Raw genomic sequence first — 72,089 nt, 5'->3', positions numbered from 1 at the left:
CAACAGATTCTCTCCATTATCATTCAAGCGAATGAAATAAGTCAAACGGCAAGTTGAGGAGCCTTGCACAAGTAGAAACCAGCCTTCAAAGTCAAGCCAATGTCATCGCTCCACGTTCTTCGATGCCTCTAACTGTCACAATTATTAGCTTGTAGTTGTCTGTTTGAGTTTCCTATTAGGGAAGCACGTCCCTGACAAGGAAATGACGGATTTGAAAATGAACTGTGATTGGAGCTTTGGTCGAGGGGTTAGCACACATACTCCAGTCACATTAAGCTGTGGAGTTCATGCAGGAGACCTGGTTTTGCCCCCATTCATTCCTGTCATCTTTCTACTCTGCAGAGAGACAATGGACAATCTAGCTACCATTCGGCACATTAATAAAAGTCAGCCAATTGCCCTTTAAATAAAGTAATTACTGAGGCAACTTATTTGGATCTCAGCCTATAACCTAATCATTGTCAAAGATGATCATATTTCTGGAGGCAAAAACTAAAAGCTGACTCAGTCTTTTGATTTCCTTCCAGAAAGGCACAATTGGGATTCTGAAAGATACAGAAATAATATCCCTGCTGTATTTCAATCGTTCTTCATTTCTGTGTATATGTCACAAATGAGTTTTCGTGGACTTTTAGTTCATTCACAGTCAGTTTCCTGTTTCCTTTGTTGTAGTTTTCCTGCCAGTCATCATTCATTATTGAGCACACCTGTTTGTGTTTAGTTCATCAGCAAATTGTATTTAAGTTAACAACTTCTCCTTATAGTCTGGTATTGTCTGTGTTTCTTATTAGCCTTCTGAGTTTGTTATAATAAATGTTATTTTTATTTGGAAACCTGACCCTTCTTCATCATCAACTTGGAAAAAATGTGACAGTTAACCTACAACATATTTATTATACACACACCCCATTTATTGATATTGTATGTGTGTGTGTAATGTGGTATATAATGTGAGGTTAGCTAAGTGAAATCTAACAAATGTCTTTTGATCAGAACCAGATGGTCTTTAGACAATAGAAATAATCTACTGGAGTTGTTGATTTTAATATTGGTATGCTGTATAACAATGACATATCTAACAAAAGAACAGTTAACATTAACACTAATAAATATATTTGTAATTATTATTATTCAGTCTGCCTATTTCAACAAATAGTCTGTTCAGTGCTATTCAGGCACTTCTCCCAGTCTAAACATCATAAAGTATTAATATTCAAGTTAAAATGAAGAAATACAGCAGTCTCTCCTTTTAAAACTCTATTTCACTAACTTGATTTATTAGCTTCAGCATGCTCTGTGATGTACAAGCTTTTTTAATGCAAAAAAAAAAAGATTAAAAAAAAATAAAATAAAATCCTCTGCATGTTGTACCAAACCTATTAACATTACTTTTATAGATAACTTAAGACAGGTTCATTTTGGCTGTGTATAGATTAACTAAACCATATAAACCATATAAACATATCAGAATATGACAATAATAACTGTATACCTATTCCAAAGGCAATAGAGCAAAGAGAAGAGTTTTTGAAATGTGTATTTGAGGTATACTTTACAAGTCTTTATGCAGTAGTAAAACCTTAGAAAAAAAACAAACAAAAAAAACCTCCTGTACGGTGATCTGTGAATAAGGCCTCACAGTATAAATGTATTAAGCTGCTGCTGTCTAGTCTAGAATCATTTCAAACGATACTGAAATGACAAATAGAAAATAAAATTATTATGCAGATTGGGGGATCTTGCAAAACTTTTTTTTAAAAAAGATGTGGAGGAAAACATGGGGATTCAATTACTTCCAAAATGTGCATACAATTTGCTTATTTAATATGATACTTTTTTCCTTCTACTTCTTTTTATCTGATGTCAACTAGAGGGAAAAAAATCCTTCCTACTGAAGTCATACATAGTATGTTTTTTTTATTAGTGACGGTTTACTTTAAAAGGCTTAGTTGAAAAATACATAAGGTATTTATGGCATTGTTTTAATATTGTGTATTTTTAGTTATTAATTTGCAGTTAAATTTAATTTCTAAAAGGTGTGTGTCCAATAACAAATTAGTTTGTGTTGTGGTATTCAATTTGTAGCATCAAACTATATATTTCATATCTTTTTTTTTTCTCTCCATATAATAATATTTAATTTTTATTTGCAGTTCCAAAACATAATCTCAATATGCTACCGTTAATAATTTTGCACTGTTTAGGCACTAATGCCAATCTAAACTTAATTAAACAGAGTAAACAGATGATTCTTCTGCACAATCTGACTTTGCTGCAGCCTGGAATTGAACTGCTGGTTTCGTCTGGTCAGAGGAGAACTGGCCCCCCAACTGAGCCTGGTTTCTCCCAAGGTTTTTTTCTCTATTCTGTCGCCTCTGGCTTGCTTAGTTGGGGTCACTTAATCTACAGCGATATCGCTGACTTGATTGCAAATGAATGCACAGATACTATTTAAACTGAACTGAGATGACATCACTGAATTCAATGATGCACTGCCTTTAACTGTCATTTTGCATTATTGACACACTGTTTTCCAAATGAATGTTGTTCAGTTGCTTTGACACAATCTGTTTTGTTTGAAGCCTACATTATAATGGTAACTTGACTAAATAATCATGTCAATATTTTAACATGAAAAACTAGAGAAGCTCTCTCATCTAAAACATTTTCAGTAGCTTCATTATTTTCAGCATGCTCTTTGATATACTGTTTGTAAGTTTATATATATATATATATATATATATATATATATATATATATATATATATATATAAATGCCTGTATGTCTGTTTTACATTATTATCAGATTTATTAGAGCACCACATCAAATGAAGATGTCTGCTAGCACAGACATTCAAACTGGAATGACTCCATTAACTGGCTACAATAGTTTCTTACACATCTTTGTGAAAATGTTGCCAGAGACTCAATGCATGATGTCAAAACATGAGGTTCAGACTGCACAATAATAACTGCACAATTAAAATAAATGTAGAAAATATGCACAACCTATCCAAGTTGACTGCATATGCTAGATGCTTCACAATTAACTACGTTTTTCATCTAACTAGGTTAACTAGGTTTTCTGTTAATATCAGAACTAAAAGAATAATCAGATGCACTCAATCAAAATCTTCTCGCTCTCCCTCTCTCTAATGTAATGTAGGAAAGTTATATAAATTTTATTGAACTGGTTCGTCCTAAAAGAGTCAGTGTTTTGAGATGCATGCTTAGTCCTATGAGACATCGTCATTTATAAATTATGCTAAGAAAATTGCATTTAAAATAAAAAATTAATGATCAACCAACACAATTTAATATTAGCGATGTCATATGACATCCCCTTCAATCAGTAAACTTAAAATGTGTTTGCCATATGCTTTATTATTTTTGGTAACAGTAGTAAATCAGACATTAACATGTTAGGTCACATGCTCTCAAGGTTCCATGGTGAACTCATTTTAGACTAGAAAATACATAAAAATTCCATTTATAAAAAATATAATTGTACATCCAAAATTTTACATCATTGTAATGCACTTTTATTTAAACAATAAATCAGAGACCAAAAATCTTAGCATCATGCATATATGAAAAAGTCATTTTATGGGATATTTATTTGGTGTAGCTGGCTCCTATTCAGCATTACCAGACAGCAAAATAGCCTTTATGTATGTGTTTTAGGTTCATTTTTGGAAGATTTTTTGGAAGAGTCAAATCTGTACTTGTTTCAAGAGATAGTGATAGGACTGCATCAGAAAATCAGGTTGTAGTAATGAAAATGTGTTGAAGATCAATGAGGATAGAAGCAATGAAGGAAAGGCAGTGTTGAAGAATAGGTTGATGTGGAAGTCGGGCATTTGGGTGCATTATCGTATGCCAGTTTGAAAGATGTTATTCATGAAACAACCAGGGGTCAGGGAAGATGCCAGTGTCTCCAGGCATTAATATTCTAACAGGTAGGGTTGATCTGATGATGACTGCACAAGTCAAAATCTGTGTGGGGAAAAATAAGATTCTTGTTGTCATTAACTTGACCCACGCTATTTTAAAATTATGTGGCATTAAAATACACACACAGCATCAGAAAGCTTCATTAACTTACACCGTGTCTATACCGGACACCAGTGCCGCGACGCAATAAAAAACAATAGAGCACGTTATAATCAGTGAGGCTGACCCCCCCGTCAGTAAACTGCTGACACATTCTATTTATAACGTACATACTGATGCAACGTTCAAATGATTTGCAATGCTTTGTCACATCCAGTGTAGATATGATGAGACAGCAAAAACATGGCGAGTGAGTAGAAAATAAAAGTAGACACGGAAAATAGATGTTTCAAATGTAAATGGGCTGAACAGTTTTGAGTGAGTGAGTTTCACAAAGAGATCATGTGCATCTCGTCAGTAATGCTGGTTCCATGATTAGTGGTAAATCCCCATCTCATTCTTTCAAATGGAGCTGCAGTTGATACACATAGCCATAGTTCTCTATGTCAAATAATCTAAACATAACAGTAAAGACTGACACTGCACTGATTTCAACAAAATCTTGCTGTAGCAGACTACACCACCCTGTTACCAGGGAAATAACAATTACCCACACAGGAGCACACAAGTTCACTAGTCCAAAAAGGGCCCAAGATGTGGATATTAAAAATACTAAACTTTTCTTACAATCAGTAATAAAAACTAAAAGACTGCATGACTGCACACAAACTTGCGTACAATATACAGGAGGGCAAGGTTTACCAGAGTCAGGCAAGACAGCGATTAGCCTAAGGCACCTATGTCCCAAATCATAGCACCAGATGTACAAATCACACCATACAGTACACACAAAAAAGCAGTGAATTCAACAACAGCACACAGCTGTCGGGGAGTATCTGTCACATGGCACCAGCTCTGGACTCCATACCCCAGAATCCTCCTTGGGTCACACCTATTCACAGTCATGTTCACCACTCTCACCAGATTACACTCACCAGGATTCTGATCACCTGCACCTGCCATTTCCAATCAAGCCACCTTCAAAACCATGCACCTTTCAGTCACTCACTGGCTGATCTACTGTTCATGTTATTGGACTGTTCTGGACTCTCTGAGCGATACTAACCAGGAAAGACAAAATCTCCCGTGATCCTCCAATGACTCCACTGGTCCTGTTCAGCAATCTCCTACTTATCTGCAAAAAAGACACACTATCAGCCCTCAGATAAGCACACTAGAAACCTTCATTGTGTTCATTCTCCCCTGCATTTACCTCATTCCGTTCCATTTCTCTACAAACTTGTTAATAAACATCCCGTTTGGCACTTCCCTCATGTCTCTGCCTTGTGTACTGTGACAACAGCACTCTGTGACAAGGGACCAGTGGTGGTCAGTAATGGGGTAGCTTTACTTCGTTACTGTACTGAAGTACATTTTTAAGTATCTGTACTTTACTGGAGTAATTTTATTTTGAGTAACTTACTTCACTACATTCCAAAGTGTAACCCAGCTGTCTTGCCAGGGGTATTCTCCTTATTTGCGGTTCTCCTCTGTCGTCGCGAGACTTCGTGAACAGAGTTGGGTATAACGCGTTACAAAGTAACGCGTTACTGTATTCTAATTACTTTTCGTGACAACGCAGTAATGTAACTCATTACATTTAAAATAAATGTAATTTGATTACAGTTACTGATGTCAATAAAATTAAGTTACTTGCGTTACAAATGTATTGGTAAGAAGAAATATTAAAGTAAATAAATTAAAATGCATTTCTAATCACGTTTTGGCGCGGCTGCGTCAGTTATTGAGCATGCGCTTTAATGAATTACTGGAGAACTCGTGCTGTTAAAATGGACGGAGACGACAAGTGTGGTGGTTGTTTCTTCAAGTGGAAATATAAACATTATTTTGAGTTTTGTGATCGTAAAAACAAAAATATAACTGTTAAATGCAAACTGTGCGCAATTTCTAAAGAACTTTCTACTGCTATTAACTCGACCAGCAATTTGTTGAAGCACTTGAACAGAGTGCATTCTACGACAAAACTCGTCGCCAAGGAGGATAACGTTACCCACGCCCGAGACGAGAGCGGTGCAACCTCGTCTAAACAAGCTAGATTGGATTTTTGTTCAAGATCGAGAGGGAAGGTAACTTCTGGACAGGTGAAGAGAGCTGTAGCAGCGTATGTGGTGGAGGAAATGCTGCCCTTGTCGACTGTGGAATCGCAGTCATTTAGAGACTTGCTTACGATGATACCCGTGACGGACAGCTCTGTACCCTTGCAGGACCGAAAGACATTTGCAAGGTATCTAGATAAATGCTATGCGGATATGGAGTATGAACTTAAAAAAACATTCGAGCGTTTGGAATATGTCTCCACAACCGCAGACATATGGACTTGTAATAATAAAAGCTTCCTTGGAATGACAGCCCATTGGATTAATCCTGTGAATTTCAGCCGTGAAAAAGCTGCTTTAGCCTGTAAAAGAATCAAAGGAAGGCACACATATGATGTGATTGCAAGTGAAATAGAGCAAGTGCATTCAGCATTTGGATTGTCATTTAAAATCACAGCGACTGTCACGGACAATGGGTCAAATTTCCTTAAAGCTTTCAGAATGTATAAGCCTGCTGAGGATACAGAATCTGTTTCTGAAGACGAATTGGATAATGATGAAGTGACATTCACAGATGTTGGCCAGGCTCTCTCCTCTGAGTCAGATGGCCAGTTTACTCTTCCCCCTCACCTGAGCTGTGCTTCCCACACGCTTAATTTGGTGTCGCATAATGATGTAGAAAAATGGCTAACAACCAAAAGTGAATCCAAAACTATATACAGAAGTGTCATCGGCAAATGCTCAGGTCTGTGGACTAAAGCCAGCCGCTCAACTGTGGCCTCGGAGCTGGTTGAGGATGTTATAAAAGGAAAACTCGTTGTCCCCACCGCAACGAGATGGAATTCATTCCATGATGCACTATCACGAATATCTCAGATCGCACTTACAGATTTAAACACCCTTTGCAATCAAATTGGGATAAAATGCATCACAGAAAAGGAGTATCATTTCCTTAAGGAATATTGGGCTATACTGAAGCCCCTCGCCACTGCCTTGGATATCCTACAAGGTGAAGATCACTGCTATTATGGCACCATCTTACCAACACTAGAAGTTCTCATGTCCAAAACCTTGGCACTTCAGAGTGGGCTTTCTGCGATGACATCTGGTCTGCCAGATGCGATTGTAAAGGTAAGTCTATACTCTAAAAAGTGTATACTGTACATTTAGGTTATAGTTTATTTTACTCATTCTAAACCTTAAAGATACTTTTGTTAGTGTCACACAGGGTGTGATTTTTGTAGAAAAATGCCCCTCTCTAAATTCTGAAATGTATGGCTCGCTGTCAGATGATATTGCGTGATCATAATCATTCTTTCGATGACACGTTAAACCTCCGTGTTCTGTCTCCGCCCAAAACTAGCACAGATGAAACATGACGCTTATAAATAATATATGACAGTGTATATTTGGTATGTTTTTATCCATAAAGTTTGGGGTATTTTTTTTTAAAATAAAGATTACTTGCATGATAAATGTTAACCATGTGCAGCTTATTATAAAAAGCAAAGAATAACATATTTCTGCATCATTGTGTGACCAATATTGGGAGGGGGCAAAACGCACCCTGGTGTAACCTAATGTGTCCAGTCATTAAATATTTGACTTGACTTGTATAAATGTAATTCAGATGTTGAAACAGTAGGCTATTAAGAAGGATTTAAATCAAAATGTAATTGTATTTCTAAATACAAATACTTTTTCTTACAGGCCATACAAGTGCGATTCAGTTCTGTCTTGGACAGTAAAAATGCTCTTTTGGCGGCTGCCACTTTACCCCGGTTCAAGATACGGTGGATTAAAGATGAGGAGAGAAGAAACCATGTGAAGTCACTGCTGACTGCGGAATGTCAAGCTCAGCACTCTGATGGCCACATTGTAAATCCTGTGGAGCAGAAACCTTCTAACTCCAATGACAATGATTTTTTTGTGTTTGAAGATGAGGATGTGTGTTATTCTTCAGAGACACAAGTCATGGAGTATTTGAAGTCTTCAGGATTAGAGCTGGACATTCTCAACAAATTCCCAAACATTAAAGTCATCTCGCTCAAGTACAACACTGCAACACCATCGAGTGCTCCTGTGGAAAGACTTTTCAGTTTAGGGAGTCTTGTGCTGACCCCAAAGAGAAACAGACTTTCTAGCAAGCGATTCGAGAAACTTCTTTTGATGAGATACAACCGCTATTTTACTGACAAGTAAAATAAAAGAATTAGTACCCTGTAGTGTAGAAGAAATTTTCACTTTGTAGTTGAAAAACAACTACTTTTCAGCATTCAAGTATGCAATGTTTTTTTTTTTTTTTTTTATAAATATTGTTTTCAAGTGTCTTTAATGCACACAAACACAGTTACAAGCTAGCACACACATACAGTGCATGTTGCACGCAGCAAGGAATGTTGTAGTTAAGACCTACTGTAGACACATTTAAAAAGACTACAGTTTTCATTTTTAGGCAAGTTTATGTTAAGTTATAGAAATGAATTAGATCTCTTTAAGTCAAGTTGCTGTTTTCATATTGCTCATAATGTGCTTTTTGATGACTGTGTTTTTACTTGTTGCCTACATTTTTAAGTCTTTTTGGCTAATGTGTAGCCTATAGCAAACCCATTTTTTTTACTTAATGGACATGCGTCAACAAATCTAATTTAAACCTAATGACAAAAGTAAGACTTAGCAAAAACCATAACAGAAAAGTTATGCTCTGAGATTTGCAAATATGTCACAAGTAACAGTTTCAAGAAAGAAACTTGCTGCATGCATAATTGCATATTAGTACCCTGTAGTGTAGAATAAACTTTCACTTTGTAGTTGAAAAACAACTACATTTCAGCATTCAAATATGCAATGTTTTTTTATTATTATTATTATTTTACAAATACTTTTTTCAAGTGTTATCAATTTAAAGTATTTTTTCCTGTCTTTAATGCACACAAACACAGTTAGTACAAGCTAGCACACACATACAGTGCATGTTGCACGCAGCAAGGAATGTTGTAGTTAAGACATACTGTAGATACATTTAAAAAGAATACAGTTTTCATTGTTAGGCAAGTTTATGTTAAGAATGTTAAGTTATAGAAATGCATTGGATCTTTAAGTCAAGTTGCTGTTTTCATATTTCTGTATTATTTTTCAGTCAATATTAAATTACGGAAAGAACTGAGTTTCAATTTGTAGTGTTTTCTTGTAGGTTTAATAGGTTTTCAAAGTAACTTGAAAGTAAAGTAATTAGTAATCTGATTACTTTTTACATGCAGTAATCAGTAATGTAATCAAATTACAATTTTAGAGCAGTAATTAGTAATTTGTAGTGGATTACTTTTTTTGAGTAACTTACCCAACACTGTTCGTGAAGTATCGCGAGACTTGAGACAGAGTGTTGCGTCATTTCCCTTTAAATATGGCCGCGCGCTGTTGTTTGGTGTGTGTGTTTGCAGGAGCAGGTGTGTTGAGCTGCTGCAGATTGCCCTTACCTTTTCAATTGACTGCTGTTGAGTGACTTAATGACACGGGAACTGGCCAGGTTCTGTGCATTTATGGCGAGCCACTAGGCCCAAAAACTGATGCTTTGGAGTGCATTCATCTATCGGTGTGGTAGGAGGTGCTGCAGCTGTTAATCGATACACCTGCACACACACCCTCAGAGACATTTGCACACACCTTTTGGGGATTCTTTACATGTCTATACATCAGTACTGAGCTTATGAACCGTTCCATTATGGACCCCTTGGACTTTGCCTGTCTCGAGGGCTGTGTGTTGTGAACTGCTGTGGCTTTATGCACTTTTTTTATGATTTACCAAATGCTGAATTGTTGTATGTTCATTAATCATTTTGAACTGGATACTTCCTATGTGCACGTGTAAATATTGTAAATACTTGTTGTCCTATATGTAATACAATTCACAATTGCACTGCAGCCTTGACTCTGTGTATCATTGAACTTTACCTTTTCCTCCTTGAGCCAAACTAGAATCTTCTGATACTGGTCCACTATTTTGATTTATAATTGCAGTACTTATAGATGCTACATGACTTTGGCGAGCCAGCCAGGAGGAATTGGTAAGTTTAACCCTCTGGAGTCTAAGGGTATTTTTGGGGCCTGGAGAAGTTTTGTCATGCCCTGACATTTGTGCTTTTTTCAGTTTCTTATAAATATCTAAATGGGTAAAGTCTAATCTCACTGTAATCAGCACAAACTGGGCTATAATAATATAAGAAATGCATGTATGTACATGATTGTGTTTTTGAGAAAAAAAATATTATGCGTGGTTAGTGAAAAACTAAAAATGTTAAAACACTTGAATAAGGCAAAAAAACACATAAAGAACAATGGTTCCCGGGATTTTTGAGAACTGGAGCTTGTAGCCTAGAATTTTTCTTTCTAAATGATGTGAAAATCATCTTGTTTACTCACTCACAGAGAACAATATATTGATTTAAATTTTCTAAGACACTTTTTGTTGGTAAAAGTCATATGCGAGTAGGCGTCAACTACCATGAATATCATTGTGATTTACACCTGAGAAGACAAAGGCCTGCATAATGAGCTGCATAATGAGCCATTCAGTCATCTGTGCCACTGAGAGGAAGGAGTTACAAGAAAGAATGCAAGAACAAAATAAATCTATATAATTTTATGTTTGTAGTTTATTTAGAATATATTTAATTATCCCACAACATAATTTAATATCCACTTGGGGGTGCAGTTAAACAGTTTATTAGAAACAATCAAAGCTGACTTTCAAACAAATTGTTTGGCATCCTTACTCCAGTCACACAATCCTTCAGAATCCTTTTAACAATCTTATTTTCTACAAAAAAAACATTTATTGTTATTATTATTATCATTATTATTAATGTTGAAAAGAGCTGAGAATATTTTTCTGGGTTTTTAGGGGGAATAAATTGAAAGAAAAGCATGTTTTTACATTTGTGACAGTTATCTATTTGTTACATTTATATTATTTACATAAAGCTTTTGAATGGTATAGTATTGTATATTGTTATTGAAACTTCATAATGTTTCACTTGATTACTATACATTTAGTCAGGAATTATAGTTTGGAAAAAGTATTTGGAAAAAGTCTAACTAGTAAAATGTTTACACGTTATGTGAAAACTAGTACAAGTATATAAATAAATAAAAAGAGACTTACTCATGTTTATGATCTCTGCTGAATAAAGTGCTGCATTCTTTTTTTCTGAGGAAATCCATTTCTCAAATCCTCAACCACATGACATCTTTTTGGGGTGAATTATGTCTTATTCCTCTCATCGCGAAGCAAACAGTAAAATAAACACTTGAAGAACAGGCTCGCTGCTTTTTCTTCTGTTATGGGCGTATTCAAGCCGCGCGCTTCAGTTTGAATCTGAATAGCGCGTTCAGCGCGGGGGCGTGGTCACATTAGATATAATGAAGGGAGACTTGAAAAACAGACATCGCGTTGTTTTCATATGGATTACTTTATCACAGAATATCTGTTTTCGGCGGCACTTGTTTAGTTTAAAAATAGACATGTCAAGCTTTCTATAGATATCTCCCCCATGTATTTTCGTTGAGTATTCACGGAGTTACAGTTCATTTTAATGACTTGTTTGTAAATGAAGATAAGCGCAGACAAAGGCTGCAGACAGCACACCTTGTTTGTTATCTTTATTTTATAAGTGCACAAAGTTTTGTTGTTATTATGTCTGTATCCCAAAAAAAGTAGACCCTTTACAGATTCGATTGATGTATTGCTCTTATCTGTACGATTAAAACTGAAAGTGTAATTTAAGGTCTTTTCGGGGTTATCAGGAGAAAATGACTCAAAACGCGTATCCGCGTTAATCGACTCGAAAGGGTTAATGTGCATTGGAGTTATTGATTTGGGTTATTGCAGTTCAGTAAGAATAATGGATGTGTTTTTGAAACGTGGTATTAAATTACCAAATGCTGTGTTGTTGGAGGGCATAACTGAACCAGGAAGTAATGAAGTCATTGAGTTTCTAAGCCAATATGGGTCAGTTGATAAAATTGAGGAAATTTCTGAAACCGAATCTGAGTATGATGGTGTGCTTGTGGTTGAATTTACTACCGGTGCAGCTTTGGAAGCGTTGTGTCCCATTTTGCCGTACACATGGGTCTCGTCTAAAAAGACACATACATGTTGTATTTTGGAGTTATCTTCTGTTTGTACAGATCACCTTGCTAAAGCTAAAACTATGTTGTATTTTTCAGATTTGCAGAATTTAGCCAAATTAACTGGGGTGGACTACACAGAAGTAATCAAAACAACGATGTCTCAGATTGGACTTTCGGTTTCCAAGCTCTGCCCTGCGCCTCATGTGGAAGATCTATCATTAACTGGGTGGTCTACGCTGCCAGATCCATCAGTGAAGCTATCAACTCAGTCTCCATCAGCCATTCCTGTTCCCCTTGTGGACACTGCTGCTCCCAGGTCTGTCGCTGAGCCCCGCATTGACCCAGCTAATTCTAGGCAGCCAGGTATGAGACATTCAACTTCCAGCATTGATGTCCATCCACCTGAGGTTCAGCGCTACGTAGTAGAGCACATTGTGAAGAATGAGGGGAGTGCAGTACATCATCAAAGGCTCAGAGCTTTCTCAGGTCAGCTTCCCAGACCCACTCATGAGGCTGACTATGACACCTGGCGGTCGGGAGTAGAACTTTTGTTGAAGGATCCATCTGTGTCCGACCTCCATCGCTCTAGGAGGATAGTGGAGAGCCTCCTTCCTCCAGCAGCAGACATGATAAAGCAATTGAGTACCAGCATGTTACCTATAGTGTATCTAGACACTCTTGACTCTGCATATGCTACTGTTCAAGATGGGGACGAACTGTTTGCTAGATTCATGGACACATTTCAGGATACCGGTGAGAAACCATCTGCCTACCTCCAACGGCTCCAGGTTGTCTTGAATTCTGCCATGAAAAGGGGTGGATTCATAGGGTCTGAAGTAAATTGGCATTTGTTGAAACAGTTTTGTCGTGGATGTTGGGACAATTCTTTGATTGCTGAGCTCCAGCTAAAACAAAAGAAGACATGTCCACCCACTTTTACTGAGCTGCTTCTCCTCTTGCGCACTGAAGAGGACCGAGAGGCAGCAAAAGCTCTGCGAATGAAGCAATATCTGGGGTCTACACGACAGAAAGCTACATCTCATGCCCAGTTTGCTCGTGTTAACCCTGAAGATGGGCCCGCAGTTACCGCTTTGGTTAACATCACCCAGCAACTGGCTCAACAACTAGCTGACGTCCAGCGACAGTTAGCCATGCTAACGGCCAGGCCATCAAGGACCAGCCCTATTCTTAAGACTTCCACTTATGGTAAGCCACATGCCAGGGCCACTAATCAGCAGCCTCGTCGCTCCCCACTTACTCCGGCAAAACCTGGTTATTGCTTTCGGTGTGGTGAGGATGGTCACATCCGTCCCCAGTGTGAGAATGAACCAAATTCTACCCTGGTTGCTCGTAAAAAGAAACAGTTCAATAGCAACCAACAAAACGCTTCCAACTTCGTCCATTTAAACTAAGTCCGGTCCCTGTTGTGGGACAGACAGGGGCCAGAGGGGACCAAATCTGTCCAAAGGAAAAAAAGAAGATTGTCAAGTGTGCAGAATTGTCACAGCCCAAGATAAAGAATGTAACCATACAACTTCCAAAGGGCTTGGTGGGTTAAAAATGTTCTGCAGATGTCCAAATTGCTGGACAGAACTACCCTTGCCTTTTGGATACAGGCTCACAGGTCACAACGATTCCAGTCTTTTTGTACAATCAGAGTCTCAGCGATCACCCTGTGAAGCCACTTTACGACTTACTCCAGGTAGAGGGTGCCGCCGGTCAATCAGTACCATACCTGGGGTATGTAGAGATGACCATAGGCTTTCATAAAGAGCTCTTGGGAGAGGAATTTTATGTACAGACTCTTGCCTTAATTGTACCCGATGGTCATCCTGAGGGTTTTTTCAATGGTGCTTATTTGCATGAATACTCTGGAGCCTTTATATGAGCGATATACCAGCAGTGATATCTCTAATTTTCAACCTACAGCTCAAGGGTAATGTGCAGACTTAAAGCTCCTACAACTGAAGCACCAACAAAGCCAGCTGGGTCGAGTAGAAACCGTGAAGTTGTTGAGTCAGACACCAGTACTGATCCCTTCTGGACCATTGTTCTAGAAGGCTCTGCCAGAATAGACAGTCCAACTACAGTTCAATGGGCTGTGATTGAACACCCTATATCCCCCCTCCCTGGTGGGCTATGTATCCAGAGTTGTGTCATCACATTCCCAACTCATGCTCCCTATAAGGTTCCTGTTCTCGTTATGAACGAGTCTGAACAGGATGTTCTTATTCCACCAATAACAGTAATTGCTGATATTGGTTCGTCACCTATCATCCTGGCTCAGCACACTGTGAACAGTCCTCTAGTTCAAGAATGTTCCCAAAGAAGCACTTTGGAGTTAAATTTTGGTGAATCGGTTATCCCTCCTGAATGGAAGGAGCGAGTAATATCCAAGCTCAACCAAATGCCTGAAGTGTTTTCTTACCATGATCTTGATTTCGGCTGTATGGACCAGGTAAAACACCATATTAAGCTCCACGATGAAACCTCTTTCAAGCTTCGAGTAGGCCGATACATCCCCATGACATTGAAGCTGTTCGAAGCCATTTGCGGGATCTGCTTGAAGCTGACATCATCCGAGAGTCTGAGTCATCATTTGCCTCCCCAATTGTGGTAGTCTGGAAGCGGAATGGTGATGTTAGGTTGTGCATCGACTATCGTAAATTAAATTTACAAACTGTGAAAGACGCCTATGCCCTGCCGAACCTTGAAGAGTCGTTTTCAGCATTAACAGGCTCCAGATGGTTTACGGTTCTGAATCTAAAATCTGGATATTACCAGATTCAAATGAGTGAAGCTGATAAGGCTAAAACTGCGTTTGTGACACCGCTGGGTTTCTGGGAATGAAATCGGATGCTGCAAGGTGTTACGAATGCTCCAAGTACATTCCAGAGACTTATGGAGAAGTGTATGGGTGACTTGAATCTCAAGGAAGTCCTTGTATTTCTAGATGACATCATTATTTTCTCTGACACCTTAGAGGAACATGAGAAGTGCCTATTCAGAGTACTTAACCACCTGAAAGAATTCGGCTTGAAGCTGTCTCCTGAAAAATGTAATTTTTTCCAGTTTAGTCTACGTTACCTTGGACATGTTGTATCTGAGAAGGGGGTTGAAACGGACCCTGAAAAATTATCTGCTCTCAAATCCTGGCCAGTCCCCCGAAATCTTAAAGAACTACGGTCTTTTCTAGGGTTTGCAGGATATTATCGGAGGTTCATCAAAAATTACGCCATCATAGTAAAACCGCTCAATGTCCTTACGAGAGGCTATGCACCCCTCCGTCAGTCTATCAAAGATAAAAGGCCTGCTGGAAAATTCTTGGACCCAAAGCAGTCCTTTGGGGAGAGATGGACGCCTGATTGTCAGGCTGCTTTTGACATAATAATTTCTAAGCTAACATCTGCTCCTGTCCTTGGGTTCGCCAATCCGAAGTTGCCCTACATCCTTCACACAGATGCTAGCATAATTGGATTGGGAGCCGTTCTATACCAAGAACAGGATGATCAACTCCAGGTTATTGCTTATGCCAGCCGAGGCCTATCTCAGAGTGAGTCTCGATATCCGGCACACAAACTAGAGTTTCTGGCCTTAAAATGAAGTGTTACAGAGAAATTCCATGATTATCTTTATGGTGCTAACTTTACAGTTGTTACAGACAACAATCCTCTTACATACGTTTTGACCTCAGCAAAATTGGATGCCACAAGTCACCGGTGGCTAGCTGCATTATCAACGTATTCTTTCAAGATGCAGTACCGAGCTGGCAGACACAACTTTGATGCCGATGCTCTGTCTAGACGTTACAATGAAGTGTCCGATAAGGCTTCAAGCTCTGAAGAATGGGACCTTGTGAACCGCCTAGCAGAGCAACTGTGTGACCCTGGTGAAGCTGCCGAAATTGGCCCCGACATTGTGGTCTCTATATGTCAGAGCAGCCTTGTTAGATCATGCCATCCTGCTGATTATACTCAATCTGATGTGACCTTGGTTGAGTCTCTTTCTTTCCATGCTAATATTATTCCTAACTGTTTTGCTGAGGAAGAGTCACATGGCCTTCCTGTCATTTCTTCTTTGAACCATGCTGACTTGAGAGAAGAGCAGCGTGCCGACCCAGCAATTCGATAAGTCATTTACCAGCTTGAGACGGGAGAAAAGGTTTCTTCCACTGTCAGAGAGGAACTTCCTGAGCTTCCATTGTTGTTACGGGAGTGGAATCGGTTAAAGCTGGAAGATGGAGTTTTATATAGGAGAAGACAGGACGAAGATAAACTTATCCTTTAGCTTGTTTTGCCTCCAGTGTTGCGTTCTGTAGTGTTGAAGAATCTCCATAGTGACATGGGGCACATGGGTATAGAGCGAACTCTGAATTTGGTGCGGCAGCGATTCTTTTGGCCAAAAATGGCCACTAATGTTGAGAACTTTATTAAGACCTGTGGTCGTTATATAAGACGTAAGACTCCTCCTGATAAGGCAGCTCCTTTAGTAAATATTCAAACCAGTCGTCCTTTGGAATTAGTATGTATGGATTTTCTAATGCTTGAGCCGGACAGCAGTAACACCAAGAACATCTTAGTGCTTACTGATCACTTCACTAAATTTGCAGTCGCTATTCCAACTGCAAACCAGAAGGCTAAAACTGTGGCAAAGCCAGACTTTGAGTCTAAGCTGATTAAAGAGCTCTGCGATGTAGCTGGCATCAAGAAAACTCGGACCACTCCATACCATCACAGGGGCAACCCTGTTGAGCACTTTAAACGGACACTATTAAACATGCTGGGAACTCTCGAGAACAAGCAGAAGTCTAAGTGGAGGGTAGTGTTGTCAAAAGACCCGGTACTTCGGTACCAAGTCAGTACTAAAAAAATTCAACGCTATGATTTCCGCGAAGCAGAAAACGAGGACGGAATCTCAAAATCCAGTCAACTTACATTTTAATATGGACAGTCATGGAATTTGTCAAAGTTAGCATAAATTAATCAAATCAAATCTTCATATGGACCAGTATCTGTAAATGTTAAGCCGCAAAAGTTGTTTGAAATATGAATCCGTGTTCTGCGCATCTCTGTGTGAATTAATGAATGGCAGAGACGTGCGGGTTTGTTTACTACATAGACTGAAGCGCATGACACTTGCATTAATTTCAGCATCTGAGCCTCAGAGTTCTCTCTCCATCAAGCGATCTGAACTTTTCAGTTCATCTCAATGGACGCACAGCGCACCTGTATTTGATGCTCTGTAAACTCTTTGTGAAGGCGCACGACTCACCGTCGCTTTACTAATAGCACTGTTTCTCACACATGCAAAGAGAGAGAGAGCTAGAGACTTACCACGCTGAATGTTTGACCGAACGCAGACAACGTGATTAATATTCATGAACACAGTATCTCATCAATTCATAGTGCATTGTACTATATACATTAGTATGATAGTAGAATTAGTAGTAGTATTATCTTTTAATAATAATTAATATGATCTATTACTATTTTTTTTACAGAAACCCTCAATGACCAAAAATATCTTAAGCATCAACGCCAGTCTTAAGTTCAGTTAAAATGACAAATATGCATTCATTAGGCCTAAAAGTTAATTTTTACATAAAGGCATTGTGCTAGAAATATTACTATTATTTAGTAAAATGTATGTGATACTGCTACTACTGTTGAAAAAATGTATAAAACTGTATTTTTTAAAGAAATAAATCACAATATTTCTTCCATGTTTTAATTTTAAAAGCAAATCCCCTTTATTTACCAAAAATTAAATGTTTAAATTTCATAAATTAAAAGACAAATTAAATTTGTGTGAAACTTGTTTACTGTTTTTCATAATTATATAACTTGTAGAAAAACTTTAAACACAATTGTAAATAAGTATAAAGAATGGCATTGGTTTTATTTTTAGTGCTAAAAAGTATTTTTTTTTTAATTAGCATATTTTTGTGTTTTGCTTTGGTACCAAAATTGGTACCGAGAACCGTGGATTTTCACTGGTATCGGTACCGAATACTGAAATTTTGGTACCGTGACAACAGTAGTGGAGGGATTACGTTTAACCTCTTGTCCATGCGTATAACTGTACGCGGAATGAGGTAACCGTGTTCACACCTTATGAACTCCTGTTTGGACGATCCCCACGACTCCCGGTTGACTTGGCTTTCGGGTTGCCAGTATGTAACTCTCCATCTCCCTCGCACTCCCAGTATGTGAAGGATTTAAGATCACGTCTCGAGGAGAGCTATAAGCTTACATGCCAGAATGCTCAGAAGTCAGCTAAAAGGAACAAAGTCGGTTCGATCAATGTGTAAAGCCTGCAAGCTTGGATGTTGGGGACTGAGTCCTTGTTCGGAATGTTAGAATCCGAAGAAAATACAAGCTTGAAGATAAGTGGGAACAAGAGGTGTATGTGGTTGTAAAACGTGCAGGGGATCTTCCAGTTTACATTGTGAGACCAGAGACTAGGGAGGGACCTACCGGTATGCTCCATCGTGATCTGCTCTTGCCTTGTGGCTTCTTATCAGCTTTGGTTACAGAGGATTTCCCAGAAGATCTTACTTCTCAAAAACCCCATACTCGTAGCCAGAGTCGCAACCGTACTGACCAAGTTGATGTCTTTGAGGATGGGGATACAGCGGATGCTGAACTTACCATCTTTGGGAGTTTTCCCCAGTTTCCAATGAAGTTTAGTGTGGAAAGAGCGAGTGGAGGTGAACATGATCCAACAATCCATGACATTGTGGGGGCTGCCTCACTGACAGCCCCAAGTGACACTGATTCTGTTTTACCTTTAACACAAAGTCCTGCAACAGGACCTTCACTTGCAGTTTCATTTGAAACCCACTTACCTTAAGTTGAAGAGTCTTGGCCAACCATTGGTGAAGACTCATTTATGTCAAGCTGCGAGGTAGGAACTCCTGTGGTAGAGGCTGAGTTAGGGGAGCCTGGAGATTCTTTGCCTGACCCAGTAGAGGAAAATAATATGAGAGAGATGGAGCTACTTGTGGGAGGAGAATTGGAAAGTCCTGTGGAAGAGATAATTGTCAATGTGCCTGAAGCTGAAATGCTTCTGGAGCCTGAGGCTGAAGTTCGTGAGCCAGTCCAATCTGAGTTAATTGTGGGTTTTGATGTTCATAGTTCTGCTACTGCCCCCAGTGATATAGTGGGATCTGATGTAGTACCCAGGCATTCAGGTCGGCAGCGTCAACCCCTTCAACGACTTCAATATGCAGTATTGGGCAACCCGTTAATTTCAGTCGTGCAAACACTTTTTCATAGTTTGGCTAATGTTTATACTGAGGCTCTTAGTCAAGCTGCAGCAAAAGACTCCATCCCTAAACCATAATAGTTGCAGTTTTTATGCAACGGGGACGTGCATGATTTAAGGGGGGAGGGTGTAACCCAGCTGTCTTGCCAGGTGTATTCTCCTCATATGCGGTTCCCGTCTGTGTTTGCGTTGTCGCAAGACTTCGTGAAGTATCGCGAGACTTGAGACAGAGTGTTGCGTCATTTCCCTTTAAATATGGCCGCGCGCTGTTGTTTGGTGTATGTGTGCGGGAGCTGGTGTGTTGAGCTGCTGCAGATTGCCCTTACCTTTTCAATTGACTGCTGTTGAGTGACTTAATGACACGGGAACTGGCCAGGTTCTGTGCATTGATGGCGAGCCACTAGGCCCAAAAACTGATGCTTTGGAGTGCATTTATCTATCGGTGTGGTAGGAGGTGCTCCAGCTGTTAATCCATACACCTGCACACACACCCTCAGCGACATTTGCACACACCTTTAGGGGATTCTTTACACATCTATACATCAGTACTGAGCTTATGAACCGTTCCATTATGGACCCCTTGGACTTTGCCTGTCTCGAGGGCTGTGTGTTTTTCTGTGTTTTTCTCGCAACTGCTGTGGCTTTAGGCACTTTTTTTATGATTTACCAAATGCTGAATTGTTGTATGTTCATTAATCATTTTGAACTGGATACTTCCTATGTGCACGTGTAAATATTGTAAATACTTGTTCTCCTATATGTAATACAATTTACAATTGCTCTGCAGCCTTGACTCTGTGTATCATTGAACTTTACCTTTTCCTCCTTGAGCCAAACTAGAATCTTCTGATACTGGTCCACTATTATTATTTATAATTGCAGCACTTATAGATGCTACAAAAGCATAAGATCGTATTTCTTCACTACATTTCATAAAACATATCGTTACTCCTAGTATATCATGTGCTCTGACACACAGAAGTGGTTTCTTTTCAAGCAGAGTCTTTTCAATTAACCTTTTTAAATTGGATCGCAAATCGCACCAAACGATTCGTTTACGAATTCGATTGATCCGATTGCAGCTGTTCTAGAGTCGACAACTCATTGATTCAAATGAACTGTTTAGTGTGAGTCTCCAATGAAGTGAATTCACAAGTAAGAACCGGGAGATCTTGAGAATCATCTGATGCTGTTAAAAGTAAGTTATTAATGTCGAAATTTAGGATTAATTATTGTAACTGAAAATCATATTTAACTGTAACTGGAAATAAGTAAATATTGTTAGCTAAAGCAAACTGTCTAGCTAACAAGATTACTGGTGCTAAGTTGAGGTAATTTTTAAGAATAAAGTCCAAATATTTTTATTCAACCGCCTAGATAGATTATATCTGGGGAAAATAAAGGATGTGATGTTCAGAACATGGTAACTGCAGTAATGATGCCCTCTGGGGGCATTTGGCCAGGGGTGTTTTTACACCACAGACATGGTTTGAGAAGGAAAAAATCATTATGAAAATATAATTATTTTCCTTAATGTTCTTCCTAACTTCAGGCCTTATTCTCATGTCATATATAACTGTGATATTCTGCAAAACAACAAACTTTAAAAAACTTTTTTTCTTACTGGTGAAAATCAGATGGTCAACTCTGTTTTCTCTTAGGTACACCGGAGTGTAAGCGTCACAGTGAACATCATGCTCATTAACGTCGTCCATAACAACAAAAATATATCTTGACTCCATATAGTGGTTATTTTCGGAAAATCCCAGGTATTTTGAGTAGTAGGATTATAAAAAAATATATGTGCTAATATAAAATTAAGTAGCCTACATAAATTTTACTTAAGTACATAGAGTACTTTTGTACTTTCACTTAAGTAAAATTGAAAAAGGAGTACTTTTACTTGAGTAATATTTTATTATACATATCTGTACTTTTACTCAAGTACTTGATTTGCATACTCAATCCACAACTGCAAGGGACCCTTCACCGCATAAATAACTGGCTAACTGCCTGCCCTGGACCTCGGCTCCTGTAACAAAAATCAGAATTCACCAAATAACACTTTGAATTTTACAAAAGAAATTCCATAACAATAATACAAAATATACTTTATAACAATATAACAAAACAAAAGAGAGTGGAAGACCACATAAAAACATTTATAAGCATTCAACAAGCAGTTCAAAACAATAAATAAAACAATCCATAAAAAATAACCAGCACCTACCCAGAGGCCAAAACAACTTGCGGCCCTTTAATTGATCTTAATACGAAAACTGGTTTGCAATAAACAAAAATAAGTAATCAAAATAAACAAAACTTCCAAGCTAGAATTAAACAAAATGAACAAATAAATGAGGGAGTTAAGGGTGGTTCACACTAACCTTCACTTATCACACAATAAAATAAATAAAAAATTTGAACACAATATATACTTACACAAATGCAGTTGTAATCAAAGAATCCAAATCCAACAATATATGAACTACAATCAAAATGTGCACACACACATGGCAGATGCAAGCTGTATGATCTCCAGGCTAAGCGATGGGCACACAAACAAAACAGGCTCCAAATGCTGCACAGGCCCAAATGATGTAGTCCTGACAAGACATCTGAAAATGTTGCCCAACAAGTTTAAATATAAAATGCCAATTACTCCTAAAAAAAAATAATAATACAAAAATACAAAATTACACTATGAACTATAAAAGAAAAAAAAAAAAAAACTTAGTTCATAAACCTTGTTTACGGCCACAGCATTTGATCTAACAAAGCGACCACACAACAATGAGAGGCATCACCATGCCACATAACAGGACTGCAAGGGGAAAACTATTAAAACAAACCAGCTACTTATTGTGTGATAGCCAAGCTACCATGATCTCACTTACCTTGATATTATATTACAGTTATTAATCTATCATGAATTCACGCAGATAACGAGCAGCGACCAACCGATGAATAAACTACAGGAAGTCCACTATAAGAGGTAGCAGCTGCTAGCTAACCACCACGTCCAACCATAATCTTCCGCTTTTACATGTTCCAGGAGGCCATATGATTGAATGAACCATACAAGGGGTGTGGCAACTAATAAATAATATCATACCCACTATTTGACCCACTACACATGGATATACAGGTGCTGGTCATATAATTAGAATATCATCAAAAAGTTGATTTCACTAATTCCATTCAAAAAGTGAAACTTGTATATTATATTCATTCATTACACACAAACCGATATATTTCAAATGTTTATTTCTTTTAATTTTGATGATCATACCTGGCAACTAAGGAATATCCCAAATTCAGTATCTCAGAAATTTAGACCAATACAAAGAAAGGATTTTTAGAAATCTTGGCCAACTGAAGTTTGTACATGAAAACTATGTAGAGCACTCAATACTTAGTTGGGGCTCCTTTTGCCTGAATTACTGCAGCAGGGCGGCATGGCATGGAGTCGATCAGTCTGTGGCACTGCTCAGGTGTTATGAGAGCCCAGGTTGCTCTGATAAGTGCCTTCAGCTCTTCTGCATTGTTGGGTCTAGCATATCCCATCTTCCTCTTCACAATACCCCATAGATTTTCTATGGGGTTAAGGTCAGGCGAGTCTGCTGGCCAATTAAGAACAAGGATACCATGGTCCTTAAACCGGGTACTGGTAGCTATGGCACTGTGTGCAGGTGCCAAGTCCTGTTGGAAAATGAAATCTGCATCTCCATAAAGTTGGTCAGCAGCAGGAAGCATGAAGTAAGTGCTCTAAAACTTCCTGGTATATGGCTGCGTTGACCATGGACCTCAGAAAACACAGTGGACCAACACCAGCAGATGACATGGCACCGCAAATCATCACTGACTGTGGAAACTATACACTGGATCTCAAGCAACGTGGATTGTGTGCCTCTCCTCTCTTCCTCCAGACTCTGGGACCCTGATTTCCAATGAAAATGCTAAATTTACTTTCATCAGAGAACATAACTTTGGACCACTCAGCAGCAGTCCAGTCCTTTTTGTCTTTAGCCCAGGCGAGATGCTTCTGACGCTGTCTGTTGTTAAAGAATGGGTTGACACAAGGAATACAACAATTGAAACCCATGTCTTGCATACGTCTGTGCGTAGTGGTTCTTGAAGCACTGACTCCAGCTGCAGTCCACTCTTTGTGAATCTCCCCCACATTTTTGAATGGGTTTTGTTTCACAATCCTCTCCAGGGTGCGGTTATCCCTATTGCTTGTACACTTTTTTTCTACCACATCTTTTCCTTCCCTTCGCCTCTCTATTAATGTGCTTGGACACAGAGCTCTGTGAACAGCCAGCCTCTTTTGCAATGACCTTTTGTGTCTTGCCCTCCTTGTTCAAGGTATCAATGGTTGTCTTTTGGACAATATCAAGTCAGCAGTTGTCCCCATGATTGTGTAGCCTACAGAACTAGAATGAGAGACCATTTAAAGGCCTTTGCAGATGTTTTGAGTTAATTAGCTGATTAGAGTGTGGCACCAGGTGTATTCAATATTGAACCTTTTCACAATATTTACATTTTCTGAGATACTAAATTTGGGATTTTTTTTGCTTTCAAATCTAGTTGTCTAATAAACCGGCATTTTATGTAACACATTATTGGCTCTTTGACAAATTTGCTTTTTGTTCCTCTTTTGCGAGTCTTTTTGGATATAGCATCTGCTAAATGCATAAATGTAAATGTATAGTTTGTAGCCATATACAGCTTTGCCACTGTTGCCTCCTCCAACATCACTCAACACATAACATGTACAACAAAACCCAATATGAATGGGTAAATGTTTGAGCATACAGGCATGTACAGAATTATGGTTAGGACTGATTGATGAATGAATGCAATGCCCGTGTGCTATAAAGTGGCATGTGCATTTGTCTCTCCATAGCAAGAGTGGAGTGAATGGTGATGTGAAATGTTTGCATATGTGCAGAGGTGGAAAGTAACGAATTACATTTACTCGCGTTACTGTAATTGAGTAGCTTTTTTGTGTACTAATACTTTAAGTAATTTTTTAAATCTGTAATTTTACTTTTACTTAAGTATATTTTGTTTGAAGTATTGTACTTCGCTACATTTTAAAACACATTAATTACTGAGTAAAAAAAATAAAATAAATAAATCACTCCCTGGAAACTACGGCATAATGGGCAGGAGGGCAAACTGGCGCTAAAATCACAAGAAAGATGCAGACGGACAAATCAGGCGTTAGTGGTGCAGACACCGCTGAAAACGAAACTCCGTCATATTCTGAAGTTGAACTCGAAGGAAATGAAGTGAACCCCTGGCCATATGTATATTCTATTATGCAGTGTAAGCTGTACTTGCCTAGGAAGACCAAACTAGCAGCTTATAAAATCTCGACAAGACATCAACCCTTCGCAAGAATGTAGAGGTAAGCTAAATAATTGCATCGTTGCATTGGTGGTTAAAATGAAGCTTTGACATTTTAGCAAGAGGTTTTGCACAAATTATCTAAAAAGACCGTGGTGAGGAGTGTGCTATTTTTGTTTTAATGACGTGCACGCGCATTTATAGTGCGTTCTTTCACTGTGTGATTCAGTCTCCTAAAGTGCATTTAGAATGATCACAAAATTGAAGATATAGGGGCAGAAAATTCACATATTTATATAATTTCATATATTAAATCAAAATCACACAAAGAATGCCATCGTTTCCTCCAAAAATCATCATGAATATATACATACATATATAACAGTTCAGTAAACAAGTTAATTAAGAGACTTGCGTTTCAGACACCATATTGCCTTTTTAGCTCTATTTCTACAACAGAAAATAATGCCAAACACAGCCACCAAAGCACAGTTTTGCGTCTCTGAGCAACGTGACAGTGTTTCGTTCCTGAATGAATAAACCGTTTAAATGATTCGGTTCAATCGCAATGACTCACTTATTAACAGTGACTTGCTGACACATACTGGCCATTTTAATTTCACATTTAAAGTATCTTTTGATTTTTTTTAATAATTAATTTCTTATCATTTCAAATGAGTATTCAACATTTTATGTCTTGTATATCAAAACATTATTCATGCATTTGTAACTGCAGGTTAAATGCATTCTTGTCCTGCACTAAACAGTGTAATACATCTAAATGCCACTTCCAATGAATCTTCTGAATTTCCTCTGCATTAAAAGATGAGTTTGTTGATACTGATTTGCCTGGTAACAGCCCAAATGTTTTATTATTCTAAATAACTGATTCCTTTAATTAAAAACAACTAGTTTGAGATTAATAGACCTATCCCAGGGGTGTCAAACTCAGTTCCTGGAGGGCCGTAGCCCTGCAGAGTTTAGTTCTAACCCTGCTCCAGCACACATATCATGTAGTTTTCAAATAAACCTAAATGATTAGATTAGCTTGATCAGGTGTGTTTAATTAGGGTTATATCTAAACTGTGCAGGACTGTGGCCCTCCAGGAACTGAGTTTGACACCGTTGGCCTGTCCCATTTTTGACTCCCTCCCACTGTTAAAATGTAACTAAGTAATTTTTACTCTGAGTAAAGTTTAAATGAGCTACTTTTTACTTTTACTTGAGTAGATTTTTAGACTGGTACTTTTACTTGTACTTAAGTAAAATTTAATTAATGTAATGGTACTTTTACTTGAGTAGAATATTTTTGTACTCTTTCCACCTCTGCATATGTGTGCCAGTGTCAGTCCACCTCCAGATCTGGGTCAGGAAAGTGGCAGACTGGCCAACTATTTGCACCTCAGTGAATTATTGTACATTATCAAACAGCATTTTCAGTGTAAATATTCAGCTCTGTGTCTATATGATTGTTTAATAATATCATAAATGGATGCTACCTTATTCTTTAAATCTACCCCTACCCCTAACCATACTGTGCCTGGTAATTAGTAAAGGTTTCCTTTATAGTCCAGGAATGGAGCCCCAATTTTGATCATTGTAACAATGTGCATCACAGTTGCTTCACAGTTGTGCCAGCCTGCTTAATCAACATGAGGACACAATATCCATTTTCAATTATAAGCCTATAAAATACCCTTTAGGCACTTTATTTGTACATTTGGAAAATGTTCTTCATTTTGATTTGATATAAACAGGGATCGGAAACCGGTAGATTTGATCTTGAGTCAAAAGCTAATTCCATTGTTTTTACACTCCATGCCACTGTAGCTGGTTCTTGATGGGTTTCTTCAGGATTTTATGGGGCTCTAGTAGTCGCATGCCAAAAATGTCTAAATCACCTCTGCCAAGAAGGCTGGCTAATTGCACTTTGTGAAAATAGATATGTTGCTTACGTACACCATTATTCCACACATATATATGAAATGTTAAACAGTGATAGGTTAAACAAACTAAATTATTTCATTTTTATATAATATATATAGGTATTAAAGAGACTTAATGGAAAGTCTCTGTAGCAGAACATTTGCAAATAAAAAATATTACATACACTTAATTATGAATATCAACAGTCTTATGGAAACAACATACTGGGCACTTCAGCGTTTATGTTTTGTAAAAACCACTGATACATATTCACATTTTCTAATTAACTGCTCTCTCCTCTGGAGATCTAGAATGATCTCAGCTCTCAACCCCTGAGGCTATTAATTAAAGCACACAGACTCAATGTACACAGCCACTCATACTATCAGCCTTATCTTCACTGAGGAAATATGACAGACCTTTTGATAAATTTATTATGCTCATGAAATGATATCTCACTGTAGGCTTTTAACTGGCACACAGTCACTCTGTGCATGTTCTCTGGCTATAAATTTACTCATATCTAACAGATCCATTTTAGCAGTGTAAAAATATATTTGGTAGTCTTTACAAAACAAATAAAAAACATGATTGTGAAGAGCCTTTTGTTTGCACATCTGTTTGCACTTTTGACATGACAGGAATGACAAAATCTTTTAATGGTCCCTGGGTTGGCACATGAATCTCACTGTATTCAAACACATATTCAAAGCCTTCTCTGTCTACAAAATATTACATATATGGAGAATTTTGATATGATTATAGCCAACAGTCAGGTTCAAACAGGTGAACAAGAATGAATAAAGACTCAAGGTTTATTGGCCATATGCAGGAGTTAGACTAAACAAAAGCTGAATCAAAGTTATGTTGTTAAAATGCAATATCCAGACCTTGAACACTTAGAGATGATTTTTTGGGGGGTCTTATCAAAGACATTTCACTTATATTGTGCATTCACTAGCAAGGACCACGCCACACTGCAAATGTCAGAAAGTAATCTTTATCGTATAATGTAGGGATGAAAGTGGAAGTAGTTATGAAAAGGGAAAGGGATGATTGGTAGATCTGGACATCTGTTGGTGGCCCAGAGAGACTCAGGATGGGGGTACTGTCTCGGTAATGTGGGGCGAAGAGAGCTAAGCTTAACATGGGCTTGGCGAATGTCGTTTAGATTGTTGTGATTTTAAGATCATATGCTTGCCATGACCAGTGTCAGAGTATTTTGATTGTTTCATCTGAGATACCCAGAGCTCGCTGTGCCAATGTGAAAATAATATAATGAATAGTGTTCTGGAGATATACCAGAGACACTGAGAACACTGTGGCCACTTTCCCAGTTTCTGTGATGAAAAGTGGATTTTGGGGAAATTATTGGGTTTTTAGTCTGGAGCGTACATACTCGGAGATGGGTTCAAACAGCCTGAGAAAAGAATTGATACACAATATGTAGACTGCGATCAATGCTCCTAATTGGTCCGTTTTACTTCTCCGAAGCGTATATATTAATGGCGTCTGGTGAGTGTATGGTGATGACAGATATGGAGGGATGGAGGGATTGAACGTGGATGAATGGGATCGGTTTGGTTAATGAAGGGATTTAGATAGCATCTGCATTTATTGCTATGGTCAGGCTAAGTAGGTTGGTAGTAAGCAGAAGCCGATTATTGATAGGAGTAGGTTCTTTTTTCCCTGATCTTTGATGAGCATGGAAGTATGAGAATGGAAGATGGACTAACAGTTGTCGCTGGTTTTTAGTTTGTAGAAGAAGTTGATTCCTGATAAGTAGGTTTGGATGGAGCAGGTAAAAAATTTTGGAGGGAATGGGCATGAGTGATGAAGTTGCAGATGGATGGAACGTCTGCTGATTAAAAAGAAAGATGATAGTATATGTGGTAAGCTTTGAAGCAATTTCATTCGGTTAAGTATGCTGAAAGCATGCTCGGTGTCTCGGTGAGGATGGCTTCTTAGGACGCATTGAAAAGACTTCTGACCAGGGCTTGAAAACGAAAAGAAAATGAAATCGGTTCACTCCGAGCAGAATCGATATGTTAACGTTTCTGTTCCTCCGTTCCTCTGAATTATTACCGTTCCGAAACCGGTTCGGGTGGGAAAAATACCGGTCAATAACGTTATTTTTTAAAAACAATATTATGTGTCTATAATTTGCCTAATAATAATGTAACGTGCTTCGTTTCTACATGCAGGCTTTACAGTTCTTACCTTGTGCTAGCTCGTCGTAAAATAAACTAAAGTTGCGGTATTGCATTTTATTAGCCCTATTACTTTACGAAATAATGAAGGCTAAAATGCCTATAGTCTAAAGCAAAACGTTTACAAACATTATAAAAACAGCTATTAGTTTCTCTCGAAAACAAAACAAGTTTAGGCTATAAAAACCTCAATCCAAAACCAAATTAATTTAAGCTGAAGCTGATGCCTGCATCTCTCATCCGGCACGAATCCAAATGTTTCCAGGTTCCCGACGCATCTGGATGCTATCATATTATTTATTATATAGTGTTTGTACTTTTATCTACATGTTGTACAATGAAGCAGTCTAACTTTTTATTTATTTCTTTAACTCTATTTTATTTTGATAATTAACAGGCTTTAATAAAGCAAAATGATGTGTAAAGCTTTTTGCAAAATAAAGAAAACTTCTCTCTGCAGTTTCGTTTTCCTTTCCGAAAACTTTGGAACGTGTCACAATGAACCGTAATTTAGCACACTTTTTTTTAGTTTTGTTAATCTGTCAATATGGTTTAAGTGAAATATATATGCCTATATTCCTTTTTATGTAAGCCTATAGGGGTTAGTTTTTCAGTTTTCTCCATTCACAGAAGTGCTGCAGGTGTGTGATCTGTTGAATTCATCTCACACTATCCTCAGATAAAATCTAAGGGTGGTGCATTGTCATTGCGACTTGCCTATGATGAGTTCACAGCTTAGCGGACATTTCACTTGCTGGCTTCAGCTTCACATTTGCATATGCCATAATACTGGAATTCATGATTCATTGACAGCAGATTGCAAATATTAAATGGAACGATAAAATAACGTTATTAATTCTGTTCGGAACTATTAAATTTAAACTTTCATTTGTTTTCGGTTTTCGTTTTCGTTCCCTGAACCGGTTCACAGCCCTGCTTCTGACCAGCATGGTTAATTGAACATGGTTGTTGAAAACGGTGGGACTGGAGTTGTATGAATGTCCGATTCTGGAGCCAAGAGCCTGAGTTTTTGAAAAGAGGAACGAGACAGTGAGTCAGCTATGGCATTAAGATGTCCCAGTATGTGAGAAGGAACTAGTGTTGACCGGAAACTAGCGTAAGTTTGCACATGTATGGCATGATAGCTGTTGAACGTGATCTGCCTTTGTTGGTAATTTTTACTATGGCTGTGTTGTCTGAGTTGATGAGAACTGATTTCCTGGACCATTCATGCCCCCAAAGGATGGCAGCTATGACTATGGGGTATATTTTGAAGAGTGCTGAAGAGAAGGAGCCTGACTGTGAGCTGTAGGCCTCTGTAGGCCATTTGGAGGTGAACGAGCATCTTCCATAGAAGGCTATGGAGGGTGTGGCGTCTATATACAGTCAAACATTGTGGGGGATTAACCTGAGTACAAGATGGTGCAAGCACACTCCTCCAAGGTGGACTCGGGGTGAGCCGTAGACAGGAAGCAGAGAAACCCGAGCCAAGAGTCTGTGAAGTATTTAAATGTCCCACTGGATCCAGGGAGCACCAGCGAATGAAGAAATCGCCAGTCAAACCCTTCCCATGGAGAGCCTGAAAAGGCAGTCACTCATGTTGTTGAGCCAGGAAGTGCTTCAGCTTAATGACAAGGCCCAGTCTTCCGCACCTTTTCCAACGTTTCCTCGCTGGTAGGGAACTTGGCCAACAGCAAAGGTATTGACGTCAGAAACGGAGGAGGTGAGTGATATGAACCATGTCGCTCTTGAGATAATAGTTCATTTGCTCTAGGTTGTAGGCTTAAAAGCTTTAAAACAAACAAAATGAAGATTACACAATGAGACCGACGGGACGCCACAGACACCGGCGCCATCTTAAAAATGTGTGTATTATAATATTTCAATTATTATGAAATAATTTATTTATTTTTCCTATCTCTCTCTCTTTTTTTTCTTTTAAAATACACGTTTGGCACAATTACTGGTACCTTGTATTGTCCTAATGCGTGGTGAGGAGGAGAGTTTGAGTGGCCAAAGACTCTTCAATGATCACAGCTGGAGAACTGCAGGAAAGGTTGTGTTTCAGTGTCAGAATATCTTCAAAAAAAAAAAAACTTAAAAAAAATTTATAATAATATCTATCTATCTATCTATCTATCTATCTATCTATATATATATATATATATATATATATATATATATATATATATATATATATAATAAAAATAAAAAAATACAAGAAAAGAAAATGCTTTCACCCAAATTGTCAGACACAACTGGAACTTCAAAAGGAATTGGCTTCTATGTTTCAGATGTAACTAAAAAAAAAAAAAAAATATATATATATATATAACAACCTATTAGCACTAAACCCTCAATCTGGGTTTGGTGAACACTGGGATAAAAAGTACCCTGTGTGTACAATGAAATATACTTCTGTATTTTTAATGTTCTAAGCCTATATTTCTGCTGGAGGTCCTGGACATCTTGTTTAGATACATGGCATCATTGATTCTATCAAGTAACAACAGATACAAAAAATCTAAAAGTGACTGACTCTGTTAGAAATCTTATTATGGGCCATGTTTGGATCTAAAAACAAACCTTAAAAACAACACAATAATGGGTAACTGAGCATAAGACCAAGCTTCTGCTATGGCCATTTCAGTTCCCTGACTTGCACCTTATAGAAAATGAGTGGGGTGAACTGAAGAGGAGAAGCACCATCATGGAGCTGGAAATCTGAAGAGTCTGGAGTGATTCTGCATGAAGCAATGGTATCTGATCTGAAAACTCCTATTTTGGCAAATGGACGTTTCAAAAAGTATTGAATAAAATGGTACCATTAATTGTGTGTAATCTGTATTAAAGAAAAACATTTTTTACATAATGATATTTCCCCCATATTAAATTATTATTCTCCAATGAAAGGTTTTATTCACACACACATATTTCAGTTATATATTTCATTTACAGCCAGTGGGAATTAAGGCCTAAACCCTAATTATGTAGATATAATGAAATTTAACTTTATATAAGCTCTTTTGTAGTGTCATTGCAGCATTGAAAGCATGTGGATTACATTGTTTTCATAATGTGAAGTGGCACATATCTCACATGATCCACCAGCTGAAAGACTTGCAATGTTTCAGACAAGCGGGTGCAATGTGATTTTAGTTTCACATATGGGTAGGTTTGATAGTCTGCTGGAATGAAAACCACAATTCTTTCATCACTGTTGGACAAGTCCTGTTCCCATCTTCCACCGTTTATGTTATGTTATGCTTTTGTAGCTGTTTTTATGCTGTGATGTCGAGATTTGCTTGTCATGCATTTGTAATGCCCAATATCTCCAAACATGTATTTGGAACTTTGGAAAAATCTCTGTTTAATTAACTTCATCAAACAATAGTGTGAGTGACTCAAAGTGAACATATTGTAGAAAATGTTCTATTGTTCCTTTTAGACAAGTAGATACATATCTAGAGACCAGCTTTTTTGTTGTTGTTTACATTTTGCAATTTTGCATTCCACTGTACAGGTTTTTATTTATTTTATTTATTTATTTATTTTTTGCCTTTTGCCTTTTGCCTTCTGTTTCCTTGTACTACCCTATTTTGTATTATTATTATTATTATTATTATTATTATTTTTTTTTTTTTTTTTTTTTTTTTTGATAAATATTTTGATATTAACGTTCCTTTTACTTAAAAATACAGTGCATGTTGTGATTAAAAGTGTAGCAAGGGGCTGTACACCAATTTCCACATGAAGAGGTCATTTACATATAGAAGACTTAAGGTATGGCAGCAAATAACGGCTCATTTAATTAAAAGAAAAAAAAAATCTTGGCAAATAATACTAGCTCAAAGCTTTTGGTACAGGACACAAAAACCACTGGGCAAAGTACAACATAGAACAGAACCCATGGTCTCCTTAAACGAACAGATAAAAGTAGTGTTTTATCTTGATATGCATCTTAAAACCACAGCACTCGTGGCATATAAAATCAAGTTGCGACAGATCAGAAAAAGCCACTTTTGTTTGTAAAATACATAGACCATCAATTAAAAAACATTGTATATACCGTTCAATACTGTATCCTATTATAGCTATAATCTAACAGATTGACAAATAGATTTCTATGGAATCTTGTACAAAGATAGAAAAATAGTAGCCGAAAGTGATAGTGGTAGACTTCCAAAGCCACTTTTTTGTTGAATTTTATTGGTATCCCAATATAAGTTCATGTTTGTTTTCTCTACAAATTTTGATTATTTATTTAATTAATGATTAATTTGATCTTTTGAATAATATAAAATTACTGAATTGAACAATAATTCATAATGTATTTACAGTCCTACCATTGAAAGCTGCAGTGACTCTCAGAGAGGCAAGAACAATGACTGCCTACCTCAAGTTCTTTTTACATGCAGAGGAAGTTGATTTGTATGTAACCTGAGTGGAATATAACCTCAATCTAAATGCTGATGAGTTTGTACAGTGCCTTGAGCTTCTTCTCTTACACCCTGAGGGAGAAAAATGGGTGGAAAGATTAAAAGTTTGGAGAAATACAAGGTGAGCGAAACTGATGAAGATATGTTAAATGGAAAACATTTGGTTTTTGGCAATCTGGAAATGTTGGATGTAAATGGAAAGATACCTGCCAAACTCCCACTTCAACTTACTTCCTGATGCAGGAGGCAGCTTGCATAGTTTTTATTTGAGCTTTTGGGCTATCAAATACCCTTTCTTTTGCTCAAATGCTGTAACCCACAAACAAAATGGTGAATATAATTGCCTAATGAATCTTAAAGTACTCTGCCAACTGTTAACTATCTCTTAGTACAAGCAAGCTACAACATGATTACAGCGCATTTAATTTCAGCCATAATAACTTTTCATTACCACACAATCCCAAATCGAGACCTTCGTTTACATGAGAAATGATGACATCGCCCCAATGAAATAACAGATTTAAAGAAAACTGTGCTCACATTCTAGATAGCATTTGAGAGTTTGCATTAATATGTCCCCTGATGTGAGGGCATACAATTCCGTTTGACAGCTATGAAATACAGTAAATCCTAGCCTGCTCCGAGCAAGTATTTATCTTTAAAGCTTCACAATTTGATGCCACGAATGTTTAAAAGTGATGACAAGCTTTCTTTTTTTATACCTTGAACAAAATATAATTTCATGCTGGATTAACTGTATTGACCAGCTGGAGGGCAAAATAATTTATCTGCATGCGTCTCGGGGTTGCAAGATCATCATAAGGTCATCTCTATTATGTGGTGAATGTGGGAATGAATGTGTGTTTGTGTTTACACAAGGACAATGGAAACATGCCCAGGATACATTTTACCCCAAAACCGAAAGAAAAAGAGTTAGCCTCAAGATAAGTGATTTATCCATAAATGTGTGGGATGTGCTGCCATGAAATTCTGCTTTCAAATATTTTACAATACTTACATAATTTCCACATTGCAATGAAACTGTCGAGAAGAGGGTCTTAAACAAATCATAGTCATATATTTGTTAAATTAAATTTCGGTAATTCTTTAGAATAGGTAACACTTGTTAACTAATAACTATGACTTTTCTCTCAATAAATTCTTAATTTGCAGCAATTAATAGTTAGTAAGGTAGTTATGTTAAGGTATAGGGTAGGATTAGGGATGTAGAATAAGTTAATGTAGAATAAGGGATTAATATGTGCTCAATTAGCCCTAGTTTAATTAGTTTGTTTTGAGAAAATGTAAGTGGCACTTGCTTTATTGTTAACTGTAATTCTGAACATTTAACAATAGCACAGCCTTCCTCAACAAAGCTGCACGATTTGAGGAATCATGCATGTCTTTAGCACAAATCTTGTGGTATGCAGTACACATTGAAATTTAATACTTATGGGTTCCTCCAAAAAATATATGCAACAGTTAACTTTCCTTAGAAAGCATTACCAATAACGTATAGAATGTTAGGAAAAAAAAGTACTTTCAAGTCTCTTAAAAGTTAGAATGACCACTGTTGCCTGTCAGAGTTGTGAAAGATCCAGGATTGATGAGGAATTTTGTAAGTATAAAGAGACATCATTGGTCTATTGCCAACTCAGTCATCCGGCAGCTCGCTCTCTCCCGCTACTCACGATCTGTTCGGCTGGCTCTACTGCCAGACATCAACACAAATATTCACACACTGCCTGTAAATACTGTACAGTGAGAAATGGCATACTGCACTCATACAGTCATTATGAATCATATCCCCTAAAAAAAGTGCATAGAAGCAACAATAGTCCCATTTCAATAGTAATTTTATCCGGGACTTGAACCTGTTTGCCTAAATTTGTATTCGTTACAGAATGCACATAACATTTACAGGGCAGACTGGGGTCCTTTGAGACTCAGAGGGTTACACCAGTAAGAAAACTGACATACACAATAGTTTTATGTTAATATGGATAAATATTTATTGTAACAAAATATATATTCAAATAACAATCGTTTTGACATATATACACACACACACACACACACACACACACACAACACTTTACAAAACACCTTTTGAATGTATAATCTGAAATGTCTTTTCTCTGTTTCCATCAGGCGCTACAGGCATTTGGCTTACAGAAGCTTTGTCAGTTGGTGCTGGGGCTATCTAGGCAGAAAGTTGTAGGGTTGTAATACCATCATGTGTTGTCCTGTGTATACGGCAAAAATTCCCAGATGCGGAAGGCAGCTATGTCGGATTCAAACTGCCCCTTAACTAAACCTTGACACGTGCTCAGCAATGGCCTCCTCCAATGAAGGTCTGTCATACTGTGTGCATAGATTGTCAGGCACTGTAATTTTATGCAGTTCCTCCATGTAGGGAAAAGGATCTAGCAGAAACTTTTCAAAAAGCAGTGTCATCAGATTGTAGACGTAGCATGGAATTTTGTTTTTAAATACTGTAATTTAAGTTCTATGCACTTTTGTGTATTGCATTTAGTTTATTTTTTTGTAAATTACTAATTAAAACATCTATTCAAACTTACAGTACGTTGGGTTGGATGTCACTGGTTTTATGGTGTACAATCCTTTTTTAGCCTTGGGGAACAAAAGTCTGTACATTGGCTTTCCAGATGATGTAGTAGCCTTTGGACGGTTTGAATTTTCATTGAAATGCATGCCAGCCAAATACAACCTAAAACAGCAGAAAAAAAACATGTAGCTACTAAAAAGTAGGAGTAACATAGTGTTATTATTTTTTTAAGATAAATTTAAAATAATAAGAAATGACAAAGCATTCAAAATGTTATAACTTCTTTTCAAATTACTTTATAGCTTATGCTTCCTGTATTACATACAATTATGAAATAATCGGACTTTATGGTTTATTAATTGTCGATAAGATGCTTCTATACAACTTTGCTTTGCATACCTGCACAGCATTTCAATAAAAGGAAATACCACACTTTTGGGGGCAAAGCGTAAAATAACACTGTGAAAGGCCTCCAAGGATGAGTTCTGGAAGTGAGGGCTGAGCTTTGCTACATCTTTGAGGACTCTGTTGTTAGTCAGCACCTTTTCGACTCTGTAAAGTGGTTTTGAACCTGGAATAGTAGTATGTATTAATTTGTGTGAAGGATAATGGAAACAGTATTAGCACTGTGGGACAGCCACTTTGATTGGTAATGGTAATAATATGAAATACTATGCACTCCCCAGGTTTGAAGTGTTTACTGCTGCCCTTAGACACTCGATGTGAATGTTCACATTGTGGGTATAATGGATCATCATGGATGTGAACATCCTGAATGTGATTGATGAGGGACTTCCACTTGGCTACCTTCTCTGGTCCTGATGTAGAGGATGCTGCAGTCCAGTAGAGATGGTTTCTTATGTTGTGCTGCCACTTTTTCACTATTGAACAGTCCTTGTCTCTGGCAATTTGCTCTAACTTCTTTGACAACCCTAATCAATTGTAATACCAAAAATAAATATTGTTTAGGTAATGAAAAAAAAACTGTCCATTTATTAACATAAAATGTTTTTTTTTCAAGCTAAAACGTACCTTTCTCCAAATGCCAGACATCATAGTACTGTGTGACATTTCGTTCTTTCAGAAACTTTTGAATCTGGGGATGTCGGTCTGTCACAATACAGTCTAGCCTTACACCACATTCCTCCAGCCATTCCATTCGTAGAAAGCAAAAGTTTGAAGCAAAATTGACGCGCATCTGAGGTGAAATCCGCTTCTTGTGGGAGGGGCAAGTACTAGAGGTTGTCTGTTTGCAAGATGGCTGATGTTGATCGAGCACTCTGGTCTTTTCCACTTTTTCCTGCACACGTCCTCTGAATAAACACATTATCTTGTTAGTGAAAAGTAGCTGTAGGCTATATTAAGGGGAAAATAGTTGTAAAAAAACAGCGGGAAGGCCGCGGGTCGATAAACGTGTACGTGACTCAAAAGTGAAATGTGTATTTACTACACTCTTTCAAGCGAGGTCCTTTTTATTCCTCAAATATGAACTTGTATGTGATACTTGTGTCAAAAAGCTCCAGTTGACTGCTCACTGACAACATCAGTCGTTCCTCCATGTTGAATGAGTGACTCCTGAGCAGGCTCCTGATTGGTTAACGCGGCGCAAATTGACGGCAAAGTTAAAATTTTTCAACTCGGGCGGCAGACGCGAATTCGCGTCAAACACATAAATGCACAAAAGTACAATTCGTGCCAGACGCTCAATTCGCGTCAATGAGGCGAATTTGCGTCTTCCGCGCCGCGCTAAACACCTCATTCGAGACCTCCAGATGCGCGTAAACGTGCCTTTGCATTGACTTAACATTGAAATCCTTCACGGCAGACTCTCTATTCGCGTTTGGTGTGAACACAGCATTAGGCACTTACCGTAGGCACTAAAATTCCACTAGTCTTGTCCTTTCATCACAGTAATTGCACTCCTGCTAATTGCACCAGGTGCCTTCACTTAATTGTCATTAGCCTCCCTATATTTACCAGTCTTTTCACGTTGTCTGTATGGAGTCCTTACCCTTCGTGATCCCAGTCTTCTCGTCCTCCAAGATTCCTCGTCTTCCTGTTCCCTTCCTGTCCCTTTCCTGTTTGTTCTATTTTGGATTGTTCTCTGGATTTGACCCTGGCTTGTTTGACTTCGTTTTGGATTATCCCATTAAAATCATACCTGTAATTGGATCTCTCCCTCTCCTGTGTCTTACTTGGGTCGCGATCGTCACAAGTACAGGGTTGGCTCTTCCACTGTCTGAAGTACTCACAATGCGGTCAACGTTGATCAATGGCCAAAAAAGTCCCATTGCTACGAGGCTGAATATTGCAGGCTCTTGAACATACTGGACAGGTCTCAAACAGTTCAAGAAGACAGTTTTCAAACACAATATATTTGGTGTCTTCATGAGAGGCTTTGGATGTGTACATGCTATCACAAGAGAAAATTAATAACAAAAAATTAATGTAGTGTATTTTTTTTTTCAACGTTATCAGTTTTACGAGTCAGTAAAACATACAGTTCACATAAATGTATGCTAAACTTAACATGATAAAGACAAAAACTTACGAATGCTTTGATGGTTCAGTCACACTGGTGACAGACTGAGCAGGGTCATATGTTATGTCCTGAGTGTCACAGACTTCTTCAAAAAAGACTTCTTCACTTTCTTCCTCCTCCAATTCAAAGCGACGCCTTTTGGAAGGCTTTTCATCTTTTAAAGGTGTTGAAGTAAAAGGATGTGAAGTAGTCCAGAGTATGGCGACATCACCACTTGAAAGAATTGAGGACTGCTCTGTTTGTGTTTCTATAATGTTAGAAAATACAATGTAAAGTTTTATTCTATCAATTGTAATTGCAGTATTATAAAAATATGGACTATAAATACTTCCTTTTATTCAATTAAGCTTTTAAGCTTCTTATAAATATAATTACGATGACACAGGTTAGGATTATATAAATAATACCTTTGCTACGACACTTGGGTCTCATGGTTCGAAACGACAATTGTGTGCCCACAGATGTATTAATGGGTTGGTCAGTTTGACAGCCAACATCTTTTGATATGGGGCCTGAACATGGCGGTCTCTGAAAACAATATGCAAGTAAACTAAGTAAAAACACTGTGATTATTCATAATGAATGAAAGTGCGTTTTAAAAAGTAGTTTAAAGTTTTAAATTCATTACTTACAGTTTGCGTCGTCGTTGTTGAGCACAGAATAGTCGGCACGGCCTTGTCTTTGAGCAACAGTTTTTTGGCAAAGCCAGCATCATATTGGTATTTGTTCTCAAAACAGTCATCTTTAAAATGTATAGAACAAACACTTAAATTAGCACTGCCGTGACTGGGACGTCCGCAAAAAATAAACTGCATCCATTTTTCCCTGACGTCAGGATCTTTCGTATGGAAGCATATGGGTAGCAATATTCAATTTGGAATGTAATATGCAAAATGACAATGCAATATGTAAAATGGCAATGCATTTCTGTATTTACATTTACATTTTCCAATACATTTGTGCAACGTTTGGTGCAAAATGAAAATGAAAATTAAATTACATAATTTTCATTTGCCATTTCACTCACAGTCAAGTGTCTTGACTGTGAGTGTTAATGCATTTAAGAAGAATAGCATTTAAATGATAATTTTGCCACAGTTTTTGCTTGAACATGTTATACATATCTAATCCTTTCTGTAATACATTTTCATTTTAATTTTGCAACTTATAAAGCGTTAAAATTAGTTTTTATTTTACATATTAAAACTGGTGTATGAAATGGCAAATGAAAATGATGTAATTTAATTTTCATTTTGCACCAAACGTTGCACAAATGTATTGGAAAATGTAAATACAGAAATGCATTGTCATTTTACATATTGCATTGTCATTTTGCATATTACATCCCAAATTGAATATTGCTACCCATACGCTTCCATAATAAGTTTTTCAAGTTGAAATAAAATCGTAAAGAATAAAAGTACTGTTTTACAATTGGAAATGCAATCAAGTAAATGTACAAGTAGTCAGTTTAAACTGCAATTAAGTACAAATTCTTTCAAAATAATACAGTAATCAAGTATTAAAGACAGAGGGAGTATTAAATAACCCTTATGAAAACAATAATTGGCCTGGTTTCACAAACTGGGCTCAGCTTAAGTCAAGACTAGGCCTTAGTTAAATTAAGATATTTAAGCAACTTAAAATGCAAAAAATGCCTTATAAGAGAACATTAAGCTGTGCATCTTGACACAGAACAATGACACCAACATATTTTTAAAAAATCTGTCAAAGCAAGATATTTTCAGTTGAGACAGCACAAACATCTGTCAAAACGGGTGATTATGTTTAAAATTTTGTTGACATTAGGGCCACATTTTTTTTTTCACATTAAAAGATACATTTAAATAACAAAACTTAAATCTTAAACTTTAAAGTACTTGAAATACTTACTGTCAACCTACCAGACCCAATCATGTTTCTTTTGCCATCCCAACTTTTATGTCTAGCATAAATCTACAGTATATATTTTTCAATTAGCGCTCAGGCATGATGCTGGCATGGAGGGTGTTGTTGTCTGTCAGCGGTATGAATGGCACACTTTGGCCTCTTGCCTAGACGTGTTCACCCACCCCAGTGCTGGGCAATGAGGGAAGATTTATCAACGCCATCCTTATGTATGCTGACCCATGCAGTGCATGAACAGAAGCTAAAGCAGCAGGGATGGAGCCTGCTGTGAAGCCATTTTCCAGCAATTAAACTGCCCTGGTACTTCACGGCCATTGGCCGATGAAAGAGAAAAGTTGCAGGGTATATGCAAATGTGACATTAAGATGCTACTGAACAAATTTACTGGCATAAATCAAGATAAAAAATTTGATATGCCCATTCATAAGATTAAAATCATGGGTAAGTGGGTGGATGGGTGTCATCAGTCAACTCAACCAATGAGAGCATTTGGGGTGGGCGTAAGAATACAGAAGAGCTCATGACTTCATAAGCAGAGTTGCCAAGTCCACGTATAATATGAGTAAATAAAAATAATGACTTTATTCAACATGCATGACGCAGCTGACACAGAAAAGCATATGATGTTTGTGTTCAGTGGAAACTCTCCAATGGCAAACTGACATTAACAACTGTATTAAAACTATTTATGAATGCCTTTCAGAATCAGCATATTTCATATATTCCAGTTTCAGTTAAATTTATTTTAGTTTTATTTTATTTTATTCAAAATACACCATGATCTACTTTAAACTGACATTAAGAACTGTTTAAACCAATGTCACTTAATGTTTCATTAATTTGAGTTCCTTTCATAATTATGCCTTCTGAATGAAGAAGGAATGTCTCATCTTTCTAAGATATAGCTTAATAACTTTTTTCTAATGTTTAATCAAAAAATCTGATCATAAATTAGCCTTCCCATTATGAGGTGATAGTTGACTCAAAGTGATTTACAGGGGAATTTTTAATTTTTAATTTTTTGTAATGGCATTTTTTAAATTTGCTTTATTAAAATTGTCACCTTTTATGTTAAATTTGAAAATATATATTTATAAGCTTTTGAAAAATGTCTAATTAAAACAATAGAATAAGAACAAACTGAGGAGAATAAGTTATCAATCAAATGAAAACAGTATCAACAAATTTAATTTGTACAGAGGTGTAACAGAAGAACACAAAAGTGGCATGTAGGTATATTTCCAGACATTTAATGAGCAATTACACTTCATTCAGAATTTATATTTGTTTTTTTTTAGGTAGATGAAACCAATCTTTTCACCCTTGAGTTTAACCGAAGAAGCAGGTGGTTCAGTCTCCAGTGTTTTTATGTTTTATTATTTACCGAAATCTGCAATCACCATGTTTTCTTTCCCCAGTTTCAATTTAATTACTATATAATTGTCTTAACTCAATTATTTTCAGGCCTGAAGAATGTGTACAAGGAAAAAAAAAAACTTTACGTTTTTAATAATGTATTACTATAAATTAGTAACATATTTTGCCAATATCCGGACCATCTACATAGGTACAGTACATATGCAGAGTAATTGAACAATATTTGTGTCGATGTTCAACAATGTCTTTGAACTATAATTTTATATAAATCCGAGTCGTGACCTAAACCACCAGTCTTTATGGTACTCTTAAAAAGCAATAATCTCTACCCTTTGAAAATAGGATTTCACCTTGTGAAATACTTTTTCATTTTCTCTAGAATCTTTATCTTACTATCACTCTCTGTTGTTTAAAGTGATAAAATATAACTTAATTCCCACCATATTTCTGATATTATCGATCAATCTTATCAGATTAATTTTAATCGTTCACTTTTATTTTAAATCCCGTGAGTGCAGTGCACCTGTATTGCGTTAGGACTCGTTAGCTTGTCATTAGCATTTTCATTCGTACCTATTGCTGTTTTCTTTTCTCCTCTCCTCTCTCTCTCGCTCCAGTTTGTCACAAGTTCATCTAACAACTGTGGTAAGAATATTTCATCAAGCACGGTGAGTAATGGCTTCTCCTGCTATTGTTATTTGCACCTCTTGCCACATGTACAGTTTATCTATCTCTGTCGGCAATGAGGGATTCATATGTGATAAATACAGGGAAATATTTAGGCTGACAGAGAAGATTTCAGAATTAGAGACACGCATTCAAACTTTAATTGAGGACAGTAAGAATGTTATGGCTCTAGATACGGCTTTGGATGCATCTAGCTCAGGGATTCCTGTACATTGTTCGGTTCCGGCAACAGAGCCCCTGCAGCAGGGCAATTGGGTGACAGTGAGGCAGCATAGTCGTGGGTCAAAACACCGCTCTTCTGTTCCGATCAAAACATTAAACAGGTTCTCCCCAATCAGTGATGCACCCACTGAGAAACCTGATGAAAGTTTACCGGGAGCCAGAGCGCCTGACATCTTGGCTAACTTAAAAGTGCTGGCTAATACTAAACGTAAATACAGTAAGATTTTTATTCATGACGACGCTAATGATGTTCGACTTCGCCAGTCGGAGATCACTAAAAATAACATTAAAGAGGTGTGTGAGCTTGCAATCACGATGTCAGGCAATGTAATATGCTCTGGTCAAGTCAAGTCAAGTCACCTTTATTTATATAGCGCTTTAAACAAAATACATTGCGTCAAAGCAACTGAACAACATTCATTAGGAAAACAGTGTGTCAATAATGCAAAATGATAGTTAAAGGCAGTTCATCATTGAATTCAGTGATGTCATCTCTGTTCAGTTAAATAGTGTCTGTGCATTTATTTGCAATCAAGTCAACGATATCGGTGTAGATGAAGTGACCCCAACTAAGCAAACCAGAGGCGACAGTGGCAAGGAACCGAAACTCCATCGGTGACAGAATGGAGAAAAAAACCTTGGGAGAAACCAGGCTAAGTTGGGGGGCCAGTTCTCCTCTGACCAAACGAAACCAGTAGTTCAATTCCAGGCTGCAGCAAAGTCAGATTGTGCAGAAGAATCATCTGTTTCCTGTGGTCTTGTCCTGGTGGTCCTCTGAGACAAGGTCTTTACAGGGGATCTGTATCTGGGGCTCTAGTTGTGCTGGTCTCCGCTGTCTTTCAGGGCAATAGAGGTCCTTTCTAGGTGCTGATCCACCATCTGGTCTGGATACGTACTGGATCCGTACAGGTCCCCTCCCTGCTTACCGTGGTGACGAGATGCATAGCAGATTGTCATCACTCAATGGCTGGATGTCTAAGTGGTGCCTGCAGAATAACATAGGTTTCATAGACAATTGGATGAGCTTTTGGGGCAGACCTGACCTGTTGAAAGGAGTCTTCATCCCACCTGGGGTGGCGCCGCTCTTCTCTCTAGAAATATGGCACGTTGTCTTAGAGTTTATACCTGACTAACTGGGACCCAGGTCAGGAAGCAGACAGACTTGCTAAACTGACCGTCTGCTAGCTGCCTCACGTCACAGAGATCAGTTAATTTTCAGCACATAGAGACTCTTTCACCTGATATCACACTATAGAGACTGTGTCTGTTTCCCGAACTAGAAAATACAAAAAACGTCTAAACCATTTTTAGTAATAATTTAATTGAGGTTCAACAAATAAAAAACAGATGCAATATGGATAAACAAATGATAAATTTTGGCTTATTGAATATCAGATCCTTTCTACGAAAACACTTTTTGTAAATAATATGATCACTGATCATAATATAGATGTGCTCAGTTTGACAGAAAACTGGCTAAAACCTGATGATTACATTATTTTAAATGAGTCCACCCCCCAAGATTACGGTTATAAACATGAGCCGCGTCCAAAAGCCAAAGGGGGAGGTGTTGCTTCAATTTATAACAAATTTTTTAAGATTTCTCAGAGGGCAGGCTTCAAGTATAACTCGTTTGAAGTAATGGTACTTCATATAACATTATCCAGAGAAACAAATGTTAATGATAAATCCCCTATGATGTTTGTACTGGCTACTGTATACAGGCCACCAGGGCACCATACAGACTTTATTAAAGAGTTTGGTGATTTTACATCCGAGTTAGTTCTGGCTGCAGATAAAGTTTTAATAGTTGATTTTAATATCCATTATTCATTAAAAATATCCATGTTGATAATGAAAAAGATGCATTGGGATCAGCATTTATAGACATTCTGAACTCTATTGGTGTTAGACAACACGACTCAGGACCTACTCATTGTCGAAATCATACTCTAGATTTAATACTGTCACATGGAATTTATTTTGATGTTGTTGAAATTATGCAGCCAAGTGATGATATCTCAGATCATTATTTAGTTTTGTGCAAACTTCATGTAGCCAAATTTGTAAATTCTACTTCTTGTTACAAGTATGGAAGAACCATCACTTCTAACACAAAAGACTGCTTTTTAAGTTATCTTCCTGAAGTATCCGAATTCCTTAGAATATCCAAAACCTCAGAACAACTTGATGATGTAACACAAACTATGGACTCTCTCTTTTCTAGCATTTTAAATACAGTTGCTCCTTTACGCTTAAGGAAGGTTAAGGAAAACAGTCTGACACCACGGTATAATGAGCATACTCGCACCCTAAAGAGAGTAGCCCGAAAAATGGAGCGCAGCTGAAGGAAATCAAAACTAGAGGTATTTCGTATTGCTTGGCGTAAAAGTAACCTATCCTACAGAAAAGCATTAAAAACTGCTAGGTCCGATTACTTTTCTTTTAGAAGGAAACAAACATAACCCCAGGTATTTATTTAATACAGTGGCTAAATTAACGAAAAATGAAGCCTAAACAAGTGTTGACATTTCCCAACATCACACCAGTAATGACTTTATGAACTACTTCCAAAATTGATACTATTAAAGATAAAATTGTAACCATTCAGCCATCAGCTACAGTATAGCAACAAACAGTGCACTATAGATCCCCTGAGGAACAGTTCCACTCATTCTCTACTATAGGAGGGGAAGAATTGTGTAAACTTGTTAAATTATCTAAACCAACAACATGTATGTTAGACCCTATTCCATCTAAGCTCCTAAAAGAACAGTGGTGCCACGTATATATGTCCCGTGTCTAATAGGAGAGTGGTATTGATTGGAGCGATTTGACAGATGACCACATCAGCTGGTCACAGCCTATGCCTCCGTGGCCTGACTGAACTAAAGCTGAGCTTGCTGTGTTATTTTTGTTTTCTTTGCATAATAAAAGTAATTTTTTAGCTTCGTAAAATTACAGTTGAACCACTGATGTCAGCTGGATTATTTTACCGATCTCCTTGCTACGTTTCTTGACCTTGATTGTGGTAATTACATCGCTGTCTATGGGAGGGTCAGAGAGCTCTCACAATTCATAAAAATATCTAAATTTGTGTTCCAAAGATGAACAGAGGTCTTATGGGTTAAGAACGACATAAGGGTGAGTAATTGATGACATAATTTGCATTTTTGAGTGAATTATCCCTTAACTTTGTGGCTTATTATTTTGAGTCCTTTAGGACCCACGGGCATGGTTAAGATTGCCTAAGTACACATATATCTATCCATTATTCAAGCCCTAAGGCCTGCAACATATTACCAATTCACCAGACCATTAAACACATTTCATCCTTTTAGCCCCTCTTGATGAGTTCATGCATTTTTTTCATGATCAATAATGATGGCTAATCATGTCATTAATACAGGCACAATGTTCCTCTACATTTAGCTTGAACACAGATGTGAGGGTTTTATATTCTTTGAAAATTTTAAATAAAATACAAAACAAAGAAATATTCTGCTTAATTTCACATCAGTGATGTAGGAAAAACCAGTTATGGATGCATTATTTAAAAAAAAAAGAAAAAAAAAACATTGTTTAATCAATGCATTCTAAGGAATGCAAAATATATACAACAGAAAGCATGAATCTTACTTCACAACATTTTATGCTTTTCAATCAAATTATTCAAATAATAAATACATTTTTTATGAGCTGTTCAGAGTGAGAGACTGACATGCAACGAGCAAATATTATTATCAATAAGAATAATAATAAAAAGTTATTAAGTTCTGAAGTCTGGAAAATGCAATAATTATTTCACCTATGAAATGCTTTGTCAACAGCAAGAAGCTGTAGTAACAAAAATAGCATTTCCTATTCATAAAGACAACATTACAACAAAACACAGACATATTTTGCACCATACATGTGATTTATTTGCTAAAAACTGAAGTTTTAAATGTATGGTTTTATGCCTCTATGATCACAATGTGTACAATAATAATATAATATTTGTGTAAACTAAGTGTGAGCTAATAATATGCACAAGATTCCTTTATAATTTACCATTTTCTTCATGACCATCTGTTGCCGGAAAGTCATTTGCACCTGCTATATAGTAAAAGTCTGAATCTAACACGCGATGGAGCACTGTGGCTCTCTCCTATTTAATTATTCCCAATGAATGTCATAGCCTCTGATGTACAGACAGACTGAATACACAGAACAGATGGCATATAACTAAGGTTGACTTAGTTTATGAAGACCCCTACTAAGCAAATCAAGAGCTAGGATGAAACTGAGAACATATTATGCTTGGACTTCCTTTGTCCAGTGTCAGTTTGCAATAGAAGAGTGACATTTTTTATTACACTCTATTTTGCTTAAGAGTCTGGTCCATTTCTGCAGAGACAAAACATAATTGTAAATTTAAACAAAATAACTTACTGGCCATTAAAAAAAAAAACCCAGTACTGGACATTTTGGATCTCATTAATAGAGACTGCAAGACTTGAATTGGGTGTGACCAAGATAGAGACATTCAAAATGTGCAGTGGTGGGGGATCTGCAGGATAGATTTGAGAAGCACTGCTGCTATGCTGCTGCTGTTATTGACACTCATTTTGATTATTAGTGCTACAGAACAAGTACCGAGATTTTCTAATCCAAATACACAAAGAAAAGCTGCTGTGACAATGTAAGACATTTTTTTGATGCACAAATTGCCATGCATGCCATGAAATTATCTATAGCAGATCTAAACAGTAGGGCTGTGTCAATAAATAGAAACATCAGGAATCAAGAAATGATTCAGCGATTTTACATGTGACAGACTGCCCACCTCCTGGACGGTGCATCCTGCACCGTGACAATGCCATTGGGGAGGGGGAGCAGGTGCCCTGGAGGCTGGTGCAGGCCTGGAACAGGGTGGAGACACGGAAAGCCTTCAGGGATCAGGAGACTCGGGGGGCCATGGTGGATCAGGAGACTCGGTAAATGGCCTTCCCAGACAAAATGTATAGTGGAAAACTAGGCATCTTGATGGGTTCTCCGGAGGAGTGGGCACTTGAGGGTGCACTGGGAGCGAGCACTGGGGCTGGTGCCATCACTGGAGTGAGCTCTGGGGCTGGAGCCAACACTGTAGTGAACTCTGGGGCTGACTGGAGATCCGGAGCCCTTCCAGGGCAGAACTGGGAATCAGAAGCCATCCCTGGACTTAAATGGGGATCAGCAGGCCTCCGTAGGCTATACTTTGGAACGGGAGCCCTTCCTGGGATGAACTGGGGATCGGGACCAATGCGATTCCATGGGCTATACTCGGGGACAGGAGTCCCTCCTGGGCTTGATTTAGGAACAGGAGCTCTTCCTGGGCTTGACTGGGGAAAAGGAGCCCATCTTGGGCTTGACTGGGGATCAGGGATGGGCTTATGTGGAGGGTGCTCTGGAGGAGCAGGCACAGCAAAGTGCTTTCAAGGAGCTGGCACTGGAGTGAGTTTTGGGACTGGAGCCGACACTGGAGCCTCTTGAACACCTGGCAGGCTTGCCATATTAATTCCTGTTGGGCTTGCCAGATTAAAGTTTATTTGGCTTGAAATATTATTATTATTATTATTATTACGTCCGGTGTTTTTGCAAATGATCGGCTGGCGGACTAGACTCGGCACGTCCGGCTGTCTCAACTCGGGAACAGCCGGCTGACCTGACTCGGGAACGGCTGGCAGACTTGACATCAGAGCGGCCAGCGGGCTGGAGAGAGCCATGGCCGGCTGACTTGACTCAGGAACGATCAGCAGATTGGTCCCGGATCGGGATCGGAGGCTCTCCAGATGACTGCCTCCTTCCAATCGAGGTTGGAGGTGTCTGGGAGCTCCATGGGGCGATGGTAAGTAATCCCGATCCGGAACAAAACAAAACACTTTTCAAAAAACGCAAAAACAAACACGGGTAGGAAAGGCGCCGCTTACTCTTGTTTTTGGGTCTGCTGTTCTGTCACGTTACATTCGGCAAGGAGTGAGGAGACGCAGGAGAATTCTTCCAATATGGAATTTAATCATCAACAGGAATATAAAATAACTAAAAGACATTTAACAACAGACAAAGAAGACGCTGGGAAACAGGATTTAAATGGACAGAATGAAAAACATTCTGAAATTGACTCTATTAATGAGACACACCTGGAAACATTACAAACTAATAACTGAACACAACTGGAGACAAATTCACATAATGAGGACAGGAATAGGAAGGATCAAATAAGGAAAACCAGAACATACATGATAACATACATGTGACAGCATCATAAAAGCAGAGCTGCAAATACTTTTAACCACTTACATTACTCAGTCAAGCGCTCTTCTTCGTGAGCATTAAGGTGTGCGTTTAAAAAGTAGTCTACAGTGCCATCTGCTGTTAAAAACTAAGCTCAGAATCTATTCCATAGAGAATTGCAATGCATTCGCAAAAATCTCAGAATCGATCCACAAATCACAATGCATTGATTTATCTTCCCAGTCCTACTAAACAGGTGGAGCTGGGGGAGGTGTGTAGTGTGAGGAGTGTCTCTGCAAGACTTACAGCAAACACAAATGTTGAGCAGTAAGTCCATTGGCTGCAGATGCAACAGAGACCAATCAGCTTGTGCTATATAATGATGATGTCATAGTTTGCAGATTTATTTTTATTTATTTATTTAATTTTTATTTAATAGGGACATGTGTGAACAATAAACCTGTACCACACTACAACATTTATAGCCAAGGCTAATTTGCAATGTCCGTCCCTAGAAGGGCTTTTCACATACATACAAAAAGTACAAAAAGTACAAAAAAAAAAAAAATTAATTTACATTTACAGTAACATTGCTTAATTCTGACATTACATAAAGAATGTGCATTTGCTGATTGCATCAGCCTGTGCCATATAGAGTGTGCCATATAGAGACTGTTTCATGACAGAACTAGGCATACTGTTAATAGCTATGCCTCATTTCGAAGACTGCACCGGAAGACCACATTTGTCCACCGCATATGTTGTAAACTTGTTGACTCAAAATAGTATTATTTGTATTTAATTTTGTTCTTTTTTTCATGGAATTACTAACAAGCATTGCAAATATGTAGAGCTTATTTTATTATGTTATAACCCCTTCAATAAAAATATAAATAAATTGTAAATCCATGTTGTTAATATGTTTATAGTGTCTGACATTGGCCTTCAGCTATGACAATCACAAAATAGCTATATTTCTTAATTTTAAATTACTGGCATGTTTTGTAAAAATAAAAGGTGCATTGTTCCGTGCTCTTTTTTGAGCCATTCCAAATGCACATACTATAGTGAGCCCTTACACTTAACTGAACTGTGTATAGGGTTTTTTTTAAGTGTTTCATAATTTTGTGATGGTGATGAATATTTCAGATTTCTTATTTTATTCATCAAATCGTGGCCACGTTTTATGCATTTGACACTTTGATAAGGACATTTCATGTACCTTCATGTTTCGCTATGTTGACTTAAAAGATAATAAAGCCTCTCTGGAATACTTAAGTCTGTTGCTGCATTGCTCTTTCTGGGATGATTGTTGTCTCAGGGTGAAGTACAAGTAGCGGTGAGTGATCTGCACAGTGCTGATAACAGACACATGCAGCGCAAGTTCAAAACATGCTCAATCTTATTTTCTCACAACTGTCAATTTGTCCCAGTTCCATCATACACGTCTCTGTGTTTAGCTGCTGCACTGTAGATATAGTGACACACTTAAGACAAACTTAAAATCTATGAATGTCAGTGCATTAGATAACAAAACGTTGCATCAGTGCAACATGTTAATATGATGATCTATTCTGCTAGGACACCTGTGTGAACTTGAGGCTCCGATCCATCTTGGAACCTTAGAAATGACTTATTTGGAGCACTTTACATAGTCATGCAACTATGTATTGGTGTTTCACAGAAATAGCACTCCTGACACAAACCGCACAAGAGACTTGACTCACAACTGATTTCAATACATGCAACCTGATAGGAATAATACTGTAAGAACATCCATAAATATTGCACACAGAATATGTTTTTAACTATTTTAAACACTTGCTATTACTTTACAGAACTGACTGTACTAGTTCAATGAACATCTCTTGTGCAGTTCTCTTTGTATTTATTTATTTCATTGCTTACCTTCATATAACACACACTTATCAAAGTGTAGGTGTCAGGCTGATTTATTAAAAATTGTAATGACAACTTTTTTTTCTTTTTTTTTTTCAGTAAAAATAGCCATTATTAAACACTTTTCTGTGATATGAATAAGCCAGATAGTTAACAAACGTCCCAATCTTTAAATTATAAAGCATCTGAGATTTGTTTATGGAATGTGTGAGGAGAATCAAATATTCTTTAAATATTTATTTCAGTATCTACATTAGTGTTCTACATTTGGTTTTAAATGTATAAATTATTTAGTTATCAAATTAATTTAGTTACTTCATTATTTTAAATAGATATCACTGAATTTAAAATGTCAAGTTGTCATGAGCTGAAACTTGTGACATTCATATGCATCAATAAAATATCTAATAAAACAGCAAAAATGTTAATAAAACTAACAAAGAGTCAAACAATGTGGCCATATGAATCATTTGCGCTCCTCTGCACACTGAGAAAAGGACGAATGCTACTGGATTGTTCTGTTTTATTTATTTATTTATTTTTTTTTTTTTTACTAAAACAAATGCATCTAATTCACCTGGTATGTGTTTGCTGGTGATTAGTATATCATGATATAAAAAGCCGCAATTCTTAGAGCTTCATAAGACTAGGTTTAAAAAATAAATAAATAAAAACAAATTAAATATTTGGATATTTAATTTAATTTGATTAAACAGAGTTTAATTAAATTTAAACCAAGATGAATAAGACACAGATGTCTTAACAGGCTTAAAATGGTACACTTTACTTCACTTCTTTTCTTGTTTTATTTGGCAGCTTTAGCTCAGAATTGCTTTTTCTCAAAGGACCAACTTGTCCATAACAGTTCAGTGAAGGGCAGTGGAGCATGCCATCTCTCCCGGAGGTGCATTGTCTATTAATAGGTTTATGGGACATCAAGCCCCCTTCCCCCTCTTTCCACCAACTCCAGTCCACATGCCTCAGTTCAGCAGCACTCAGCCTCCAATGATGGAAACACTTACCAAGCATCTCCTGCTATACCTCCAGCCTCAGTGTGCCACTTTCACATCTGTACGTCGCCCAGGGGGATCTATCCCAAAAGAAACAGGAATAAAAGCTTTTGTGTCTATGACAGTTAAATGAAGCTGCCTTTTAAATGATTATTTAAGGTTATGATTGACAGACTGAGATGTCACAGTGTTTTCAGGAACAGCTTGCTACACATAAAATAGAGAAATACAATTATTTGGTTATGTGTTAATAGATCTCATGAATATAAAACAACCCTAAATGCTAGTGGGGGAATTCACTAGATATTTAAATACCAAATAATCACTAATCAACAATTGTTTTTGTTGTTGTTTGTTTGTTTACAGTGTACTTTAGAGTATACCTACAATGCTGCATTCTTCACTCAGAACTGGTCCTCAAGATTTGTGGCATGCAAATTGCGCTAAACAGATTTTGTGGCCATGTTTAATAAATCAGATGGTAAAACAAAAGAGACACTCCATTAAAAAAATAATTAATAAATAAACTCTATTAGCAGGTGCAATTCATTCTTAGAGATTTATAGCACTATTTTACTAAATCCACAAATAAAGGTATACATTTGCTTGTGAAATCTGCTAAATTGCAAGTGTGGGCCAGATGACTTACTACAATTGAATGCACAAATAACCTCACATTGAAGCAAGTTGGACACTCTCCAGAAGAAGGTGTTTGCATGTGATAATTGCACCAAATGTTGGCTGTGTCACCTATATTTGTTTTATAGGCTATATGATTTGTTTAAAAGAATAATAATAATCATTAAAAAAAAAACAATTTTAATAAATGTATTAAGCCAGGAGCTAATTTAATCAAAAGTGACAAAAAAATAAAAAAAGAAACAGAGAGAGAGAGAGATTTATAATCATACAGAAGATTTCCATTTCAAACAAACAGCACTTTTAAATTTTTCTGCTCATTAAAGAATCAAGCAATCAAATCATTCAAAAAAATAAAAACATCTTTGTACACTTCCCAGTCTTTATTAAGTAGCACAACCATTTTCTTCTAAATAATACGATAAATTAGGTTGCGGGGATTAATCTGTTTTTGAACAAATCAAATGAGCCAGTAATTCAAAGGTCCATTCACTTATTTAGTTTCTAATTTATCGGCCCTTTTGAATGAATTGTTTGATTTTAATGATTCAATAACTCATTTATTACAATAGGGACTTGCTGCCACCTGTATGGAAGTAAAATAATGACTTATGTCTTTGAAACAAAAAAGCATCTGAAAAAATAATGCATTGAATTAACAGTTCTTGCATTTTAATGCCTTGTATTTCCAGGGCTTGCATCTTTAGGTCCTGAAATGTAATATAGTTGTTCGTTTAAGCTGTGAATATTTCAATTAAAAATATTTCACACACTTTTTCATAATAAAAAAATCAATAATTCATATTCACGTTCCAGAATTCACTTCCAAAATATTAAATCGGTTAAAAAATACGATGTATAATATTCAACAGGCAAATTTCGGTCCATTTTATTTCACTTTCCAAATTCGCTTCCACAAATTCAGTGGTTAAAATTCGGCAGATAATTCGCCCTTTCACATCCGGGAGCTGCAGGAATAGCAGTAGAGCACAGAGGTATGATCTCTATCTACTGTCAGTCGCTCACCAACAGGTGGTGCAAGCGGCTGCTAAATAAGGCCAAAGCAACAGGTGGATTAAGTAATACAGTTACAAAAACTGATCTGCAGAAATTAAGCAAGCGCTAAGTAGAAGTTTTGATTATCGGGGCATGTGGAAAAGCTGATTGTGCGTATGTTTATTTCAACCTCTTTTCTGTTACCAAGTAAGCAGCATTCAAATGAGATTATTATGGTGTTTTACCCAACGCTGAATTACAGAACTAACATTACATCTAAGGAAGACATATATTGCTTTCGGTTGTTTAGTTTGCCTAACTTTGTGTCATGGCTTGTGAGTCGCTGAACTGTAATACTGGGGATCCCCTCACGTCACACTCCAGGATTCCCCAGTGACGAGTAACGCTTCTCAATCAATTAATACTGTGATATAAGACCTCAGATCTCAGAAGACATTTTATTGATGATTATGCAAACTATATAGACAGTTAAGCAGATGTAAAATATGAACGAACGCTCAAGGTTTCACGCGGTTTCCCTCAGAAATCTGTTAAAGAAAAGAAAACACGTGGCTCAGCGCACTAACAGTGACAGCGATTTAAAGACAAACTCACATCTTACTGATGATGCAAACTATATACAGACAGATGTGGATATGAACGCAAGTTACGGAACAAGAAAAAGTGCATGTTATATATATAAAATAATTTAATTTATTTAAAAAATAATTAATGAATGAATAAGGGGCCATTCACATATCGCGCCTAATAACGCGTGGAAAAGGCTATGTGCGCCGCTTTCTCCTTTTTTCCAAAGTGCTCGGGCAGAAGCGCTCCTGAGGCTAAGAAACAATGACGCGCTCTCTCCATGAAGACGCATAAATTTCAGCAAAGGATAAATGGATTTGCAGCACAAAAAAAATCGCTTTCAGTAGCTCTGCTACTAAATTTATTTCAAAATGGCAATCCATTCAAATGAGATTATTATGGTGTTTTACCCAACGCTGAATTACAGAACTAACATTACATCTAAGGAAGACACATATTGCTTTCGGTTGTTTAGTTTGCCTAACTTTGTGTCATGGCTTGTGCGTCGCTGAGCTGTAATACTGGGGATCCCCTCACGTCACACTCCAGGATTCCCCAATGACGAGTAATGCTTCTCAGTCAAATAATACTGTGATATAAGACCTCAGATCTCAGAATAGATTTTATTGAGGATTATGCAAACTATATACAGGCAAGCAAATGGGATCAAAAAGAATCCAATGCGCTGCATTTTCTTTATAATTGATTTCCATTACCACTGGTCTATAAAGTCGACAGTCACACAAAGATATCAATACCATGATTAGTTTTAACAATATGCAACCAATTTATATTAACATAAAAAAATGAGTTAAAAACAATCTAGGTATATTCTGAAAATGTAAACTGAAGAAATTATTGACGTGCTACCGCACCCAAGGGACCGTCTGACAATTCCACTGACTGGGTTAAAAGGTCCAATGTGTTTTAATTAAAATTCTAAATAACACAGTCAAATTCTTAATCTTGTATTTCTCATAGTGATTTTCTACAGGTGAGATTTTGCCAATACCTCCCTTCATATATTTACAGTATACAATCATTTACATATTAAAGATCCCTGGAAAGGGTTTTCATGTTCCAACAGTTGTAGTACATTGCTAGATACAAGACTGACTTACTAGAGATGGGTGTTTTCCACAAATATCACATTCGACTATTTGAGCTCACAAAAAAAGAATACTCGAATATTCGTTTATTTAAATTAAGTTTAATGAGTCAGACATTTTTCAGCAACATTTGTTTTCGTCATTTTGAACAAGCTTACACACGATAAGCTTGAACATTACACATCGTGTTTTGTAGCTGAAAACCTTTAACAATGCGTGCAAACAAATAAAAGTACAGATTAAAAGCAAAAAAATAATAATAAGTGAACAAAGAAAAAACGTAAAGCAGCCTGCAGCAATTAGGCTATTGTACACTTAACTTTTAAACTGTCAGCAAATCTTTTTTTCTTTTTTTCTATTCTTTCAAATGTTCTTGTTAAGAAATACGGGCATGTAAACATGATTGGGGGAAAGTCCGCGGACAAAACGCGCTCTGACGGCACAGACGTTGTCGGGACTCACAAATAACGGTGTGCTAAGCGAATAAGTTTTGTGAAGCGCTTCGTGTTTTCGTTTCACCACTGAATGGGATCCTCATCTGGTGGAATACATGGAATACATGGCTCCAGCAAGAACTGTTCCCACTCGTCTCGACTGGACTCTCTGTAATCATCGCTGAAGTACTGGCTCAGCCTTTTCCTACGAGTTGTTATTGCGTCCTCTTCATCGTTGGTGACGGCGGCTGCATCCGCACCACTTGCAACAAGGAAAATGTTCTGATAATGTTCAAATAAAGTTTTTTTTCTTAATTCTCTCATGTTTTCATCGAGAAACCTGAGATGTTTGTGCCGAGGGTCTAGGGCAGACGCGAGAAGAGGAGTTTTCACTGTATTCTCCAAGTTTGCGGTGTTTATTCGTTGCATGAGAGATGCTGCAACAATGTTCTTGAATTCGGTCACTTTCTGTGATTCTCCACGGCATATTTGAAGTACTGTAGAAGACCGCAGTTCTTAGGGGGCGTTCACTTATCGCGTCTTTTGCATGCTCAAGTTCGTTATTTCCAATATAGGCGCGCGTTATGCGCGCTCATAATGGAAGCGACGCGGTCGCGATGCGCACGCGGTGCGACGCGCCCGTTTTTTCCAGGCGCGTCCGAACAGCATCGAGTTACATTTACATTTTGAGTTAAATACATCTCAACTTTCAGAATGCCGCAAGCGCACCGCAGGTCATGTGACAAGAACTAAACATTCAGCTTCATCCTTTCCCGTAACAACGTTGAAAGCTCAGCCAAGATGAAGGAACTGCTGAACATAGCTGCTTACTTGGTAACAGCAAAGAGGTTGAAATAAACATACGCACAATCAGCTTTTCCACATGCCCCGATAATCAAAACTTCTACTTAGCGCTTGCTTAATTTCTGCAGATCAGTTTTTGTAACTGTATTGCTTAATCCACCTGTTGCTTTGGCCTTATTTAACAGCCGCTTGCACCACCTGTTGGTGAGCGACTGACAGTAGATAGAGATCATACCTCTGTGCTCTACTGCTATTCCTGCAGCTCCCGGATGTGAAAGGGCGAATTATCTGCCGAATTTTAACCACTGAATTTGTGGAAGCGAATTTGGAAAGTGAAATAAAACGGACCGAAATTTGCCTGTTGAATATTATACATCGTATTTTTTAACCGATTTAATATTTTGGAAGTGAATTCTGGAACGTGAATATGAATTATTGATTTTTTAATTATGAAAAGGTGTGTGAAATATTTTTAATTGAAATATTCACAGCTTAAATGAACAACTATATAAAATTTCAGGACTTAACAATGCAAGCCCTGGAAATTCAAGGCATTAAAATGCAAGAACTGTTAATTCAATGCATTATTTTTCAGTTAGTGCTATTCAGCATGCTTTTTTGTTTCAAAGACATAAGTCGTTATTTTGCTTCCATACACCTACTGGTGGTTTTACTGTCATCTTTATTTATCCAGTCCTAAACCAGCCATGGTGCCAGCACAAAAACACATTCAACAAAATATTGTTTAGTAGTATTGGCCAAAATTCCTCCATTTCAGGCCCCAGAAGGAGGCGGGGGGAAAGAAAAGGGGGAAAAAAGCTTATAAATAATGAACTAATTTTCATTAATTTTTTAGATGTGTAAAATTATATATTGCCCTATATAAAGGATACATTTTAGCCAACCCAACATCATGATGTCAAACCTGCAACACAACCGAATACTTCAATGTGGTTTGTTTTTGTGCAGGTTATGTAGTAATTAGTCTGTTCAGCTTTTGGGAATGTGTATTGGAGTAAAGAACAACTTCAAGACTCAGTGACACTACAAGTTGAGAGTTTGAACAGCTCACTGTGTCTATCACAGGTCTGAGGTCAGCTGAGAGCCCTGGAACAAACAAACAGAGCATTCATCATTTTCCTAAGAAATGGTCCACACACTTCTTCTTGGCGGTCAGCCAGTTCTGCATCCACATTTGCATTTTTTCCCTCACAAGAACTCAGTTTACTTGATCTCCAAAGCACATCAAGGTCAGGCTATGCAAACGACCATTACTGCATCTTCTAGTTTACTTTTATTTATTTATTTTTAAGGAAGAAGAAGCAAAATATCCACCAATGCCATTTCAGGCAATCTAATGTAATGATTGGGTGAGCTTCTTCTCAATCTTGCCTTGGAGCCTGAGTGTCTTTGAGTTCTGTGAGGAGCAGACATCATGATTTTTCATTCCACGTTGGAAAAATACATTGATCAAGATATCAGCTCACTGGAATCCTGTTGTGTTTTGTAGTTGAATGCTTTCATTAGAAGGATTGATTACTGTATACTGCACACATACCTTCCCAAGACACGCCATTTGTGTTGGATGGAGGGCCAGTGCAATTCATTTCCATTGTGTTGCGGATCTTTATCTATTTGAACAGGCTTAACCAGGATAACTGTTGTTAATGCATGCATCTAATTTACGTATTGTAAACATGTATTGTATACATAATGTGAATGCTTGTGACAGAGAAATAACGGTGGCTTAAAGAATGCATTACTTTCTTGCATGCATGGTCTATATAATTCATATAATTAAGAATTTGCAAAGTAACCTTCCAGTGATATATGATAATGAATGTTTTCTAAAAAATAGATTATGATTTTGTCAGAATTTATGGGAAATCCTGAATTAATATTATCATTATTGAGTCATGTGTTATGTTATTCTGCACTTTTTATTCTGGGTTTTTATTTTATTTTATTGTATGTATTTATTATTTATTTATTATGAAAACTATGAGCATGATTGCTTATAAACCGTAACAGACTATCTCTCATAAACAAGTTGCATGATTTCAAAGAACATTCATTTTCATGCATACAAGAGTACAAAAAAAAAAGATTTGTACTTAGATTGATGCATGCATTCACAAGCATTACAATTTAATGCATTTAAAGGTTAAGGGTAGACTTTCATGCTTAATGTTAATGTAACATTTCTGTATGATCCACTTATATGAATTCATAAAAAAAAAAAAAACATCGTAAAATAGTTACATTTTCTCATGATATCAGGTTAATATAAGTGTGCTATCTACAGTAGCACCTCCCCTTAAAAAAATCTACTAGATTTCCTGCCTTAAACTGATGTTAATGGCTAAACCAGAAGCTGGCACGTCAGGCTGCTCAATTGCACAAATCAAAGTTTGATAGCATCGCCAAACCTCGTTGTTTATACTATTCAGGAAGTCAACCACATATTAATCCGTTTTATGAGAGTGGATGTTACATTCACTCAAAAGACCTTCACTTGTAACTGCAACATGATAAACATCATCAGCTCTGTTTACAAACCTCTGCAGGTTGTATAACGCTACAATAATTGCTTCTCATCACTTTAGCATGAAGGGCATTAAAGCCCTCAATGACATATATTAGTATCATTGGCTAAGGTTAACAAGATTCGTCAAGAGTCGTAACTCATTTTATTAAGGCTCCAAGCCCGTTTTCTAATAACCATCATACTCAAATAGACCTGATTAAAAAACTAATTAGACATATTTTGATTGCCTGCAACTGCACTTCTCAACTCTGTTGTCATGCTCTATCTATTACACTATTTGCATTCAGTCCCAATGAAATATTAAAGAAGTATCAATGTGTTTCTGAGCAATTGAAGTCGAGTAGTGCTGCCCGACTCCACCGCCATCCGGTTCTGATAATGAACAGGACTTTTCACACTGGCCCCTGCGCAGATTCTTAGCCCCCTACTGAACAATTGGCCATCAGATGGGGTCATCGCAGATATCAGTCACATCCAAGACCTTCCCAGCATCCTCTGTCATTCTGCCATCTCGATTACAGTAACATATATTGTTCCCTGAGCTTCCCTGTGAAGAATTGGTGAAGACACAATCAAGCCGAATTTACTGAATCCATCAAGACAGAACTATTATTGCAAGCAGTTACTCCATAACGATTTTGCTGTTTTCAAGCAAGCCACATACGAGCTAGCAGTATCATATTTATTATTTTGACTGAGATTGTTCAAAAGTGTGCTTGAGAGGACAGGGGTCTTCATCTGTTGCCTGCTGCTACCTCTATTGCTCTTACCTTAGGGATTAAAATGAGTGCATTGTGTGCTACAGGCATGAATAATACTTCTAATCGTGTTTCTTACCAAGGAGAGATGTGTCATTTCTTTTATAAGAGATCAGATTTATGATTTTCACCTGACAGACAATAAAGCTGGTGAAAAATCTCAGATTTACCATACATGTCCACTTGGACTATGGACTAAGCAGTGCTGAGTGACAGTTGCCAATAGACTGTGTGATTGACAGAAGAGCAGAGCAAGCAATCAAAAGGTTGAGAAATCCTCAACTTCAGGCAAACAAGAGTAACAAAATCAAGTGCATTAAATTAACATCATAGTTATACAAAAGCAATCATAGATTATACAAAAGCAATCATAGACTATACAAACTTACTACAGTATTTTGCTCTATTTTAAAGCAGGTTTGTTCAGCACCAGTGAACAAAAATGAAGGAGGGAACCAAGCAGGAAAGTTATAGCAACTTCGGGTTCAGTTTGAACTTGGACCAAATAGCAACCATCCAGGGTACTAAAACAATTGAACACCTTAGCAACCACATAACATCACCCAAGCAACCACAAAACACTTTAGCAACCACGTAATGATGTGCTAAAAAATAACAAAACATTGAAACTCCCTAGTAACCTTAAAGCAATGTATTTTCAACTACCCTCGATGCTCTAGCAGCACTCAAGCACCAAACATATTGTGCAGAAAAATTACTATGCTAGCATACAGACAAGAACACTAGTTTTCAGTTGAGTCACAGAAGCTCGAGTGCGTGCTGGAGCTCTGGAGATGCAGTAAAATACACATTTCCTGTTTCTTTTTTTTCTGTTGACCCTTCTTCTTTTTTAGACTTCCCTTTGGAATTTGGTTTGAATTGGGATTAAAAATCCCCTTTTTGTTATTACAAGGAGATGAATAAAGGTCACCTTTTCAAGGCTTTCAGTATTGTGCATTTAAAAGGGCATGGCATCTCAGCAGAGCTTCAGGCCCCGCTATCTCATTCCCAATCTGTGCACTCCATTTCATTCACAGTGGGCTCATGTCCTGCTCATGTAATCTCGTCTGCAAAGATAAGCCCACCCTGTGACATCTGGGCTTCATCCAAAACACCGAACCATGACCCGAAGCTCGAAATGAAATGACTTGCCGCAGCACTTTCTTCAGTTTGACCTTTCAGCCTGCTGTCAGTCACCCTATTTACTGTATCTGTTTTGAATATGCAAGTTGTTTTTTTTGTGCATGCACAAATGCATTTATTGTGCACTGCTAAGAATATATTTGTATCTTTTTATTTGGTTCTTTTTGAGCTTGCTGTAAAGCTCCTTGCTGACAAATCTCAATATGAAAACCGTTCCAGCATGGATTTGGTTCCGAGTTCCAACGGACACCGTGAAATGTGGTTTTATTTAGAAAGCATTCCTGAGCCGCACCGAGAATAGCCATGAGATTATACATGCATCCAAGAATTGTCATTCAAGTGTGCCCATTGTTGGCATCAAGGACACGAACATTGTCACAGAAAGCATTGTCTGCCGGCCTCCAGACATCAATGAGGCATGATCAGACATTGCTACAGATTTCTGCGTAATTCGTCTTTCCACCATTTTTTGACATGTGTGCCAAATTTAATTGTTAAATTTGTTTGTTAGTTGTCATTCAAAAGCTTAATTTCATCCAAAGTAGAGATAGAGATTTACGGAGTAAAGTAGAGATTTACGGAGAGGAGAAAGCAGGTGTGTGATCTCAGTAATTCTAATTTCAGGCTTTGGGCTGAACCTGCAGCTCTTGTGTTAACAGCTAAGATCTTGAAATATAGTGCATTTGCCTCCATTTACAGCATCAAAACATCACTTAATTAGCTGTTTAGTGTTGAAAATGCATGTTCATTTGATGTTCAAAAAAAAAAAAATTACATTTAAATTTTAAAATCCTGTAAATGTATCCTATAGTATCTTTTTCCAAAACTGTTTTGCTTATTCTTCTATTTCCTTTTTAATGCAAAGTGGGCCACAGGTGTGACCTTAAACAGCAAGGCTGTGTATTGGTTTGTCTTTTAAAAATAAGGTCTTATTTAATTATGAATGTTATAACATCCAAGTCTGTTTGATAAACTATACTTCCGTTTTAGAGAGAACTAATGCAGATATCAGATTTAAGTAAAGACAGTGCCATCAAGTGGTAAACATTTAACAATATCTGGATGTAAAGTCACAAAATTAATTTTCATTTATCCCATTTATTACCAATTAGAGTGTGTTCCCGCTTAGTGTTTTTTTCTCTCTCTCTCATTGTTGTCTTCATTAAAACATGTAATTCAATTAATAAGATTTATTTAAAAAAATACATAAAATATTAAATTGACAATCAATATATTATACCTTGTGATATTAATTGAATACTAATAATAAATAACTGACTTTAAACCATTTTAATCTGTTGAAAATACCAGTGGCCTAAGACTTTTGCACAATACTGTACATCTGTATTAAACCTCAGTCTAACAAGCATATCTCACGAACTCCTTCACAACTGTTTATCAGTTCAGGGCTCACTGTATTTACATTCAGCATAATACAACATCAAAGTGATTGTAATGATCCCAGAGCTGTGGCATATGAGGAAAGCAAAAACTGCTCTAATATTCACAGAGTTGAATTAATTTGTTTACATCAGTCACAGCTCTTTGCCCACCTTTAATGAGTTATGATAATTCGTTTGCAGCTTAATGGGTCACTACAATCTTAGCTGTGCTAATTACTGTTACCTGTTGTTCTTTCTGAGATCCGCCTTTATCTCAATAATTAAATAATGAGTGTCTGATAGTGTGGTAGGTGCATTATACAGATCACCTCTGATCTTTGGAACTTTTTTTTAACAATGATAAAATATTGAAGCTGAAATGCAGTCAAAGAAGTGTGATGCAATAAGATATTTATTTCACTTCAAGCATACTTGTATTCGCATTTCACAATATATAACGTTATTTAAAAAAACTGCTTCACACAAAAAGCCAAAGGCAAAGACGTTAAGGCAAAATGAAGGGGACAAAAACACATGCACAGATTTTCATTGAAAAAAATATAACACACACAAAGCATTTTTAACAGTTTCTAATTCATTTAACAGTCCATGAATGTACTGTACAGTAGATTAATGTGTGTATTAATGTGAGAGAACAGTTTGGAAAAATTACTTTACATATAGTCTGCCCTTAATACACTCCGCCATCCTAGAAATCTGTGACATTTCATCTGGCCTGGAGAAGATCTAAAGACATCTTGAAAGTGAATATGATATGGTCATCTCTTGAACAGTAAGTCATTTAATGTGGCTGAGCAGTGGCGCAGTAATGCTCTCATTTAACTCACACATGGAATACAGTTTTATGTTGTCTAGGACATTAACAGTGCTATTTAATGCCTATTAAGGATTTAATGGCAAATAAAAACATAATATAACATGATGCAGTTGCTCTTTTTGATCAAAACATTGTTTGCCTGCAGTGCAGATGTTTGTTTGTTTTTGGCTCAAAGCATACATCTGCACTGCATATGTAGTATTCAGTGTTGTCTTGTCAAATCTTTATAGGCTGACAAATAACCCACATGTAAGATACATATTTAAAAAAATGGGATCATATGATGCAATTTCAAGTTTCCCTTTCTCTTTGAAGAGTAACAAGCTGTTTGTGCATAGATAAGATCCCTGAAGTTGCAAAGACTAAAGTCTCAAACCCAAAGAGATATTCCATTTGAAAGCTTCGACTCGTTCACGCCCTCCTAAAATGTCTCGTTTAAACATGCACACACATCTACATCACTGTGTTGGATGATTTGCATAACACCGCCAAAATGTTCACTCAAAGAAAGGTGTTACTTTGATTCTCACTGTAGTATTGTTGCCGCCACCATCATCTCGTGGAGACAGTGTTTCGTTGTGAAAGCGAAAATGTCACCTTGTTTGGCCTTCCAAAAGAGGACAAAACTACAAATCAGTGATTAAGTTGTATGTACAACACAGTTCCAGAACAGTATTTAGACAGTTCCAACTTCACAAGGACAGTCTGGCGCTTCTGACTCACAGCCTGTAAGTACGTTTTCCTATTTAAAGAATTTGGCACTGATGATTCAAATGAGAGTTTTGAGCAGTGTAGAGTAGTGCTTCTTGTTTGTCGTTTCTTATGGTTTTACATAATATTTTTTTAACAACATCATATGACCCCTTTAAAACATTTGTCACACAGATATGTGGTGCAAAAGGCAAAGCGCACAAAAACGTCATTTGCACGTGTAAAACAGCTTTGAGACTAATAGCAGCAGATTCACGCCATTGTCGTTATGCACTTGTGTTTTTGCTAGTAAAAGCATTCAAGGAACAAAATATTTATATGCAAGAAAACATTCTATAAGTGTGCAAATCTTATTGCAAAAATTCACATACTGATTTGCGGATGTACAAAATTTGTCCATGACTTCACATTTTTTATGCAGGTGTGTGAATGTGTTTTGCACCATATTCACTGCAGCAATAGTAGCATAACATGAGAGCATACAAGTTTCTTGATTTGTCAATTGTAGAATAAGATTTGTGCACCTGCAGTGAAGGATTCAAGAAGGTGTAAGAATTGTGTTGTGTTTGTGGAATCTACAAGTTTGCAACTTTTGCCTGTGACTTCAAATTTACTGATACAGGTGAGTGGCTATTCTATGCAACTACACATTTCTACTGTCACAGATGCTCAGTTGTTTTGCACCAAAAATACCTTCATTGCAAACTCACCAATTTGTGAAGCATTTTAAACTCTCTCTCTGCATGCTCCGTGTGAACAGCTGTTTAATTTCTTTGGATTCGTCAACTCGAAACTGTAGGGTTTCAGAGTGAACCAGACAAATTAAATATTCGATTGGGAGCATGGTTGAAACATGAGGAGCTGAATTCCACAGAAAGGCTCAAGAAACAGGACGTTGTAATCAAATCCTAACACCATAAATCTGAAGCAAGTCCACTAACTAGCAGCTTGAACAGCTTTCAACGTTAGAACAAAAGAACAATTATTGACAATTCCAATTCGGAAAGGAGATTGTCATATTTGGGGCAAGTATTCAAGATTGATGGTCAAAGAGATGCACGGCATGACCATCACATGTAAATCCATGAAATTAATCATGATCACAAGCGCTTTGGATTGACTTCTCCCCACCTACAAAAAAAAAAAAGGAACCAGACTGAAATTCCTTTAAGGGGAATTTTTAATCTCCACAGAACGTCTTTTACAGATGCACCGAAATGAACTCAATGTAACCAATACATTTGACCACCATGTTTCTAATCACTTATTGGTTATGTCTTTTTAATAATTGAATAGCTTAAGGGTTCATATTCATGTTTAGTATCTGTGTGTTTGTCTAGCTTGATATATTTCTGACAATCAATTATTTGTCAAATGTATCATATTCTTGTTATAGGTATCGTGTCCAAAATTACACTCTGCAAGAGTGGGAAAATTTGGACCACATGATTCATAAGATAACATTTGATTTATGAATGGGAAGGGGGAATATGCAATGCCCCGAGCAAAGACAATATCTAATTGGTTAAGACACTATTTGGGAGGTGTCCTACAGCCCAGTTTAAATACTCAGGACACTATCAAATGTGTTTTTAGATTTTACTTTTAGTCATGCATGGCTTTAGCTCTTTAGCTTTTGGTCATGGCTTGTAGCCGTGCTTTTGGCTTTTAGTCATCACTCTCAGCCATGCTTCTTGCCATTACTTTTTATATTCTTTGAGCGACGTTTCAGCATGCTTCAGCCTGCACGGCCGCTGCTACTTAGCCACAATGAGAAGGAACGCCACCTAGTCTCATCAAACTTTACGTCTATTCCATTACTTTAGTTTGAGTCGTTTGAGAGTTTTAAACTTGGGATTTAACTTTTTTATTCTCTTAAGTTCATTATTTCCTCACTTTCTCCCTGCAACTTGTATGTGTGTGTTCATGTGTTAGATTAGTTTATATGTCTTAGATTTATCCAATAAAGCCTTATTTATATGTGAAAAGAGAAGTATCTTGTGTTTTGTGCTTATAAGTTAATGTGTTAAACTGCCAATCTTGTTACTGTGCTAATAAATAGTTTTCACTAAATTTTTGATTTTTTTGGCTTGTTCAGTGAATCACTGGCTGACTACGTGATCAGCCAAATGCTGTGATTCTGTCCAAAAAAATATAATTATTCCATTTGAGCTAAATTTACCTGTTTTCCTTACAAAACCTACTCAGAGTTTGTTCAGCTCATGTACTGTAACAGGCCTCATCTACATGGCTCTGCTACAGCAGATACCTCATGAAATTACCTGTGCTTTGCTCACATACAGTACATTAACACTGACATCATATATGCAGTCTTCACAACACTACATGTTAAATCACAATCAGTCTTCTAATAAATGCAGATATTTTAGTCAATTGAACTTTTTAATAAACAGTATTGAATTCATCTTTCTGCATTAACTTCCATTAATGGCCATCAGTATAAGCATCAAAGTTGTATACATGATTAAACAAACAGGAGGACAGAACATTATAAATGTCTTAAATGATTTGGTATTTGGTAAGTGGAGTAAACAGCTTTGATTAATGTTTTTTACAGCGTCCTTTTCCCAATCATTTTGCCTAAATGGAGCAATTTGTTTGTCTGTGTGCAATCTGCTGATGCTGGCCTCTGATAAAAATAGAAAGTACATTGAGAAACTCAAATCATCCTCCAACCCTCCCCTCTTTCTCTTGCATTTTTTCTCTCTCAATGTTTAGAAATTACAAAAAAAAAGTGTGACTTGGGCAAGCCATTTTGTGACATTAGAGTTGTAATTAGCATAATGAATCTTGTTAGAGACACTTGGTGACTGGCATTTATTGGTTTTCAAATGGTCTCCACCTTTCCAATATTTATCACATTGTGCACAGTGGAACAGAGGGAGCAAGACATTCTGTTTCTGCCTGGGCAATAGTTTTCCCAAAACTGAGAATTTTATCATTCACTCACACATGCTCATTTACTCTGTATATAATCGCTCCAAATTAAATTGGCTTATTTTCTTTCTACAGTGCAGCACAAAAGAAAGAGTTAAAATGTCTTAGGAGCAATGTGACATGTTTCCTTATTGTACAGTTATGTGAAGTAGGACTTTGAACCAATGAATTCTCAGTGGGTGGAGCATAGAATTTCAGACATCAGTGATGCTCAAACACTATTCTTGTGTGACACACTTGTTACGTCATTTGCTGGTATAAGATGTAGTGCTTGTCTCTGTATGTTTTCTGTTTTGTGCTTCTCTGTTGCTCCTCCTATCCATGTCACAGGTTGGGAGTGCCATCTGAATTGTTAAGGTGTGAGTGGAAAACTATATAAAAAGCCAAAAATGGAGAGAGAGACTTCATCTTCTGGTCCCAGCACTTGTCTCTTTCAGTGTGTATGTTGTAACTTGTTGGGTTGTGTGAACACTAAAAAAGGAATGCTGTGTGCTAAATTCTATGCAAGTATGGTAACTCTGTGTGAATAGTTGCCATTAAACAGCAGGAGAGTGTTACAGTAAACCCCCTAGTTGTATGCAGTTGACCTGTGTGGCCAGTTACCTTCAAGATTATGTTCGTCAACTGCTCTTTTTTTATTTTATTTTTTTTTATTGTAAGATCATTTGTAGCTGGAGGATGCCCATTAATTTGATAATCTATGTTTTCTCTTGTGTTTAACTAGAGTGATTAAGGGAATAGTCTGTTTTGTATTTCTTTTTTCTTTTATTAAATCTAGGTAAGGTATTTTCACAAACCCTCATTTAGAGTTCCTTTTGTTTGTTATTTTGGCCATTTCCCCTCCTGAGGCCTTATGTTTGTATCCCACTGCATAAACCTTGTATGTGTGAAAGAATTAGTTATGAGTGACAGTGGTTGTGTCCTATCAGGGAAGAGTATGGGCTATTTAATGCTGGTTGGCTGTACCCTGAAATGCATCATATCTCGTCCTCCCTCTCTTGCGTCATCCACTAGCGCCTCAGGTATGTGCTGGTAGCGGCTACGTTTAAATTGTATGTTTGGAACACTACTGATGTGTTGTCATCTGAAATTTTAGCGTTCTTATCAGTATTTTTCTGATGGTGCATTTTATCCGGTCTTTTTATCTGGTCTTTGGCACGATCTCCCTCTCGTTTCTTCAGTGATTGTGCTTTTGCATGAATTGGAGTCCACCTTGACAGCCACGGTGTTGGCGCTATTCTCCTCATCGCTGACCATCACAGAGTTTGTGCTGTCTTCTGCATCACTGTGATCACGTTGTGGGCCAGCAGCAAATAAACAGGATTTGTATCATCTACTTTTAGAGTGATAGAAAAAGCTATAAACTGGCTGTTAGTTGTACGATAACGTGTGTGTGTGTGCGCTGCACCAGCTCTATCTTTTTGTTATTCTTTAGTTTAAATGGTGTATTTTATATATATATATAGATTTTTTTTTTCTCACCTGGTGTTTTGTCGCCGAACTAGATTATTGTATATTTGTATTTTGGTTGTGATACTTTTTTGAATATTTTTTTGGGGGGTTTTACCAAAAAAATAATTCTCTTGCCTTGTGATGCTGGTAGTCCTGCAGTGGATGACACTTTTGGAGTGCCTGCGTGTGTGACCCAAGTGCAGTGTAACGTGTGAGTAGGATTGCGCTTTTGGAAAAGCCATTAAGTGGTCCTACCGCCAGTAGACTCAGCCTGGTTGTTTGGTTATTTTTTATTATTTTATTTTTTTTGTGCCAGTGTGCCATGTTTTTGTCACGAGTGCTAAAGAATAGCTCTCTCCAGATTTGTTGACAATGGTGGAAACAGTGAGAAGGCATCGTTCTACAAGGCATTCCATTTGACAAAAATATTGGACACTCCCAAAAGTGCAAGATGAGTCAATATTTTGGTACGTAAATTGAAGTCTTCTAAAAATGTATCTTGTGCATTACAGTGATTCAAATGGTTTGTATTACCAAGGTGAGTGTTTAGCAAAACTGTTTGAAAGGTTTCCTAAACCTTTGTAAAGATGTAAAGATGGAGCCACCGAGTCTGGTCGCCGTCCAGGTCGCTCTGCTTAGATTGTATTTTTATTTACTTTTTTACCTACTTTTGTTTTTTCTTTTTACACACATAACCTCTGCATTGATCACTTACGACAAAGGAACACTTTTGGACATTGGACACTGCTTTACTAACCTGTTTCAGGACACTTTATCCCTCAACCCATCATGGCCATCTGAGATTCTCCGGAACGCCGAGATGAACAATGGCCACCTGAATAACCACCCGAGGCGATGGATCAAGAAACACAATGGGTATCGCGCTGGGATCCGCAACAGAGGAAAAGAGCTCACAGCCCTCCTCTGTCTAGTATTCTGCTCGCAAATGTCCAGTCTCTGGAAAATAAGATGGACGATCTTAGAGCCAGGATAAGTTTCCAATGGGACATTAAGAGACAGTAACATCCTTTGTCTAAAACTTCACGATGCGACTTCACCAGCAACATCAACAAACATCCTGACGCTGCTATTATTATCACTGGGGACTTTAACAAAGCCAACCTCAGACAAGTTATGCCTAATTTTTACCAACATGTATCCGGTCAATTCATCGACTGGTCGCTTGAGGCTGGCTGCAAAAGGGAGTGAGTCCCATAGACTCCCCATGTTAAAATGCCCAACTTTACAGCAGAAAAAAATATGTTTACAGCCTGGTGCAAAAAATGATTTTGGTCTATATAGCTAATTTTGCCCTTCATGACAACTGTGAGGGGGGGGGGGTGAATTTTTTATAACTCATCTATTTAAATGATATTTCGACTCAACCATATTTGATAGTGCTTAAAAATATTAAAAGTTATAGACACTAAAGTGCCTTGAATTTTTTTTTTACCACACTTAAATATTTTTTTTATTTGATATAAAAAATACATGAAATGAGTCCTGGAGCAATCTAGAAAAGTAATGGGTTGAAAGCCACATGTGGTTAAAAACCACATCTGCTCCTCCATCCCGTATACTTCAGAACCTCTTCAGTTTGCCTGTCGCCCCAACAGATCCACTGATGATGACATCTCTCACATCTTACAATCTTCCCTCATGCACGTTGACAGCAATAACAGGAACTATGTAAGGTTGCTATTTATTTTTTAGTCCCCATAAAGCTAGCTTACAAACTCATGGACCTCAGCCTGAATTCTCCACTCCGCCAATGGATTCTTGATTTCCTCACCGGCAGACCTCAAGTGGTGAAAGTAGGCCAGTACACCTCCAGCTCCATCGCCCTGCACGTAGGAGCCCCACAAGGCTGTGGCCTAAGTCCCCTGCTCTACTCTCTCTACACACATGACTGCATGCCTTCGCACAGCTCCACATCTATAATCAAATTTGCTGATGATACTGTGGATCTGGGACTTGTTCACAACAATAATGAGGCCGCATACTTGGATGAGGTAGAGAAACTAACATCATGGTGCCAGGACAACTGTCTCTCTCTGAATGTGAGCAAAATTAAAGAGCTGACTGTTGACTTCAGAAAGAGACAGCAGCAGCCCTATACTCCTCTTATGATCAGCAGGACCCCTGTGGAGAGGATGAGCAGATTCAAGTACCTCAGTATAAACATCTCCAATTGACTATCCACATTCAAAATGTTAAATCATGTTAAATCATCTAAACCAACAACATGTATGTTAGACCCTATACCATCTAAGCTCCTGAAAGAGGTGCTTCCAGAAGTCATAGATCCTCTTCTGACTATTATTAATTCCTCATTGTCATTAGGACATGTCCCCAAAACCTTCAAACTGGCTGTTATTAAGCCTCTCATCAAAAAACCACAACTTGACCCCAAAGAACTAGTTAATTATAGACCAATCTCGAATCTCCCTTTTCTGTCCAAGATACTAGAAAAGGTGGTATCCACACAATTATATTCCTTCTTAGAGAAAAATGGTATATGTGAGGATTTCCAGTCAGGATTTAGACCATATCATAGTACTGAGACTGCTCTTCTTAGAGTTACAAATGATCTGCTCTTATCATCTGATTGTGGGTGTATCTCTCTATTAGTTTTATTGGATCTTAGTGCTGCGTTTGACACAATTGACCACAACATTCTTTTGCATAGACTTGAATACTTTGTTGGCATCAGTGGAAGTGCATTAGCATGGTTTAAATCGTACTTATATGACCGCCATCAGTTCGTAGCAGTGAATGAAGATGTATCCTATCGATCACAAGTGCAGTATGGAGTACCTCAAGGCTCAGTACTAGGGCCGCTACTCTTCACGCTTTATATGTTACCCTTGGGAGATATCATCAGGAAACATGGTGTTAGCTTTCACTGTTATGCTGATGATACTCAGCTCTATATTTCTTCGCAGCCCGGTGAAACACACCAATTTGAAAAACGAATGGATTGCATAGTCGATATAAAAAAACTGGATGACGAGTAATTTCTTACTGCTAAATTCTGAAAAAACAGAGGTGTTAATTATAGGACCTAAAAACTCTGCTTGTAATAACCTGGAACACTGTCTAAGACTTGATGGTTGCTCTGTCAATTCTTCATCATCAGTTAGGAACCTAGGTGTGCTACTTGATCGCAATCTTTCCTTAGAAAGCCACGTTTCTAGCATTTGTAAAACTGCATTTTTCCATCTCAAAAATATATCTAAATTACGGCCTATGCTCTCAATGTCAAATGCAGAAATGTTAATCCATGCATTTATGACCTCAAGGTTAGATTATTGTAATGCTTTATTGGGTGGTTGTTCTGCACGCTTAGTAAACAAACTACAGCTAGTCCAAAATGCAGCAGCAAGAGTTCTTACTAGAACCAGGAAGTATGACCATATTAGCCCGGTCCTGTCAACACTGCACTGGCTCCCTATCAAGCATCGCATAGATTTTAAAATATTGCTTATTACTTATAAAGCCTTGAATGGTTTAGCACCTCAGTATTTGAATGAGCTCCTTTTACATTATAATCCTCTACGTCCGCTACGTTCTCAAAACTCAGGCAATTTGATAATACCTAGAATATCAAAATCAACTGCAGGCGGCAGATCCTTTTCCTATTTGGCGCCCAAACTCTGGAATAACCTACCTAACATTGTTCGGGAGGCAGACACACTCTTGCAGTTTAAATCTAGATTAAAGACCCATCTCTTTAACCTGGCATACACATAACATACTAATATGCTTTTATTATCCAAATCCGTTAAAGGATTTTTAGGCTGCATTAATTAGGTAAACCGGAAC

General features: G+C 37.4%; 1 long non-coding RNA gene across 1 annotated transcript; it reads right to left on the bottom strand.

Annotated features, from left to right (window-relative positions):
- Nucleotides 1–35,492: 35,492 nt before the first annotated feature.
- On the bottom strand, nucleotides 35,493–37,162 carry LOC132110220 (uncharacterized). The gene is made up of 4 exons (XR_009424621.1): nucleotides 37,037–37,162; nucleotides 36,812–36,936; nucleotides 36,404–36,575; nucleotides 35,493–36,166 (listed from the first exon to the last, which is right to left on the bottom strand). It is a non-coding gene; the product is annotated as an uncharacterized LOC132110220 (long non-coding RNA).
- Nucleotides 37,163–72,089: the final 34,927 nt, after the last annotated feature.

The sequence above is a fragment of the Carassius carassius genome, chromosome 29, assembly GCF_963082965.1.
Source record: "Carassius carassius chromosome 29, fCarCar2.1, whole genome shotgun sequence".
Lineage (NCBI taxonomy): Eukaryota > Metazoa > Chordata > Actinopteri > Cypriniformes > Cyprinidae > Carassius > Carassius carassius.
This window is presented reverse-complemented; position numbering and strand designations above follow the sequence as displayed.